We start from the raw sequence: 72,089 nt of genomic DNA on the forward strand, positions 1-72,089 counted from the left end.
TCAAATGCATGACAGAAATTATTCAGTGTCAAATGTTCCCTTTGTGTACAAGTTATGACCTGCCAATCTTGCTTTCTCAGCAATGCTTTTTACTTTTTTTTTCATGCATTTTCTTTTATTCGTTTGAGGGATCTGGGTGTTTCTGGCAAGGCCTATATCTATTGCTCAATCCTTGCCTTTTCTGTTGCATCATAGTCTCAACAGAGATTAAAACAGTCCCTTTCCTGCAAGTAATGCAGAGGCTGTTGAAAAGGAGGAATTTAAAACAATCACGATGGAAAAAGTACTGAGCAAACTATTGGGATTAAAGGCAGACGAGTCCCTGAGGCCTGACGGCCTACATCCTAGGATCTTAAATGAAGTGGCAGAAGAGATAGTGGAGGGATTGGTTATAATATTCCAAACTTCCCTGAGTTTTGAAAGCTTCTAGTGGACTGGAGAAAGGCCAATGTAACGCCCTTTTCTTTTTTTTATTTCTGCTTATTAAGTTTTATCAACAACCATAATGAATAAAATACAGAAAACAGCTCACAGTGCGGCAATAATTTAATAAATTTACAATTTGGAAAAGAAAGAAAAGGAGAAGTAGGCGGGAGAAGAAAAACAGAAAAAAAAAGGAATAAAGATGAAAAAACCCTTCGTAACCTGATGCACCATCAATCGAGCAAAGACTAATTTGTATGCAAGAACAAATAGGCTTTTATTAGCAAAAGACTTGGAGCACACCCATGCCGATGAACTGGTCCAGACTGAGGCAGAGGGGTGGGGAGCAGTCGCCTTTATACCTGGACTGGGGGGGAGGAGTCTTGGGTAGGGCCGGCAGGGATGTGTCCAGGCCTGTCACATATACAGGTAATAAGCTAACAGTGGTTTACCACATAACCTCAAAAAGATAATAAGAAAATCAACAAAGGTCATATGACAGATATAATTTCACATGATATAATATATACAACCCAATTAGGGTCAGTTATATGAAAGTAGAGAGCTGCAGTTCCTCAAAATAATCTAGGAAAGGTTGCCAAGCTACGTAAAATTTATCATTGGACACCCTTAGAATGTATTTTATTTTCTCAAGTTTGGAATTCATGTATAAGATCATGGCCGGAATTTTCTGGCTGTTCACGCCTCTCTGCCAGCGAGGACAAAGAATTTGGGGCTCAGTCCAATCTCCATTCACTGCAGCGGGATGGGAGAATTCCGGCTCTGAGCAAGGTCAGGGAATCCAGCCCCTTGTATCCAGTTAGTAAAAGAGGGTGGGCAGACTATTCCCATATTGGGGTTGGATAATGCATCTAGCCAACCATGTTGAAAAGGCGAGCACCTCAGTCTGGAGTTTTGTAAGAGAGTTGCCATTTGGTTCCAATACAAATGTAATAGGAGAAGGTTCAATGTTACTACTAAAAAGGGCATGACCAGTACATTTGAATTAGAGAGGGTGGGGCAGTATGGTATTTATGACCGGATGGATCAAAAGTTGGATAAATCTTAGATAATTTAACTTTGGATAGATAGATACGGTGTAACATTTTAAATTGTTGCAACCCATGTCTTGTAGATACAGGTGAGGAATAAAAGTATAAAGTATACAGTTACTGTGAAATTCCCCTAGTCGCCACAGTCCGGCGCCTGTTCGGGTCAATGCACCGAACCAGCACGTCTTTCAGATTGTGGGAGGAAACTGGAGCACCCGAAGGAAACTCACGCAGACACGGGGAGAACATGCAAACACCACACAGACAGTGACCCAAGCCAGGAATTGAAACCGGGTCCCTGGCGCTGTGAAACAGCAGTGCTAACAACTGTGCCACCATGCCACCCCGGTATTTACACGAGAGAGAATAAACTTCCAGTTACCTTCGGATAAATCTGAATCAAAATTTTGCTCCCAAAGAATTTTTAAGGTAGAAACGAAGGGCAGTGTTGTGAAAAGATTAGCAAATATAATTTGGAAATGAACCAACTAACAAAAGGATTTAGTTATAAAATTGGTCAGTGATTTAGAATTTTTTTGCCAACAAAGTCTCTTGATTTGTAAGTGGCGAAAGAAGTGTATGCAGAGCAGATCATATTTCTGGGAGAGACTCAAAGGAAACAAATATATTGTCAATATATAAGTCACACCTCTCATCAATTATTCTTTAAATCAAATTAATTCAAACCACCTCCTGCTTGTGGTCAGGTAGTACAGAGGAAAACAGTGTTGTTTGAACTGATCCCACCCCCCCCCCCATCCCCCTCCCTCCCCCCCCGTCCCTAACAATAGATTTATAGATTTTGCCTCTCTTAGGCTGAGTCTTGGTTTATATCTTTAGTTTGTAGAATCCTACAGTGCAGAAGGAGGCCACTCGGCCGATCGAGTCTGCACCAACCACAATGCCACTCAGGTCCTATCCCCATTACCTCATGCATTTACCCGAACTAGTCCCCCTGACACTAAGGGGCAATTTATCATGGCCAATTCACCTAACCTGCACATCTTTGGACTGTGGGAGGAAACCGGAGCATCCGGATGAAACCCACGCAGACACGGGGAGAATGTGCAAACGCTACACAGACAGTGACCCAAGCTGGGAATTGAACTCGGGTCCCTGGCACTGTGAGGCAGCAGTGTTAACCACTGTGCCACCGTGCCACCCCAAGTTGTAATGGAATCTATATGTGCTGGCATGAGAAGCAAGTTATAGAGACAGACATTGGATCCAAAAGCTGAGCAATAAGCTATTATCATTATTGCAGATAAATATTTCTGAAAGAGGTTAGAGTTCCCAAATATTACAGACATATTAAACAGAAACTATCTGACTGCCATGCAGATAGTCACATGAAAAATATACTTTCAAAAACGTTATGATATAGTTAATATCATAAAGGTTTACTTCAACAAAAACATGGGCAATTATTTTAGGCAATTCTTCAAATCAAGTTGAAGTTTGCAAAATATTTGTTGCTTTATGTTCGTTTGCTTTGCAATCCACAGGGGTTAACTGCAGCCACCAGACAGCAGGACAGCCTGACTCGTTGAGTGCGAGATGGTCTAAAGTTATCAGGGCAACACGTAATTTGTCAAAGAAGATGTGAGTGAGATTTTTAATGAAAAGGTGTGAAAAACTAATTTGAGCAGAAAACAAAAATTCAGCTTACTTTTGAAAGCAAGTTGAAGTTAAATACTAGATACAGGTGGAAATTCGGATGCAGTGGCCTGTGTTTATACAAACATTCTGAAGTAGTTCCATCTGCAATGTCATCACAATATCAAAATCATGTTTATCACATCAGAGATCAACACACGTTACACCATTAACAATATTACCAGCTATTTCCTTGAGCTATGTATGTGTACACATTTTAGATAAGTAACTGCAATTGTAATCAGTTTTGTGTAGAATCTAGCACTTTATATCTGCTGCCCTGCTATGTTACAGATAAAGTGGACGATTCCCGCAAATCTGCTGCAAGTTCAAATATACCTTAAGAATTATTCTGCTTCACCTTTCACCGGGGTGGCATGGTGGCACAGTGGTTAGCACTGCTGCCTCACAGCGTCAAGAACCTGCGTTCGATTCCTGCCTTGGATCACTTTCTGTGTGGAGTTTGCACATTCTCCCCATGTCCGCGTGGTTTTCCTCCCACAGTCCAAAAGATGTGCTGGTTAGTTGCATTGGCCATGCTAAATTCTACCTCAGTGTACCCGAACAGGCGCCGGAGTGTGGTGACTCGGGGATTTTCACAGGAACTTCATTGTAGTGTTAATGCAAGCCTACTTGTGACACAATTAAAAAAACTAAAATTAATTGAAAACGATGGGAACAATTCATTGTCATGAGAATAAAACATACTCAAAGAAATGCTGGCAAGTCTAAAGATGCTAAGTTCTTGCCTGGTTGAATCTGGCAACTACACTGAATTCCATCTGTAAAGGTCAGAGCAGCAAACATGAATGCAGCCATTGACAATCGGATCACGTTCAAAAATAAACGCCTCTTAAAGGATTGACAATTGTTCAGATAGTGTGAGATAGTAGAAGGACAGAGCCATGTGTTGCAACCTGAGATCTAAGTTTAGTGTCTGTGAACTTTCGTAGATTGAGGATTTCAGCATTCCAAGTAAGAGTGGACCACGATTCCTGGAATAGAACTGGACCAGCAGTTTGATATTTATGTCAGGGCAGAACTACCGGTGGCTTGGCACATGGACATTCTTTTTTTAATGATTTGGCACAAGAGAAACAACCCCACATACTTTGGCTCCTGCTTGTTTGGACGGAGCAGATGGTGAGAGGATGCAGTTTAAACTGTATTTCTAAGTTGACTGATACAGGCTGAGTTTCCTTTGTCCGTAAACCGCAGTTTTTCTGAAACATAAACAGAAAATGCTGGAAAATCTGAGAGCTCTGACAAAGGGTCATCCTGACTCAAAACATTGGCTCTATTTTCTCTCTATAGATGTTGTCAGACCTGCTGAAATTTTCCAGCATTTTCTGTTTTTGTTTCAGATTCCAGCATAGAATCCTTACAGTGCAGAAAGAGGCCATTTGGCTGAGTCTCACCGACCAAAATCCCACCCAGGTTCTATCCCCGTAACCCCATTTACTCTTCTAGTCCCCCTGACACTAAGGGGCAATTTAGCATGGTCAATCAACCTACCCCGCACATCTTTGGACTGTGGGAGAAAACCGGAGCACCCGGAGGAAACTCATGCAGATATGGGGAGAACATGCAGACTCCACACAGTCAGTGACTCAAGCCAAGAATTGAACCCGGGTCCCTGGCGCTGTGAGGCAGCAGTGCTAACCACTGTGCCACCGTGCCGCTCTATCAGTAATTTGGTTTTATCACAGTTTTTATGCATCTCGTCAACCTTTAGTGCAAAAAGTCTAGTCGTTTGTCTGCATTAAGATAAAGGCAAAATACTGCAGATGCTGGAATCTGAAACAAAAACAGAAAACGCAGGAAAATCTCAGCAAGTCCGATTGCATCTATAGAGAGAAAATAGAGACATCATCCCAGACTCAAAACATTGGCTCTATTTTCTCTCTATAAATGCTGTCAGGCCTGCTGAGATTTTCCAGCATTTTCTGTTTTTGTTTGCATGGTTTACCTTGTGACTTTGTGGCAACCATGTCAAAAATAAATTTTATCACAGGTACCCAGCATTTATTATTCAGCAACACAGCTTACTTTTCAAGCCATTTTGTTTACTTTAAATGATAGCTCGTCAAAACTTAGGCTATTGTAATGTAAGTTTATATGCGGCACAGTGGTTAGCACTGTTGCCTCACAGCGCCAGGGACCCGGGTTCAATTCCCAGCTTGGGTCACTGTCTGTGTGGAGTTTGCACGTTCTCCCCGTGTCTGCGTGGGTTTCCTGCTGGTGCTCTGGTTTCCTCCCACAGTCCAAAGATGCATGGGTTAGGTGGATTGGCCATTCTAAATTGCCCGTCATGGGGACTAGCTAGGGTAAATGCATAGGGTTATGGGGATAGAGCCTGGGTGGGATTGTGGGTCAGCGCAGCCTCGATGGGCCAAATGGCCTCCTTCTGCACTGTATGATTCTATGATCTGAAAACCGTAATGATCTGAAATGCAACATGCAATCAGCCCGAAGGGTTTTGGATAGAAGATGCTCGACTTGTATCACTAAAAAGAAAATTGGCTACTGATGGTAGTGACAGGACTGGAAGATCCAATTTTTTACCCATGCCAAGAGAATCAAAACAATATGCTAATGTAAAAAACAATTACTCCAACCTTATAGTTACAAAGCCAATGCTCAGAATGGACCGAGCAAGTCCAAATCCATTCTTTGCTCCAAAAACCAAATTTAAAATCCAATTGAATCCAAGTCATGGTGCCCACAAGGGAGACAAACAAGATTTAAAAAAAAAATTTACTCCATTCTTAAAATTACAAAGCCAATGCTCAGAATGGACTGGGCAAACCTGAATCCATTCCTTGCTTGCTCCAAACGCCAAATTCAAATTGGATCCAATTCATGGTCCCCACGAGAAGAGCAAACAAGACGCAAGCTGACAATTGCACCCCATCTTGGGCCTGCTCTGATGCTTTCTTGTCTCACACACACCACTCCTCACAGTTTTTTTTGTTTATATCTAATTCAATCCAATCAAACTCCAATTCAAAGTCTCAGCAAGTGAGACATTCCAGATCCAAGCTGACAACACAGGCATCCCACTTCCTGTCTTGGGCTTGATCTACATGATCCAAACTGATTGGAGCAGGCATTGCACCTTCTCCAAGGCTTGATCTCATTCGCTTCTTAGCCGAAAGGGCTAGATGCCGCTTTTTAAAAATTGCTTCAAATGAAGCCTCCGTGTAACCTCATGACTTCAGCCAAGTGCAGAATGCCAAAACTACACTTGATCTTAGCCAAAAGGCCGAGAAGCGATTGGCTGTGTTTGCTGGGTGCTGCCACTTTAAGAGTTCCTGTCCACTGATAAACCACGAGGCCAGGACCAGCCCATCGAGATGATCTCATCCTGTTACAACCTGTTAAAAGTTTGACGATTGTGAATTTCCGTCCCACTGGGTGAAATAAACTCTCTGACTGGTGACCGACAAACGCAATTGTCAGGGACGTGTTGCGTCACCAGTTCACCAAAGTATTTTACATGAATGTCACCTCCCCCTAAACTCCATTGAGGGCTTTTCGTTACTTTTCTTTAAAAAAAAGTTTACAGGAGGCGATTGGAATAGAGGAGAAGGCGCAGCCGAAGGCTCCAGCAGAAACACTTTTGGCTTTCTTATTTTGTTTTGGACGCTGGTATTTGTAACATGGACGCTTTAAAGTCGGCTGGACGAGCGATTATCAGAAGCCCCAGCATCGCCAAGCAAGGTTGGGGAAGCAGCAAGCACAAAAGTAGGTTTATTTACAATCAAACTTTAGGAGCCGGAGTTGGGAGGGGGGCAAAAGTTGAGCAAGTTGCCGGTGTGTGGATTTTCTTGACGTGGGCATCTTTGCTACAAATGTGTCTTGGCCGGAGCTGGGAATTGTTGCACTCTTTTCTGCTAGTTTGTACTTGAAGGTTAACCAGTGAACAAGTGAATTCAGTGTGAAAAAGACCGGCAGAGCGCGGTTACAAATGGATACAGAGGGGAAACATGTCTCTTGCGGCTCGAACAAACGTGTCAGCAGGCGTGGAGCTAACCAGGAACTTGTCAATTTCACACACTTGTCAATTTCCTTCGCCTTTCAGTGAAACTGTGGCCGTGTGGATTCCAGTCCACCCTGCATTGCTCCCACATTTACTGAATTTTATTTTTAAAACTTTTCTTTTTTAAGAAGGCGTCCTCTCCCTGAAACTGACTCCACCCCTCTCCTTGCGAGGCTGATGTCTCACTCCCCCAGTGAAAATTGCCATCAGAGTTCATGACTTTCCTTGAACGGAATTTCAAGAATGCTCTGAGCGACTTTCTCAGTAAAGTGCGCGCCCCCCCCCAATTCTTTCATGTCCATTGATTTATATGCACCTTCTGGCATTTTCAGTTTATAAGCAGCACGGAGCCGGTGACACCATCTCTCTCTTGGGGTGGGGGGGGGGACTGCAGATGTAAAAGTAATAAAAAGTGTAGTCAGAGTGTCCTCAGGATATCATTGTATTACAGTCTGGTGGTTGTGGAATGGCCCTCCACCTGTGTGTGAAATTATAGGTGAAGAGGTTGCTGGGTTTGTACACACTTCCTGGCACTGTCAACTGAGACTTCCATGTCTGACACCGTTTACTATGTGTGACCTATTGGGCTTGTGTGTGTGCGCTGTTGGCTATCTTGCTCCCGACTGATCTGGCCTGCACATTTCCACAGCTGTACATGGCACGAAACATGCCTGTGTCATCATTGCTGACATCTCCACCAGTGTCATTCATGCTGTATCTGCTAATTACATATTTAATTGAACAGGCAGCTTGGCCCCAAGAGCCTATGTTTGAGATGCACCGTGCTTAGCATTGTTTTATACTGGGTATAAGAGGTTGGGAGGGAAGGTGCTTATATCGCCCTAGCTTGCTTTCAGAAGAAAGTAAAAGTTGCCCGATCCCGACTGCAACATAATTCATCCAAGTGACTATTTTTATACTTGTGTTCTAATTGTCTCTGCAACCTTAGTATGAGATTTTATCTTAACTATTGGGTGGCACAGTGGTTAGCACTGCTGCCTCACAGTGCCAGGGACCCAGGTTAAATTGCGCTTGGGTGACTGTCGAGTTTGGACGTCTTCCTTGTGTCTGCGTGGGTTTACTCCGGGTGCTCTGGTTTCCTCCCACAGTCCAAAGATGTGTAGGATCGATCATGCTAAATTGCCCCTTCAGTGTCCAGAAATGTGTAGGTTAGGTGGACTAACAATGGTGAATGGCTACAGGGATGAGCTTGGGTAAGATGCTCTTTCGGAGAGTTGGTGCAGACTTGATGGCCCGAATGGCTCCTTCTGCACTGTAGGGATTCTGTGGTTCTAACAGTTCTGTATATTTAAAGATGTATTATAATGAGTGTTTACACAGTTCTTGATGTCCTCAGCATAATTTCTTCATTATCTGATTAATGTACTCTGCAAAATGCCATGAGCAATGGAGGATGGTTGTGAGAAAGAGATACTCAGGACATAGGAAGTGCCCACCTGGAGAAGCACCTTGTATGAAATACTCCTGCTCCAGCAATGCGGCACCCCTGCAGCATGTACTCCAGTCTGGAGCAGTGTTTGAACCCAGAAAAGGTAAAGTTGCCATATTCCCATAGGCTGCTCTACCCTTTGAGGAGGAGAGTTGACTGCTGGTGCTTTAACCTGAGGATCAGCACATCCCAGGCGAGGGGCAAGGTTGAGAAGGTGGCATCTTCATGAATGAACCCACAACCTTCTACTCCAAAGGCAAGGATATAATGCTGTCAACCATGCTCTGTTGACACTATAAAGTATTTGGTAACATTTTATTTGGGGAGGAGTGGAGTTGACATGGAAGGGCCATATTTATTTTGTTGTAATAATATGCAGGAGATATAGTGTTTAGAAATAGCTCACACAATTATGTTATGGAAAGGAAGTTTGCTGAAGTTCCGCACGGAGCTGGTGCTTTATCTGAATCTGATACTGAGGCATAAAAACTCCCTCTCTGATAAATTTGCACCTTTTTAATAATCTAATGTACAAAATACCAGTGTATGGAGTTTTTCCCAGAAGTTTCACTGCCATTACAAAGCCTGTAATGATCATAGAATAGATCATAGAATCCCTACAGTGCTGAAGGAAGCCATTTGGCCCATTGAGTCTTCTCCGACTCTCTGACAGAGCATCTTACCCAGGCCCCATCCCTGTAACCCCGCATATTTACCTCGCTAATCCCCTAACCTTCACATCTTGGAGCAATTTACCATGGCCAATCCATCTAACCTGCACACCTTTTTGGAGTGTGGGAGGAAACCAGAGCACCTGGAGGAAACCCACGCAGACATGGGGGGGGGAACATGCAAACTCCACACGGGCAGTCACCCAAGATGGAATGGAACCCGGGTCCCTGGCGCTGAGAGTCAGCAGTGCTAAGCACTGTGCCACCGTGCTGCTGCACAAGGTGCAAGAAGACAGAATAGCAGAAAGACAAATAGATTAATGGTGTCTTTCCTTTGCCCCATATTGAAGAGCAGAATTCTATCCCTGTTGCTTGAAGTTTCTTCCAAATGAACCATAATTGGAAGTTTGGAGTTCTCCTTTAACAAATAGAAGATTATTCTGGTTGGGCTGACAGATTATAGAATTATGTGATGGGTGGTAAGGTATTAAAGGCTTTTCCGCAGTTGTTTGTGACAATATTTGAACACATTTGGCAATTTTATTTCAAAACGTGAAAATTGGCTTAAAGAAACTGGGATTCTATCTTCGTAGTGTTTGAATAATTTACTCATGCTGGATGTAGCACAGCAGACATCATTAACAGTAATGCCAAAATGTGAGCACAGTATATGGATGTCCCTAGACAAGCTACTAAACTCATTGCATTCTTGTACAGTTTAACTGTCTACAAGCCAGAGCTAACAAAGCAACCTCAAGTATTACATTCCTAAACCCGGATGTGTAAATGTGCTGACAGACTAATTGTTTCCTTGGAGGTTACTATCAATGCAGCAAAAGCAACTGTGAATCTGCACCAGTGCGCCAGTGAATTAATATCACTTTTTTTAGTGATGTTTTAGAATGGTAAGATTAATTATATCTGAACTACTGAAATAGTTGCTCAAAAGTTGCCTCATCATCGCTTCCTGATTAATGAGGTTCATATTACCCAGGGTCTGATTCCCAAACAGAAGCAGGGGTGTTGGAAACAAGCTAAGGAATGTTTCTAATTTTGAAATGTTGTGTAAGATCCAAGTACAATTCTCTGACAGCAGATGTATACTGCAAAAAGATCTGCTTTGTCTAACCCTGCCTCTTTGCACCATCTCCCAACACAACAATATCAATCATACAACGCAAAAAAGGCCCTTCAACCCATCGAGTCCACACCGACACATTAGAAACACCTGAATTCCCACCTAATCCCATCTGCCAGCACTTGGCACATCATAACATTCAGGGCTATGGGCCAGGTACTTTTTAAGGGAGGTGAGGCAAGCCGCCTCTGCTACCCTCCCAGGCAGCGCCTTCTAGACCGTCACTTCCCTCTGGGTTAAAAACATTTTTCCTCATATTCCCCTAAACCTATGTCCCCTCGTGACTGACCCTTCACTAAGGGGAACAGCTGCTCCTTATCCACTCTGTTCATGCCCCTCATCTTGTACACCTCGATCAGGTCGTCTTCTCTGCTCCAATGAAAACAACCCAAGCCTACCCAACCTCTCTTCATAACTTAAATGTTCCGTCCCAGGCAGCATCCTGGTGAATTTCCTCTGCATCCCCTCCAGTACAATCGTGCCCTTCCTATAATGTGGCGACCAGAACTGCACACGGTACTCGAGCTGCGGCCTCACCAAAGTTCAATACAACTCCAGCATGATTTCACTGCTTTTGTAATTTATGCCTCGATTGATAAAGGCAAGTATCCCATATACTTGCATCCCATATATCCCTTTTTCACAACCTTACTAACATGCCTTCAGAGATCTGTGGACAAATATGCCAAGGTCCCTTTGTTCCACAGAACTTCCGAGTCTCCCACCATTCATTGAGTACTTCTTTCAAGTGCATCACCTCACATTTTTCAGGGTTAAATTCCATCTGCTACTTATCTGTCCATTTGACCATTCCGTCTATATCTTCTTGTAGCCCAAGACACCCAATCAATCTTTGTGTCATCTGCAAACTTACTAATGCTACCACGCGCCCCCCCCCTCCCCCAATGTAGCCATCTATGTCATTTATATAAATGACGAATAATAGGAGGCCCAAAACAGATCCATGTGGCACGCCACTGGACACTGGCTTCCAGTGACTAAAGCAGCCTTCTGTCACCATCCTCTGCTTCCTATAACTGAGTAAGAAGTCTCACAACACCAGGTTAAAGTCCAACTGGTTTATTTGGCAGCACTAGCTTTCGGAGCTCCAAGCCCCTTCTTCAGGTGAGTGAGGACTCGTGTTCACAAACAGGGCATATAAAGACACAAACTCAATTTACAAGATAATGGGTGGAATGTGAGTCTTTACAGGCAATCAAGTCTTAAAGGTACAGACAATGAGAGTGGACAGAAGGTTAAGCACAGGTTAAAAAGATGTATATTGTCTCCAGATGGGACAGTTAGTGAGATTTTGCAAGCCCAGGCAAGTTGTGGGGGTTACAGGTAGTGCGACATGAACCCAAGATCCCGGTTGAGGCCGTCCTCGTGTGTGGAACTTGGCTATCAGTCTCTGCTCAGTGATTCTGCACTGTCGTGTGTCGTGCAGGCCGCCTTGGAGAACGCTTACCCGAAGATCAGAGGCTGAATGCCTGTGACTGCTGAAGTGTTCCCCGATTGGAAGGGAACACTCCTGCCTGGTGATTGTTGAACGGTGTTCATTCATCCGTTGTTGTAGCGTCTGCATGGTCTCACCAATGTACCATGCCTCGGGACATCCTTTCCTGCACGTTGGCCGAGTTGCAAGAGTATGTACCGTGTACCTGGTGGATGGTGTTCTCATGTGAGATGATGGCATCCATGTCGACGATCCGGCACGTCTTGCAGAGGTTGATGTGGCAGGGTTGTGTGATGTCGTGGTCACTGTTCTCCTGAAGGCTGGGTAGTTTGCTGCGGACAATGGTCTGTTTGAGGTTGTGCGGTTGTTTGAAGGCAAGAAGTGGGGGTGTGGGGATGGCCTTGGTGAGATGTTCGTCTTCTTCGATGACATGTTGAAGGCTCTGGAGAAGATGTCGTAGTTTCTCCGCTCTGGGGAAGTACTGGATGACGAAGGGTACTCTGTCCGCCGTGTCCCGTGTTTGTCTTCTGAGGAGGTCGGTGCGGTTTTTCGCTGTGGCACATCGGAACTGTCGATCGATGAGTCGAATGCCATATCCTGTTCTTTGAGGGCATCTTTCAGCGTCTGTAGGTGTCTGTTGCAATCCTCCTCATCTGAGCAGATCCTGTGTATACGGAGGGCTTGTCCGTAGGGGATGGCTTCTTTAATGTGTTTCGGGGGGAAGCTGGAGAAGTGGAGCATCGTGAGGTTATCCGTGACCTTGTGGTAAAGTGAAGTGCTGAGGTGACCGTCCTTGATGGAGATGCGTGTGTCCAAGAATGTAACCGATTCCAGAGAGTAGTCCATGGTGAGTCTGATGGTGGGATGGAACTTGTTGATGTCATCATATAGTTGTTTCAATGATTGTTCGCCATGCATCCAAAGGAAGAAAATGTCATCGATGTATCTAGTATATAGCATCGGTTGAAGGTCCTGTGCGGTGAAGAGGTCTTGTTCGAAGATATGTTGGCATATTGAGGTACGAATTTGGTCCCCATGGCTGTTCCGTGTGTCTGGATGAAGAACTGGTTGTTGAAGGTGAAGACGTTGTGGTCCAGGATGAAGCGGATGAGTTGTAGAATTGCATCTGGAGATTGGCAGTTGTCGGCGTTGAGTATAACTGAGCCAATTCTGAATCCACTTTATCAAATTACCCTGTATCCCATGTGAATTTACCTTCTTTATACATCTCCCATGTGGCACCTTGTCAAAGGCTTTGCTGAAACCTGTATAATTCTGCATGCTGCTTATGATATATGGAGTATTGTAGGGGTAGGTTGTCTGCACTTGGAACCATTCTTCAGAAACCACTGTAAACTGTTAGCCACTTAACCACCTACTTAGTTTCATTCAGTCCACCAGGGCTCATTCCTCACGTACATAGAAATCATCATAGAATCCCTACAGTGCAGAAGGAGGCCATTTGGCCCATCAAGTCTGCACTGACAAACATAACCCCACAACCACACACATTTACCTCACTGATCTCTCTAACCCACACATCCCGGGACACTAAGGGGCAATTTAGCATGGTCAATCAACCTAACCTGCACATCTTTGGACTGTGGGAGGAAACCGGAGCACCCGGAGGAAACCCATGCAGACACAGGGAGAACGTGCAAACTCCACACAGTGACCCAAGCCGGGAATCGAACCCGGGTCCCTGGAGCTGTGAGGCAGCAGTGCTAACCACTGTGCCACCACGTATAATCAATCCTTTGTTTGCATCTGGTAAACAAGAGCCAAATTCCCCATTTGTGTTGAAAATTTGGTATCATTTACTTCAATGAACATTACAAATTTAGTTAGTTCAAAATAAACTTGGAACCACATTGATATTAATGGACTGCAGCTAAAACCATGCTTGGTCCCAGCCCATCTACCTTTTTAATGGACTTGTTAGCATTGACTTTGAATATGGTCGCTCTTAAGTGGTGTGCAGTAAGACTGGGGTCGGCATGCTGCTGCCTGCACAGATTGTTTTGGGAAAAAATAAATATAAAAAGTTTTGGCTGTAACTTCATCTCAATTGCCAAATCAAAAACTCTTTGTTAAATGAACCAAGGATTTAAATGGTGCTGGGTGTGTCTATAAATAAAGCAATCGTTTTGTTGACATTTATTAATGAGGTTGCTGGTGCACTGAAAATTAAAAACTGATGTAGTGACTGCAGGTGATTTCATTACTATACCATGTTGATCTAAGTTCTTGTAACCTCTGCTATAACAAATTTCAGTAACTGATGCTGGAATATATTTTTGATAGCATTTAACACCTTAAGCAGCTCTCCTATATCTTGTCATCCTTCAGATATAAGCCTGTCGGATGAATATTGCCGGGCTGTTAGAAAAATGAGTCACCAAAACTAAGCTTAGTATTATTCTTAACCTTGGGTGCATTTTCAGTGCGTCATCAATCAGTCATCAGGAATGGGACAGTGATATTTTTATCACCTCCTAGCTGGGTGGAATCGATTGTGTACGTAGCATTCTGTTCGAGATCGATTACTCAGGAACTGAAGTGGAGCTAGTCCTTGTCTGTATGACTCCCAACTTTCATTAGATTGGCTCAGGACAGGCCTCCTTCACCCATTTCAGGACTTGAAGCACTGAATCTCCACCAGCGCTGAAACCTAATGCTGCAGGCGTGCTGCATTGTTGAAGGTGCTGTCCATTATTTAAAATATAAAACCAAGGGGTCGTCTGTTTTTTTTTGAGTGGAACGTTTTATTCCTTGAAGCAAAAATGTTCTGTACATTTTAAACAAAAACATAACCTGCTTTCCAGCAGTTCATTTGATGAGTAGTCGGAGCAGTCAGCCACACATTCACAAGATAGGTTGGTAGACACGAGTGAGTTTATGCCTCAAAGGTGGCTAAGAAGCCCACTACAATCTTCTTCAGCTTGGCTTCCATCTCGGTACTTATCTGCCCCTCAGCCCTAATTGCTTCCACGATATCCTGGTGCTGACTTTTCACGTGAGCCAGGAAGGCAGGTTTGAACTTTGTGATCCTGCTAGGCTCCATTTTTATCTGAGTGGCATCAGACACCAGCGTAAATAACAGCCACTTGCTCCTCCATAGCCAGGGGAACATCTTGTCCTTGTTTGAGCAGGTTGCCTGTTTAGGTGGACAGAATAAGCAAATCCCCATGGCACTTTGTTTGAAGAGTGGGGTGTGTCCTAGATTCTGTCTGACAATTAGCCCTCAGCTACCAAAACCGATTTTGTTGGAAATTCATCTCATTGTTTGTGGACACTGTGTGAAACCATGCTCTCATGTTTTTCTACAAAACAATGACTGCATGTCAGTAAGTGATTCATTGGCCGAGACTTTGCTTTGGTGGGGTGTTGCTTTTGAGGATGGTAAAACTATATATATATACACCTGCAAATCCTCCCTTTTGCCACGTTCAGCCATTGTGCTTTTGATTGAGCCAGCATTACTAAAAGTAAAATCGTTCTTGGCTGATGTTTTTCAATCCTTGCCTGTATTCAATTGAACGATGATTGACCTTTCCATGCACTCGTCTTTTTGCTGGGCACGTGTATTTTGATCTGTTTTTAATCTACACTAACAGAAGTGTGAAGTGTAGACCGCTATCACACCCATTTCCTGCCATGGAATTTGATTGCTGATACCTGGCCAAAGTGCTAAAATTAAATTTGCAAATTGAAAGTGGCACTTTGATCCAACGCTTCTGATTTCCAGGGGGTTGTACCCCAGAGGACCCTCCAGAAGTCCCCATGCAAGGAATGCATGGGAGTTGCCTGGGAAGTTGAAACTTCCAATGGGCAACTTTCCTGCCCTAGGAACTATCCGATTTTAATTGGGGATTCCGTGGTTTTGATTTGTTTTAGCAGAATAGTTTGGATTAAAACAACTTCTAATTTCTGGATAACTATGGTGCTGACGCTGTGTGCCCCTTCTCCCCTCCCCTTCTCCCCCCACCACTACCCCCACTACAACCTCCTGACTATTCCCCATCCCTCCAACTCCCACCTGTCACCTGATTGACTATCTGACTGTCTGTTCCCTCACACATGGACCTCACGCACTTTGCTTGTCTAAGGTTACGCATGAAGAATGCACACTTAGATGGGTATTGTAGGTTGGGCAGCAAGGAGCTGTACCATAAAACAAATTGATTACCAAATGTGCAGGGGAAAAAAATTATTTATCTTTTATTAAATGCAACTATAGAAATTGCTGTGCAATTATTGAGTTGTGAAATTTGCTAAAATCTTAAGGTATCAAAAGCTTCCATTTGCAGCTGAAGTTTTTTATTCATTCGTGGGACATGGGCGTTGCTGTCTGGCCAGCATTTATTGCCCCATCCCTAGTTGCCTGAGAACAGTTGAGAATCAACCACATTGCTGTGGCTCTGGAGTCGCATGTAGATCAGAACAGGTAAGGATGGCAGATTTCCTTCTCTAAAGGACATTAATGAACTTGGTGGGTTTTTCCGGCAATGTTTCATGGTCATCAGTAGATTCTTAATTCCAGATATTTTTCAGTTAGTTAGTGATGACTTTGTTGTATCTCTTGATGTATCTGACAATGAATTGGGGTAGCCTATCTCCTAGTATGATCTTGGATTGACACATTACACCCTGCTAGCTTCTGAGTTGATACATTTGAATTAAAAACTTATTTCTAATTCATTATTGGGATGTGGCCATTGCTGGCAAGGCTGGTATTTAATGCTCATACCTAATGATTGTTAGGCCATTCCAGAAGGTAGTTAATAGTAAATCATATCAGTGTGAGACTGGAATCACAAGTCCAGACCTGATGAGGACCATTTAGAGGAAAAATAATCTTCTCTCCAGAGTATGACAGTATTTAAAAGTCTATCAGACTGAAAGCCACAATAAAAATGTTAAGGTTGGTTAGGTTGATTGGCCAGGTTAAAAATTGCCCCTTAGGTTGATTAGCCAGGTTAAAAATTGCCCCTTAGAGTCCTGGGATACGTAGGTTAGAGGGATTAGCGGGTAAAAAAAGGGACTAGCGGGTAGGGCCTGGGTGGGATTGTGGTCGGTGCAGACTCGATGGGCCGAATGGCCTCCTTCTGCACTGTAGGGTTTCTATTTCTATGATTTATTGCTTACTTTTCTTCTTAACTGATATCACTTTTTCAATTCTGTTTACAGATTTTTATTTATCAAACTGAATTCAAGCTCTCAAAGCCCTGTGGTGGAATTTGACCTTGCAATTACTAGTGCAATTATATAACCATTATGCTATGGAACCTGGTCTACGTACAGTAACTTGAATACATGTGTTTTTTAATCTTTATTGTGTCTGTGTAGTATGCTAAAGCTGCATCTATTAATTCTTGACTTGTCACTTGCTGCATTTTTAGTAATATATGGGGTGTTTATAATATCCTTGTGCAACTTTAAACTTTAACTTTGGATGTGTGCATGTTGTAAACAACATATAATGAAAATATGAAAACCAGGAGGGGATTTTGTTTCCACGTTCACCGTGAATGTTCACAAAAGGCGACTCAGGCACAAAATTCTGTGTGAGCTGGAAAATGAGGATCTCTGGGCGGATTCTCGTTTTCAGATTTCCCACCCAGGAAATTCAGGAACCTCATTTCAATACATTAACATCTCATGAGCAGGCTTCTCCGCTGTATCCTCATTTTCCCACCCTTACCTTAGGAAACCCCCCCCCCCTTGCCTCCATGATGGGACTGCAGTGCAGTTTACAACTGCTCTTTAAAAATGGAAACCAGGTGATTGGAACCTGCCAGGAGCACACCGGTAAGTATAACTCCCCAGGAGGAGAATGGGGGCAGGGAAGAGGGACATGGCTGGGCAGGACCAGGGGGATATGCTGGGGAGGGGGTGCTTCAGTTTGTGAGATCCGTGCGGGGGGTTTCCCCCATGTGGGACGATGTTTCCTGATAGTGTGGTTTCTCTCCGGGAGGGAGGCGTGTGTCCATCTCCATGGAGGGGGGCGGTTGTTGTTTTATTTTTAATTTTTAAGGTCAGGGTGCTATTTGGAAAGCTCTGTCAGGCCCTGCCCCACTAGTCTGATGGGGTGAGACATGCCTCCAGCGTTATGTTTTACCAAGTGCTGGAAAATCCGGAGCAAAATTGGCTCCGCTGCAAGTGAGCTGCACACCGGTTTTCAAGCACTTTGGGGGATCAAAATTTTGCCCCTAGTTTATGGAGTTTTTCAAGTTCATGTCATTTAAACAAATTGAGCAGCAGCTGGAGAATGTTCATCTGATTTTACAACTTGGAAACTGCATTGTTTTAAAACTTTATGAATTATACTTTCAAATGCCGTTTACAATTTGTTTGATGCATCCAAAGCTTTTGGTGCAGGGCTATGCTTGGAGGTTCCAGTACTTGTTATCTGAGGATTCGAAAGGTTTGCCTGCAGGATACATATGTACGTGTGGAGTGTTGTACATATTTACCCACTCCTGCCAACATATTTAAATGTGTATTTTGTACATTTTTATTCTTGTTTCATCTTGAGTGAGAAATGATTGCTAATCATGCACAGTTGCAGAAACCTTCCAATAATGAATGAGCTGGTAGTCGTGGAACAGGGTCAAAGGTCAACACCATGCACTGGTTTACCCACTGTAAGCAGCTTTTCAATCACACTGCGAGAACTAAAGATTTTAAAGTTCTTATTCCTCATTCCTTTCCTGAAGGTGTCCCGTGGAAGATTTAATGTGTGCCAGGCACGGTCTGATACATCATCCATGTGCCTGATTCTTAATGATGCGGAGGTGCCGGGGTTGGACTGGGGTAAACACAGTAAGAAGTCTCACAACACCAGATAAAGTCCAACAGGTTTATTTGGTGGCAAAAGCCACTAGCTTTCGGAGCGCTGCTCCTTCGTCAGGTGAGTGGGAGTTCTGTTCACAAACAGGGCTGTTTGTGAACAGAACTCCCACTTATCTGATGAAGGAGCAGCGCTCCGAAAGCTAGTGGCTTTTGCTACAAAATAAACCTGTTGGACTTTAACCTTGTGTTGAGACTTCTTACCCTGTTTATTAAAGCAGCTGATTTTTTTTTTGACAGGGGATTCAGTCCACCACTCGGTTGTGTTCTTGGTGTACCCACATATCCGAACAAGCAACAAACTAATGGGGGAAAGAAAAACACTTCCCTGTTTTTCCCAGATATCTTAGAAATCTTAGAAACCCTACAGCACAGAAAGAGGCCATTCGGCCCATCGAGTCTGCACCGACCACAATCCCACCCAGGCCCTATCCCCATATCCCTACATATTTACCCACTAATCCCTCTAACCTACGCAACCCAGGACACTAAGGCCAATTTTAGCACGGCCAATCAACCTAACCCGCACATCTTTGGACTGGGAGGAAACCGGAGCACCCGGAGGAAACCCACGCAGACACGAGGAGAATGTGCAAACTCCACACAGACAGTGACCCAAGCTGGGAATCGAACCCAGGTCCCTGGAGCTGTGAAGCAGCAGTGCTAACCACTGTACCACCATGCCGCCCGTAAGTAAAATTTATTTATTAGTCACAATTAAGGCTTACACTAACACTGCAATGAAATTACTGTGAAATTCCTCTAGTTGCCATGCTCCGGCGCCTGTTAGGCGTCAATACACCTAACCAGCCTGTTTTTCAGACTGTGGGAGGAAACCAGAGCACCCGGAGGAAGCCCACGCAGACACGGGGAGAAGGTGCAAACTCCACACAGACAGTGACCCAAGCCGGGAATCGAACCCGGGTCCCTGGCGCTGTGAGACAGCAGTGCTAACCACTGTGCCACCGTGCGATGTGTTGAGGATGACGTTGCTGCACCACTCCTGTAGCCGTGGCTGTCACCGGCAGGTAGCACACACCAAGCCACTAACCTGGGTGCTCCCTTCCTGTCAGTCGGGCTCTTTTTCCCACACAGCATTGCACTTCCTGACTTTTTTTTGAGACCTCATGATTATTCAATGTGAATTAAAAGTAACATTAGAAGATAATTATTTGTTGCAGCAGCACAGTAGGGAGTCCAGGCTGCGAGAGAAGTTGGTGAAAGTGCTGTTTCATTTCCCAACCGGTCGAAATTTCACAACCCACAGTGATAAACAGAAGAGTGTGGTTTAGATTTTACTGTATGGATGTAGTGTGTAACAAAACTAAACATGTGCATTACCGACATATCTTAGAATCTAAACTCTTGTGTCTTGCCCAAGGCAAGTAGCAACGAAATGGGAAGGGGGCAAATAGAAACCAAAAGGTCAAAGGCTTTCACAGTAGCTGAAGATCTCTTCATTACATTTGTGTAGGAAGGAGAAGAATTGAGTACTGATCTCCCACTCACAATGAGGGCACTGAGAGTGTTATGATCCTTGGCCAGACCCCAAGCTGTTGGTGTGATCCGATTTAAAGATCAACAAAGTAGGCAAAGTTTGAGATTCATGACACTTGCCCAGTGAACAAAGCCACAAGAGTCCACACATTTTGAACAAACAAAAATAATCTTTACTGTACAAGGTCAGAAGATGAAACAATTTACTCTATGTATCTTTATAGCCCAACATTCAGGGTTAATATGAGATGCTTGTGAATCAACAAGCACACCAGTCAAACGCACCATACTGCACAATAAATGACAGATGTGACCAAAACAGATTCCACAGATTTCTCAACATCCCACTCGGATGTAAGTACCACTATGAGTCAACCAATTTCACTGAAACTCTGTCTCTCTTGGGAAGGATTCCAATCTTCACTTTTGAATATCTCACCTTGGAATTCTCTCTGGATGTTGCACCAACTCGGATGTCTTGAACAACGGCAGAGTTTCGATCTTCTCTCCAGAGATTCCATTCCCTTGGATTTGCGAGTTGACACTCTGGCATCAAATCACAAGCACAACTTCAGATCTTTGGCCGTGCCGAACTTGACACTACAGCCCCAATGGGGTACCTTCTTCCCAATAGCCTGCAGCTTGGAGTCACCAATCTTGGATCCTTGGATCTTCAGGGCTTTTTCTGAGCCCACTTCATGTAAATTCTGCTCCCTGCAGCCATTTCTCCAGTTGGAGCCTCTTTCTCTGCTCCTCATTTTTCCTCAGTTGGGACCTGTTTCTGTCTCCTGTCTCTGCCCCGTATCTGGTACTTTCTTTTTGGATCTCTGTCTCCTCTCCCTGCCTGCTACCTAGGAAACAGTGCTCCTGATCCAGATCATCTGATCCAGGTTTTTGCACCCATTTTGTTTTCTATGCATTTGGCCCAAAGAACATAAAATGTGGAACTGTGCATTTGCAGCCATCTCCTGCCTTAGGCTGCATAGAAAGTCCAAGATCCATTGGAGGTTGAAGTCCCCAACCTCCAAGCACAACATGTAAGGTGAGTTTGGGTTTCATAGACAAGTGTCATATGAAAGAAAGAGGAGATTTGGATGGCTCAACACAGCTTTTAATCAAGTATACATGTGGATTTCTCTGACTCCTGTTAGTTTAAGATTGGTGAGCTATCAGTCGACAGTTGTTTTAAATGGAGGAGATTCTGAGAGTTGGAATCAGAGAAATTTCATTACAGAAGGGTTTTCATGTCTATGTCTTCACTGGAGCTCTATAATCCTGTTACTCTACACTCTCTCAGCCTCCTCTTTCATATTTGCATGTGTTTAATTCCCCATGGCATTTTATCAACTTTTGCGATTAAGCGTTCTTAATCTAATAATTTATTTTTGGAGGGGAAAAATAAGCCTTTTTTATCTCTAGTTACTAGTGCTGATCTTTAGTTTTTGCCTCCATGTTGCAGATACGCTGAGCAGCGCAGATCTATCATTATGTACTCTTCTGAAACTTTTTGAGCATTTCTGTCAAGTTATCTGTTGGCTTTCATTGAATAATGGCAATGCACTTGAGCCTCTGAAAGGAGATGGGGGTCCATGGATTGCACTGTAAGAAGGGAGAACATCTGTGTCTTTATTCATAAAGAAAATGGTTTGCTTGTGATAGTTTAAGCTCCATGAAAGTGTTAAGGACCAGAACTTCAATTTCACTCCATTTGTGCACACTCGTACAACACTGAAATTTCCATTTCATGTATGCTGCTCACGTGACCCCCTCTAACGTAAACATAACTTGTGTTCATTTTAACATGCAGCTCTTGTTTTTAAAGATGAGTGAAATTAATGATGTGAACTGTAACAATTGTCTATAAAATCATGTCATTTCACCACTAGACATTTTGCAGATAATTCCAACGCTTCCAGAGTATAAAGTTAAATCCTTGACGTCACTCGGTTATAACATTTTATTTTAGCAAGTGTCTGAGAGGCAGCAAAATGCTTAAAGTGAAATGCGCTGCATTGGCAGTCCTTCGATTACGTAAGTATCTTTCTAGTATAGAACCTAATCGATACAGACAGCACATTGTGAGGTGGTATAAGCATGAAACACAGTAAGTTAGTGAACCTGCTCCTTACTGAGTATAAGATCAACCTGACGTGAGTTGATGACAACAAAATGCTTCATGAGTGGAATAAATAGAAGGGAAAGCTTTTAAGCTGCAGCATGTGATGTTGTAAAGGATTATGGCAAGATTATTGAACTAGGAGGTCATTGATAACTATTTTGGGATAAAGTAATAATTCTCATACTCCATCTTGCCTAATTACTGCAATCATGTTCCAAACCTCCTTCAAGGCACAAAAATAGAACCATAATGACTGGCACAACATCTGATCAGGTATTAACAATCTAAAGTCAATATTTTCTCTAAATGTATGGCCAATAGCTTTATTTGCAGATGCATTAAATATAGCTAGGTTTAACTTTAAGGGAGATAGCACAGTGGTTAGCACTGCTGCCTCAGTGCCAGGGAGCCGGGTTCAATTCCGGCCTCAAAGAACAAAGAACAAAGAACAGTACAGCACAGGAAACAGGCCCTTCGGCCCTCCAAGCCTGTGCCGCTCCTTGGTCCAACTAGACCAATCGTTTGTATCCCTCCATTCCCAGACTGCTCATGTGACTATCCAGGTAAGTCTTAAACGATGTCAGCGTGTCTGCCTCCACCACCCTACTTGGCAGCGCATTCCAGGCCCCCACCACCCTCTGTGTAAAAAACGTCCCTCTGATATCTGAGTTATACTTCGCCCCTCTCACCTTGAGCCCGTGACCTCTCGTGATCGTCACCTCCGACCTGGGAAAAAGCTTCCCACTGTTCACCCTATCTATACCCTTCATAATCTTGTACACCTCTATTAGATCTCCCCTCATTCTCCGTCTTTCCAAGGAGAACAACCCCAGTCTACCCAATCTCTCCTCATAGCTAAGACCCTCCATACCAGGCAACATCCTGGTAAACCTTCTCTGCACTCTCTCTAACGCCTCCACGTCCTTCTGGTAGTGCGGCGACCAGAACTGGACGCAGTACTCCAAATGTGGCCTAACCAGCGTTCTATACAGCTGCATCATCAGACTCCAGCTTTTATACTCTATACCCCGTCCTATAAAGGCAAGCATACCATATGCCTTCTTCTCCACCTGTGTTGCCACCTTCAAGGATTTGTGGACTTGCACACCTAGGTCCCTCTGTGTTTCTATACTCCTGATGACTCTGCCATTTATTGTATAACTCCTCCCTACATTATTTCTTCCAAAATGCATCACTTCGCATTTATCCGGATTAAACTCCATCTGCCACCTCTCCGCCCAATTTTCCAGCCTATCTATATTCTGCTGTATTGCCCGACAATGCTCTTCGCTAACCGCAAGTCCAGCCATCTTCGTGTCATTCGCAAACTTGCTGATTACACCAGTTACACCTTCTTCCAAATCATTTATATATATCACAAATAGCGGAGGTCCCAGTACAGAGCCCTACGGAACGCCACTGGTCACAGACCTCCAGCTGGAAAAAGACCCTTCGACCACTACCCTCTGTCTCCTATGGCCAAGCCAGTTCTCCACCCATCTAGCCACTTCTCCTTGTATCCATGAGCCTTAACCTTCTTAACCAACCTGCCATGTGGGACTTTGTCAAATGCCTTACTGAAATCCATATAGACGACATCCACGGCCCTTCCTTCATCAACCGTTTTTGTCACTTCCTCAAAAAACTCCACCAAATTTGTAAGGCACAACCTCCCTCTTACAAAACCATGCTGTCTGTCACTAATGAGATTGTTCCGTTCTAAATGCACATACATCCTGTCTCTAAGAATCCTCTCCAACAACTTCCCTACCACGGACGTCAAGCTCACCGGCCTATAATTTCCTGGGTTATCCCTGCTACCCTTCTTAAACAACGGGACCACATTTGCTATCCTCCAATCCTCAGGGACCTCACCCGTGTCCAAAGAAGCGACAAAGATTTCCGTCAGAGGCCCAGCAATTTCATCTCTCGTCTCCCTGAGCAGTCGAGGATAGATGCCATCAGGCCCTGGGGCTTTGTCAGTTTTAATGTTCCCTAAAAAACCTAACATTTCCTCTCTTGTAATGGAGATTTTCTCTAACGGGTCAACACCTCCCTCCGAGACACTCCCGGTTAACACGCCCCTCTCCTTCGTGAATACCGATGCAAAGTATTCATTTAGGATCTCCCCTATTCCCTTGGGTTCTAAGCATAATTCCCCTCCTTTGTCCCTGAGAGGTCCGATTTTCTCCCTGACAACTCTTTTGTTCCTAACGTATGAATAGAATGCCTTAGGATTCTCCTTAATCCTGCCTGCCAAGAACATCTCGTGACCTCTTTTTGTCCTTCTAACTCCCCGTTTGAGTTCTTTCCTACTCTCTCTGTATTCCTCCAGAGCTCCATCCTCGGGTCACTGTCTGTGTAGAGTTAGAACATTCTGTTCGTGTCTGCGTGGGTTTCCTCCCACAGTCCAAAGATGTGCAGGTTAGGTTGATTGGCCATGCTAAATTGACCCTAGTGTCAGGGGGATTAGCAAGGTAAATATGTGGGGTTACAGGAATAGGGCTTGGGTGGGATTGTGGTTGGTGCAGACTCTGAGCTGAATGGCCTGCTTCTGCACTGTAGGGACTCTATGATTCTATGTCTATTTATAAAGTAGATCTAATACTCAGTGCATGTGCCAGATGGTACAAATTGAGATCTATAGATATAAATTCAATGGGCTGCATCAACTACTGCACTGCTTGTCAATATTGTCAAATTCTGATGATGTTGAGAACTCTAACCTTTGTAAAATTTGGTATTCTCCGCTTTCATTTTCATGGTGATGTAATTCAATTATTTTGTTTATATCTTTACTGAGTTTTATATTTATCCCTCATCTGTCTCCTACCTTCCAACCCAGATTGCAAGGTTGCCTCCATTTCTGTACATGTGACATTCTTTCATGTATGTTCTTCTGAACTCGGTTTATCTTTTTGATGCGCATCAATTGGACACGAGGCTCAAAGCTTCGGTAAAAGAAGGCTTTTATTAACTAACAATGGAACTATCAGAACTTTAACACACTATCCCAGACTGAAGGGGTCCCGTCCGAGCAGGGGGTCTTATACCTCTCCCAAGAGGCGGAGCCCGACTGGGATGTGCCACAACAGTAGCAACCACAGGTGTATCAATCCCACCCTAGCCCAACAACAACATTAGTACAATCCCACAGTAACTTATATACATTCCTATAGTGCTGGCCAGCCCTGGCCCAGTACTATCCAGTGGGAACCAACGATGGTTCACCACACTTTTGCCATATTGTGAATGCTGCCACAGAATGGAACATGTATACATTAGTTAACCTTTTAACTTTGTACTTTTTTTCATATAAAATGGTTCTCTGTACAGACAGTGACACTCTGTTGAAATCATACAGTGTGGTCCTTCAAGCTAACGTGCAATTTTATTTTAATGTGTGTGTTATGTGGACAGTGGTGTTGACTCTAGTGCATTAAGCCGACTTTCTATTCACAGATTCGGGTTTTGTTCCAATGTTCTGTTTCTCGGGGAAAGGATGCTCTTGGGGGTTTAGGAAGTTGTGTAATTATTTCAGATAGTATGGTGGATGAGGGATTAAATTTAAATGTTGTGCTAGCTTGGGCGTGCTTTAAATTAATGTCTATTTAAGGTATCAAGGTTTGGTCATTTTATCATCTTGTCTACAGTAAATCATCTGTTGCAAATATTTAGTCTGCTTGAAAAATCCCCAGAATTGAAGTTGGAGTTTAAAATAATTACCATTTTTTGCAGAAAATCAGTCTGATCCTGACTCAAGTCCCCATGATTCTAGAATCTGCATTTCTAAGTGTGGTTTGCGACATGGGGAACTTTGACGACTGAGTTTTATCTTGGTACATTCAGTTTTTCACCTTCGTCTATCTTCATTTTAAAAAAATACTCCAGATAAATGTCACAAAGAAGTAGGATTGCATACAAATCGATGGGTTGCTGAGACCATGCATGGGGGAGTATTACTAAAAAAAAAGACATGTCGAAGCTTTTCATCAAAGTGTCCTGATGAGTGCAAGACTCTCCTATAGAGAGGACAACAACTATTTGTGAGAAGAGAATGCTGACTGGTTGACAAGTGGACTCTGGTAGTGGTGTTGCCATGGAGCGTGTACCAATTGATAGTGACTTACAGATACAGAGGGGCGGCACGGTAGCACAGTGGTTAGCACTGCTGCTTCACAGCTCCAGGGACCTGGGTTCGATTCCCGGCTTGGGTCACTGTTTGTGTGGAGTTTGCACATTCTCCTTGTGTCTGCGTGGGTTTCCTCTGGGCGCTCCGGTTTCCTCCCACAGTCCAAAGATGTGCGGGTTAGGTTGATTGGCCATACTAAAATTGCCCTTAGTGTCCTGGGATGCGTAGGTTAGAGGGATTAGTGGGTAAATATGTAGGGATATGGGGGTAGGGCCTGGGTGGTATTGTGGTCGGTGCAGACTCGATGGGCCGAATGGCCCCTTTCTGTGCTGTAGGATTTCTAAGATAACTGCTAATCAGCTGGAATTTTACTGGCAGGACTGCCTCGCGGAGTGGAACTCTTCATTGGCCTTGGGCAGGATTTTACGGGCCTTGCCTGAGTGAGGTTGTAAAATGCGCCATTGTTAAAAATTTAAATTTGGGTCAAACTGCCTGGTTTGAATCATTGGCCTCCTTCTGCGCTGCAGGGATCCTTTCAGCCTATCCAGTCTGCACCAACAACAATCCCACCCAGGCCCCATCCCAGTAATCCCATGTATTTACCCTGCTAGTCCCCCTGACACGAAGAGACAATTTTAGCATGGCCAATCAAGCTAACCTGCACAACTTTGGACTGTGGGAGAAAGCCAGAGCACCCGGAGGAAACCCACGCAGACATGGGGAGAACATGCAAACTCCACACAGACAGTCACCCAGGGCTGGAATCAAACCTGGGTCCCTGGCGTTATGAGGCAGCAGAGTTTGCCAGCCACTGTGCCACCTGCTGTGCTGCCCCTTGTTACGTCGTTGCCCTGGGGAATAAATCAGTGAATGTCAGTCACTTATTTTGTTTAGCTGTTGTTTTCCCCTTTTTATACTGGCATTCATGCAAAGTGTCCTGATGGGTGCAAAATGAAAAGTTTTGACATGCCTCTATATTTTTCAGCAATATGAAAGAAAATTTTCATTGTAAGAAGAGGTCTGCCCAACAAGTCTATTCCTTCCATGAAATAAATACAATTAACTCCGGTGTTAACCAGTTTTTAATCTCTAGAAGAACCTTTGTTCCCATAGAATTGTATGGTGTTACAGAATGGAAACTGGCCATTTGGCCCATGAAGTCTAAGCATGTAATTTTCTTTGTTAGGCACCTGATCTAATCCCACGTTCCTGTGAAGTCACCACTGCCTTTGTTGCAAGCTGCTATTGAATTTACAGATTCAACATTCATTTGTGGCAAGGTGTTCCACATTCTACAAAGAAAATTTAGTCACCATTTAATTCTTTTTGTGATTCCCATAAAGTTACATTCTTAAAACCTGCCTTGTGATCAACCCAACAAATCTAACATAACTGCTAACCAGCTAAAGCAAAAAGGTTGCGTGTATGGGGCTGGACGGGAAGAATCAAGTAATGTCAGTCCACAATATGTTGAATAATTTCATATCGTGAATTTTTTTTTGTGTTTAGTTCCTAGAGAATGCAAAGCTTCAGTTCATCTCCCCTCCCTTCCACTTAACTTATATTCATGTTGCAGATGCGTACCAAAGAAATACGTTTCTTGACCTGAATTGTCAAGTACCAACTGATTCCACGTATCAGTGGGTGTTGTTGGGGCTTCTGTTTTCCATGGCACAGGGCTTGCACAATGAAATGAGGATTTCTCGCTGCTGTGTTCCTCCGTTCAGCCTTTTGTCTTTTTCTACAACGTAGTGTTGTGCTCCCAGCATCTCTCTGGCGGCGAAACAAAAAAGGTGAAGATCTAGTAGGAATAGGGCCAAACTTTAAACTTCCGAGCTTCGATTACCAAATATCAAATTATACAAGCGGTTGGCCTGACCTTTCAGTGACATTGGGTTCCACGGGTGGAACTTTTGAAAGGAGGAAGAGAAACTATTAAAACTGTTTTTTGGCTGCAACTTGCAACCTCAATTGGTCTTTCTCTCCACCTCCGTGGTAAAACACAATTGAAATAATGATGTTGGATTGTCACAAAATCTGAATTGGATAAATAATCTGCAGCTAAACCAGGATCAAAAGGTGGTTTGTTTTCAAACAAGTCATTTTAAGACCCAATGATTTTAATACTTCTGCTTTTAAGACTTCTGATATTCGCCACAGAATTGAATTATTGGGGAATCTCCTATTCCGTTCACTTGAGTTTGAAGCTCAACATGGATATGGTGTGGATTTTGTTTGTGAGCATTGTTGTCTGAAGTTTAACCCTGCTACAATTGAGTCTGGAGACGGACAAATTCCTGGAACAGCTTGCTATAGAAATTTAACTCTCTCTGTAAGAGTTCATAGAGTAGAACTGACTGGCATTGGTTCCTTCATTGGGATTGATAAAACACTCAGATGACACATGAACTCTTTTTTAAAAAAAAAATTCCTGGACATTGGTGGATGGAATTTGTTGGGAGTGATCTTGCCAGAATTTGGCAGAGTGTTGGTTCCAGCGAGCAAAATGGAGTGAATTGCACTAACGGCTCCAGTGTAATTTCTGACAAGTCTTGAGCCTCAATGACGCAACTTTTTATGGCCACGATACAATACAGTAATTGTCAGGTCAAATAGTCACAGCCATTGCGGTACAATTTACAGCTGAATGCACAGATTCCCTGCACGCCTTCACATATTCTCAGTCTATTGTAGAACCAGAGTGCTGAACCAGAGAAATAGCGGCTTTACCTCTTGTTTCAATTCCTGATCTGATGTGGCTGGGACATCTCTGTGTGGAGCATGGATTTTGAGGAAATATTGTCATCTGGTCTGCACCTTCTGGTTATATGTAGGAAAATTGCTACCTATGGGTGGCCCAACTGAAGAAGGTGAAAGATAAGGTAACGTTCTCCCAGGACAATCTCTGAATTTATTGGGTGGAATTCTCCTATTTTGAGACTAAATTCCGTGGCAGGGCAGGAATGTGTAGTGCTTCCCGATGTGGAGGCTGGCGGGGAAACATCTTCCAGCCCTGACCTCGTTAATTATGCACCCGGATATGTCACGCCATATTCAGTGGTGGGGCGTGCCTTGATGGCGCATAGTTCGCCATCATGTCCGGATGCTATATTGAAAAAGCGCCCATCATTGACCCACTGTTGAAGAAGAAGGGTGTATTGCCTGAAAATGAAGGTGGATCTCCAGGAACATTGTGAGGCTGGAAGATGGACCCCCTCCAGGATACCTAATCTAGAAGGCCAACATTATCATTCAGGGGCCACCTTTGGTTGTAGTCAGTAACACAGTTGCAAATTGCGCTAGAATTTTCCCCATTTTCAGGTTCTCTGTTTCTGCTCAAGCTTATTTGCATATCACTTAACAGAAAATCTGCCGTGAATAATTTTTCTAAAAATCTTTATCTTTGTGGCCAAAATAATGTTGTAAAGGACTAACTTGGTGCAGTTTGAAAATGGGTTTATCTCAAAACAAATGCTGACAATTCACTGCGTGAGTAACCGGATTTTAAATGATTGGCTTTGTCCTTGAAAAATATTTCGGCTTATTTAGACACCGTAATCGGTTTCTTTGTAAGTTAAAATGTTCAATACCTATATATCTGTAAGTGGTCCTGTTCCCAAAGGAACTAGTTTAACTTTTTAAGATAAAGGCAAATTACTGCGGATGCTGGAAAATCTCAGCAGGGCAGCATGGACAAGTTGGGCCGAAGGGCCTGTTTCCATGTTGTAAACCTCTATGACTCTAGGTCTGACAGCATCTGTGGAGAGAGAATAGAGCCAATGTTTCGAGTCTGGTTGACCCTTTGTAAACAGTATAAATCTCATCCTATTTTCCTTGTCTTCAGCTCTGAAGGTTCATCCAGGCTCTCAACATTGACTCCATTCTCTCTCCACAGATGCTGTCAGACCTGCTGAGATTTTCCAGTGTTTTCTATTTTAATTTTAAGTCCCCTCGAAGGCCTGAAATGGGTGCAGTTGGTGGAAATTTGCAGTGGCAACTAATTAGATCTGGAGCTATGTGTGGGGCTGGCTTCAAGTGTGACATTTTCTTGCCTAGTGTAAATGACTGCAGAAACTTCATTCAAAATTCCACCATCTTCTTGCTGGAGTTATGCTGATGTTGAGCAATTTGCAACTAGAAAACTTGCACAACCAAGCGGAGACTCCATAGTGATGGGTGTATTAAATCTGTAGCTACTAGTTGAAAACAATATCGCAAAACCTACCATCTTGTGCCGGTGTAGATGTTGACTTTCACCTTGCAGTCCTTAATGCACGTTTCTTAAACTTTCTTTTTTCAAGAGTTGCCAGAAAACTGGACGGATACAAGAGAATCACTCCAGGAAGGAATGATATTTAACCTCAAGTATTTAGGCATGACTCTGGTGGAACAACCAAAAGGGGAAGATATGTCATCTGCTGCTGTCCGAAGGATTGTTGCTATGGTAATGTACCATTTTGTCTACATTTTTGAATGGTTGGTTTGGGGTACAATATTTAATGCTGAAAGCAATTGGTAACAGCTTTGACGGCTTTGGTCGCTCAAACTCATCTTGACGCAGATTGATGCCAGCTGTACCAGATCTCACTGAGGCCCTTGCATAGGATAAACATATTAAAATTGTCCTTAGCTACTGTTTATATTGGCAACTGTAACTGAATTACTGACACAAATACAAACTATTCCGCTCCTCGCAACCATTGAGAGTCTAGGTGAACTTAAATGCCAGCAGAAAAAAACACGTTGGCGGAATTGGAGCATGATAAGTTGACATTGTTACATTTCCTTCATAAATGTGGAGATAAAATGTTCCAATGGAAATATTAAAAATAAGAACATTATTTGCAGTGTTAACATGGGGACTGTGTTATTGGTCACATAATAGTCCCGACCTCCTCATAGCCCCTACCACCCTGCTTCCACTGCACTTGGTTTTCACTCCCAGTGCACAACGCCAGCAGGAGATCAATAATTTGGCTTCCGTAGAATCCCTACACTGTAGAAGAAGACCATTCAGCCCATCGAGTCAACATCGACTCTCCAAAAGAGCATCTTGCCCAGGCCCACCTCTCTGCCCTATCCACGTAAACCTACGCCTTTACCATGGCTAATCCACCAAACCTACACACCTTTGGACAGTGGGAGGAACCTGGAGCACCCGGAGGAAACCCACGCAGACACAGGGAGAACGTGCAAACTCCGCACAGACAGTGACCCAAGCCGGAAATCGAACCCAAGTCCCTGGTGCTGTGAGACAACAGTGGTAACCACTGTGCTGTCCACTTCTAAATATTAAAAAAATTTGTGGAAGTGGTTTTCAGTTTTTTTTTGGTTTTGCAATACAACTGATAGCCAGCTAACAGTCACTGTGGAATGAATAAGCCTGTTTTCTTTTGCCATATCTTTAGCTTTTTGCAGTGTGTAACTAATCCAAAGCTTGAGTGTATGATTATTGACATTTTAAGGAGTGGAATTTTCCATTTTTGACACTTGTCAGCCGAGGTAATAAAAACTGGCTTTGCTGACTATTTTTCTTTTTAACACTTGGTCCAAAAAAGAAATCAAGTCCCACAATGTCACACTAGCACCTTCAGCTCCTGAAAGATCAGGAAGGGGTGCCGCGGTGAGGGGGGGAAAAAAAGACACAGGAGGAACAACCACCACCACCACAGACTCCCAACGGTCATAGAACCCGCAGCAACCCCCCCACCCACCCACACCTTTCCCCGGCACACCTTCATGCTGATGTGAATGGACAGCCCGCTGTAGATTGAGGCTTTCTCTATTTTAGTTCATTATTTTATACTGTCATGTCAAATTATTCCCCATGGCGACACAGTCAAAGAGACTTTCTTGAGAGTGGGCGAGGGAGGTGGGAAGCTGCCCGATATTTTCCTTGATGTGTTACATTATTGGCGTTGTGGGGGTGGGGGGTGGGGGGGCATTCCAGGGACAATCAAGTGGGGAAATCTTGTTGACATAAAAGCCATTTTGGATCTCCCACTCAATTTACTCAGCCATTCTGCCTGCCGAAACCAAAAGTGGGGGGAAGAGAATCCCCAACCCAATGCCCCCCCCCCCCCCCCCAACATCTGTAATTGACGTCAAACATGTATAGAAATAGTTGTTTGCAATTAAATTACTGAGAATTTGAGATAGTGCCAAAGACCCTGCCTGTAAAGAAAGATCGACAGTTTTGGTGAGCATCTGGGCCTATTATCAATAAAAGTGGAGCATTGACGCATATTACCTTAGTTGTCAGGTTCTGTGGCTGAGTTGGTTACTGTTTAGTAACCAGAAGATCCTGGATTCAAATCCTAGCAGAACTTTAATCCCTTTCAAGAGATCTTAGTTGGACTACCTATAATTGAGAAGAGAATTAATTTCTTGTGCGTACAATGTAATAGCCACATTTTGGTCCTGTATAGGTTTGGGTGTTGAATCATAATAAGATTTTCTTTCCCACACAGGCCAAAGCAAGTGGAAAAAAATTCCAGAAAGTGTCTCTGACTGTGTCGCCACGGGGAATAATTCTACATGACAGTACAAGTAATGAACTAATAGAGAACGTCTCCATCTACAGGTACAAAGCACTCCCGGTCAAACACTTGATTTAGACACAATTGAGTGGTAGAAGATGGGCAGGTTGTTGTGGAAATCTCATGACCACCTGGGATTTTTTTTGCTAAATGAGAAAAATACTGGAAGTACTCAGTGTTACTGTCAACCTTTGAAAAGAGAACAGATCCGTTAACATTTTGTGTGTCAATCCTTCTTCACAACCAGTCCCTACTGAAAAGGTGACTGCGTTTTATGTAAAAAAAAAAACAAGCTTCGATTTTGTTTTATTCGTTTGTGGGATGTGGGTGTTGTTGGCTGGGCCAGCATTTATCGCCCTTCTCTGAAGGCATTCAAGAGTCAACGACATTGCTGTGACTCTGGAGTCACACGTAGGTCAGACCAGGCAAGGATGACAGATTTCCTTCCCCAAAGGAACCAGATGGGTTTTTTTTACGACAATTGACAATTATTTCATTGTCATCATTAGACTTTAAATTCCAAATTTTTATTGAATTCAAATTTCACCATCTGCCGTGGTGGGATTCAAACCCCAGAGCATTACCCAGGGTCTCTGGATTACTAGTCCAGCGGCAATGCCACAAAACTACCACCTCCATTTCGTGCATTAATCTTGACAAAACCCAAAGGGTAATACCCTTGATCTTCAGTAAAGGAAAATGGTCGCCTTTTGATGATTGTGTGAAGATTTGGTAGGTCAAATACAAGCTGCTGTTGAGTACTGGAAACAAAAATAAGCGAGTGTCAAACCATAAAAGAAAAGTAAAACTGAGGTGTAAATGGTTTGGGAATCTGTTCACATTTTCTGCTCATTAATAAATGTTCCCCAGTCTGCATTGCAATCTCTGGAAGCCAAATTCAGTAAGGAATGATTTGGGTATTGTTGAATACTGTGTGTTTGTACCTGACTGCACTGCCTCATGGCTTTACGCTACGTACTAAGGATGGCTTGGAGGCTGTGACAATGGAGTTGTTTTCTTGAGGAAAAACATGGGAGAGCTCCTGTACCTATCCTGTGGATGCAACTTGACATGTAGGCGTTCAATTAGTGGAGAATTTCAGAATAACAGTTTAAAGTATTTTAATTCTTGTCACCAGCCCCCTCCCATCCCTCCATTGTTGTCAGCAAAATAGCGGCTGCATTGCAAGCATGACTTGTTGCTTTGTTAACTAGTCCAAGACTCTTACAGAGGTCTCTAAATTAAACGGAGACCGTAATCTGCAACTGGGCAACCTAACAATAATGGCCTGCTTTCACAGTAGTGGAATACGTGCTGATATTTATATATGGTAAGGATATAATTTTTGGGGGAGAGATAGACTGCAGTGACTGTTTGTCTTGCTTCTGACTGCTCAGTGCATGTCAATGAATGCCAAGGCAAATTTCTGAAGTTAAAATATTGAATAAAATCAAGATGCCACACGCAATTTAGATCAGCAGCTTGCTGAGCCAAGGAGTGTCAGGATGTGGGTTCATATTTGCAACTCTGTCTCCAAGCCACATATTTATTTCATAACCTTCACACTTCTTTCATTGGCCACATTTTTGCACTGTTGGTATTTTAATTCAGATCCTGGGAGACTGGTGTCAGTGAGTTATCCCCCGATTTGGCAGCATGGTTAGCACTGTGGTTCGCACTGCTGCCTCACAGCGCCGGGGACCCAGGTTCAATTCCCAGCTTGGGTCACTGTGCGGAATCTGCACGTTATCCCCAGTCTGTGTGGGTTTCCTCCGGGTGCTCCGGTTTCCTCCCACAGTCCGAAAGACATGCTGGTTAGGTGCATTGGCCATGCTAAATTCTCCCTCAGTGTACCTGAATGGGTGCTGGAGCGTGGCAACTAGGTGATTTTCACAGTAACTTCATTGCAGTGTTAATGTAAGCTTACTTGTGACACTAATAAATAAATTTTTAACTGACTGCATGCTTTTTAAATCCCAAGATATTCATGAATGAAGCAGACTACTTAAATATCTTAATTCATACAGAGAGATGCCCAATAGACTCCAGTTTTCTCCCTGCACCCCACTCCCACCTCCTGCTTCAGGTACCATGCCTTAAGAAGTAGGGGTGCTACCACTATGCCACTATACCTCCTCGAAACATCCCATTACCTCTAAAATGACTTGACCTTTTTGCCTCTGCCACTTTATTCATGTTCATTCTGCATATGAATCATTTTTTATGAAGAACTTCCTTGTATCGGCACAGTGGTTAGCACTGCTGCCTCAGTGCCAGGGACCCGGGTTCAATTCCCGCCTTGGGTAACTGTCTGTGTGGAGTTTGCACATTTTCCCATGTCTGTGTGGGTTTCCTCCGGATGCTCCGGTTTCCTCCCACAGTCCAAAGATGTGCAGGTTAGGTGCATTGGGCACGCTAAATTGTTCCTTACTGTCCCAAGATATATAGGTTAGCTGGATTAATGGGGTAAATGTGTGGGATTACAAGGTAAGCCTGGTAAGCGTCGGTACAGACTGGATGGGCCAAATGGCCCCCCTCCTGCACTGTAGGGAGTCCATGATCAGTCTTGAATCTGCCCTATATAGGCCTAAGATTAAGGGCGAGATTTTCCAATCTAGAATCATAGAATCTCTACAGTGCGGAAAGAGGCCATTTGGCCCATTGAGACAACAATCCCAGCCAGGCCCTATCCCTGTCTCCCCATGCATTTATCCTGCTAATCCCCCTGACACTAAGGGACAATTTAACATGGCCAATCAACCTAACCCGCACATCTTTGGATTTTAGATCTGTTCAGAGATCACTTATATGAAGGGAAATGAAAATGTGCAGTTTGTCATAGAACACGTTTTCCTTACCCAGTATCTGCATTTTCACATTCATAATCCTCTCACGTCCATGAGGAATAGACTTGAAATTTTTATAAGATGAGCGATCTTCTCAGACATTTCTCACTTTAACACACACACCAAGGGTGGGATTTTCCAGCTGCCCTCGCCCCAAAAACCGGAAAATCCCACCTGAGGTTAATGGACCTTTGCATTATCTGGGCTGTGGGTTCAAGCTCCACCCTAAAGTTGTCAGCACAAAATCTGTGTGAACAGTCAGTACTGGGGGCGTGCTGCATTGTCAGAGGTGCCATATTTCAGATGGGACATTAAACTGGGGTCTGTTTTGCCTGCTTGGGATGTAAGTGGTCCCATGGCACTATTTCAAGGAGGAGCAGGCAAGTTCTCCCTAATGTCCTGGCCAATATTAATCCTTCATTCCATATTGCTCAAAGGGATTATCTGGTCATTATAACGTTGCTGTTTAAGGGTTTGTTGTATTGCAAAAATGAGCTGCTCCTTTTTCTACATTGCAACAATAATTATAAAAGTACTTAATGAATTGTTGAGCACTTTTGAGATGTCCTGAGGTTGTGACAGGTACTACATCATAGAATCCCAACAGTGCAGAAGGAGGCCGATCGACCCACACATGCAGGTTCCTTACAGATTGTAAGAGACCATCTGTACATCAGCAAATCCCCACTTGCATTGTTAATCCTATTGGCAGAAGCATATGCCACAAAAAATGTGGGCCTGAAATTGGCACCTTAATGGGGGTGAGCCAACTTTAACAATAAAATCATGAGTAGCCATCCCATGGGTATTTACCAGCCAGTCTTCCCTGTCTGTTTAGCAACTGAATCTACCGCATTCATTTCAAAGAGACTAAACATTGTGTTATCTGGCACGCCACTAACCAGAATTCTCTACCAACCGGAATTTCTGATGTTCCCCTGATACGGTTCATCAATTTACCCAGCGAAAGCAATTACAAAATTATCTGGGACCTGTATACTGTATTATTTTATACTTGTAGGTTTTAATATACTGTTCATTACTTCCCAAGTATTTGCACATTAGTTCATGCTACAAGTATTGGGCTGTATTCCATTAGTAAATGGAACTCTCCGTTAACTGACTATTTTGATTAACTGGCATATACAGTAATAAATATTGTAGTTTGCACTTTCTGTTGTAGAAGTGGCTGCATGAATCCACCTGAGGGTGGGACTCCATTCTGATTGCAGGCTTAGTTGTCCAAGTACTAAACATCTGAGGACCATTTACAGGGCATGAAAGGCCCTGACTTGCCCACCTAATTGCACTTGGCCCATAGCCTTGAATGTTATGGCATGCCAAGTACTCGTCCAGGTACTTCTAGAAGTGTTTCTTATTGTCTTTTAACTGTTTATGAACAAATAAAAGATGTCCCTTTTTTCCTTTACCAGGATATCGTATTGTACAGCAGACAAAGTACACGATAAAGTTTTTGCCTACATTGCTCAGAGCCAGTTAACGGAGACATTGGAATGTCATGCCTTCCTGTGTACAAAGAGAAAAGTGGTGAGTCTGTTTGTTGCTTCATACTAAAACACTCCTGTCTCTAAGTATTTGCATCATTCACACCCCATCTTTGGTGTTAGTGTGTAAGCAAACTGAAACAATTGATTTTACCCTATCACTTGTTTTCAGAGGTTGCCAACAGCAATGTAAACCCAAATGCCTGGAAGTGGTTGTAAATATTTGATAGATTGAGGAATAGAGGGGCTATGGGGGAATGACACAGAAAAGGAGTTGAGGCCAGCATAGGTCAGCCATGATGGTACTGAATGGCGGGGCAGGCTTGAAAGGGCCTGGTGGCCTACCACAGCTTCTATTTCTTGTGAATCTCCGGTTCCAAAAAGCTCAGATTACAGGTAATGAGAAAAAGAAAAGGTGATTCAATTATGTGTTCTGGACTGGGTACCTTTTTTTTGTATCCATGTTGCTACTGTCCCTTTTATTCCATTGAGTTATAACTTTTCCCACAAGTCTGTTGTGTGGCACTGTATTAGATGTATTCTGAAAGTCCAGATACATCACATCAACAGCGTTACCCTCATCAATCCTTCCTGTTACCTCCACAAAAAACTCCAGCAATTTAGATTAACACAATTTCCCCTTTAGAAATCCATGCTGGCTCTTCTTCCTAATCAACTCACATGTTTCAATGTGACTACTTATTCCATCCCAAATAATTTGCCTGTTGTAGCAAAATCCATCATTTCAAACCTGTAGAAAGTACTCTTAATTCTAAAGCTGAAAGATATGAAGCCGATTTCTCCATATGTTTACATCTGTCTTGGTTAGAAATGCCATTTGCTCAATGTCTTAATTCTGTGCTCTTTTCTTAGGCTCAAGCAGTGACGTTAACAGTGGCTCAGGCTTTCAAAATAGCTTTTGAGTTCTGGCAAGCTGCCAAAGAAGGTGGGTTACTGTATTGCTAATTAATTGCTGTGACAGGGTCATCACTGTTAAACTGACTATTTTTGGTTTTATGATCAGCCGCTTCAGATTTACCACAAAATTGTTTTGTTTTTAAAAAAGAAAAACCCGCCTAAGCTAAACTTTTGACCTTAAGAGGTTCGCTTTGATGTAAACATCTTAATCATGCAGAGCATTATAGATAAACTCAACTTGAAAGTTGGTTAAAGTTTAGAAACCCGATACTGTATATCAGATCCAGTAGAATTACCCTTCTTATGTATAATTAATTCTCACAATTTCCCTCTTGCAGATATCAGGCTAACTGGTTTATAGTCTCCTGCATTTAGTTGGCTCGGCCGTAAGAGCCGGGGTGGGACTGGAGGGATGTCGAGAGGAGCCAGGGCCTCTGGGGTGTGGCTTGCGAGGAATTGAGGCTTGTGGGGTGGCTCAAGAGGAGGGTGAGTGGGTGGATGACTGAGGGTGGGTGAAGGTAACCACAATAACAAAAAGAAGGTAAGACTTCGTGGGACATGGGCGTCGCTGGCTGATCAGCATTTATTTCCCATCCCTGGTTGCCCGAGGGCAGTTGAGAGTGAACCACATTGCTGTGGCTCTGGGGTCACATGTAGGCCAGACCGGGTAAGGACAGCAGATTCCCTTCCCTAAAGGACATTTGTGAGCCAGATGTTTTTTTCTGGCAATCGACAATGGTTTCATGGCCATTCATTGGACTCTTAATTCCAGATATTCTTTACTGAATTCAAATTCCAACATCTGCTGTAGCAGAATTCAAACCCAGGCCTCCAGTACGTTAGCTGAGTTTCTGGATTAATAGTCTAGCGATAATACCAGTAGGCCATCGTCTCTCCTGAATAACAGAACTTTTTTATTATTATAAATGTAGAATATAAGGCATAGCAAAAGTTTTTTTTTTACATTTTTGCCTGTTGTGCATATTCTTTTGTGGCTTAATTCTTTTGATTATAATAAGAATATTTCTCAAGAGTTTCTTCAGTACTCTAGCGCGGTCAAAAGGTTTTTGTGGCTGGAAAAGTTTGGGAAACCCTGACATATGCAATACGTTTATGCAGCTTTGGTGATGAGCTATGGTAAATGAACATGCAGTTGATACGAGTTAGTCTTCTATGCTTTCTTTTGTTTCAACAACAATTTATATTCATGTGGGGTCTTTTAATGTAATGAAACACCCCAAGCCAGTTCACGGGAGTATTCTCGAGGGCAAATGGGAATGGGTAATAAATGCTGGCATAGCCAGAAATGCCCAGATTACCATGAACAAATAAAAATAAATGATGAAATCAAGTATGACACCGAGCCACATATTGGGTCAAGCGACCAAACGCTTGACCAAGAGGGCAGTTTTTAAGGAGTGTTTTTATAGAGGAAAGCAAAATCGCGAGACAGAGCGGAAGTGAAAGATAAATTCCAAAGCCTGGGGCCTGGAAAGCTCAGTAAGAAGTCTCACAACACCAGGTTAAAGTCCAACAGGTTTATTTGGTAGTCAATACCATAAGCTTTCGGAGCTTGCTGCTCCTTCGTCAGATGGAGTGGTCTCTGTTCTCCAACAGTGCACAGACACAGAAATCAAGTTACAGAATACTAATTAGAATGCAAATCTCTACAGCCTGGAAAGCTGACAGCACAGCCACCATAGAGTTCTAGAGATTTATAGCATGGAAACAGGCCCTTCAGCCCAACTCACCCATGCCATCTTTTTTTTTAACTACTAAGCTAGTTGGTCCCAATTGCTTATGCTTGGCCCATATCCCTCTATACCCACCTTACCTATGTAACTGTCCAAATGCTTTTTAAAAGACAAAATTGTACCCGCCTCTACTACTACCTCTGGCAGCTCATCATCCTCTGGAAAAAATTGTCCCTCTGGACCCTTTTTGTATCTCTCCCCTTTCACCTTAAACCTATGCCCTCTAGGTTTAGACTCCCCTACCTTTGGGAAAAGATGTTGATTATCTAGCTGATCTATGCCTGTCATTGTTTTATAGACCTCTATAAGATCACCCCCAAACCTCCTACGTTCCAGGGAAAAAAGTCCCGGTCTAACCAGCCTCTCCTTATAACTCCAAACCATCAAGTCCTGGTAGCATCCTAGTAAACCAATGGTGGAAGAATTATGATTGGGGAAAATACAACAGGCCAGAATTGGGAGGAATGCAGATATCTCAAGACGGTTGTGGAGAAATTTGAATTCCAATAAAAATCTGGAATTAAAAGTCCAATGATGACCACAAAGCCATTGTCGATTGTCATAACCCATTCACTAATGTCCTTTAGGGAAGGAAATCTGCCGCCTTTACCTGGTCTGACCTAAATGTGACTGCAGTGTGGTTATCTGCCCTTGGGGACGGACAGTAAATGCTGGCCCAGCCAGCGACGCCCACATCCCGTGACCCTTTTGGCTAAGATCAAGTGTAGTTATGCGGATGCTGCACTTGGTTGAGGTCATTGGGTCAGATTATAAGCTTCATATGTTTCATATGAAGCAATTTTTAAAAGTGGTATCTCGGCCTTTTGGCTAAGATGCAAATGAGCTCAAGTCTTGGAGGAGGTATTGCTTTCCCTCCTCCAATCAGCTTGGTTCATGTAGATCAGGCCCAGGACAGGGTAATTTGGTCGCTTGCCCTGTCTTGCCAGCCTGGATCGGAAATGTCTCAATTTGTTGAGACTGAAATTTTTTTTTAAATTTGGGCCACAGAAATATTCCCAATCACATGATTCCTGGCTCCAGTTTTTCTTATGAGCTTTGTGCTGATCTACCACAGCTGGTCCTGTATATCTTTTGGCCTCTAGGGCATTGAATCATCCAACTTCTTTGCGGCTAAAATTACCATCTGCCGTGCAATTTTTATTTGCGTTCATTTTTTTTAATCTAAGAAAAAAATCACAGTATCAGCAGGAAGGTTTGATTTTTCACAATTTAAATTCTGAGGGAAGCCTTGGCGGTAGCATCTGCTGGAATCCCAGGATAGTTTGTATTTTGATAACACCAGGAGAAGCAGGAATTTGACACTTTGGCCGGAATGTTACCGCCTCGTCCGCCCTGGAATCGAGGTGGGCGCGGCTCGCAGAACGGAATTCTCCGTTGGCCTCGGGCGGGATTTTACGAGCCTCGTCCGAGCAAAGTGGTAAAATCTGACTCTTTTTGGTGTTTTTTAGTGGTTTGTGTCATCTCTGGGTGAAATAGGTTTAATTTTATTGCAATTCATTTTGTGGATTAAACACTTGAGGGTTTGAAATAAACACAACAGTTAAAGCTGATCCCTTTTTGCTCCAGTTTATTATGTTTTTAGCTAATGCACTTTAGGAATTGGAGAGATTTGTTTTTTGAAAGAAGCATTTGCAATTTGCACTTCATTTTTTTGTTTCATCGTTGCCAGCTCGTTATGGGTAGAAAGACATCCTTTTTTTAAAAATAGCAGTGAAGTTTGTTTTGGTTTGTGTCACTTTGTTAGGAATGGGGAAAGCGATCTCGTGTTTTGGCTCTAGCAATAAATCGGATTTAAATAGGATTTCATGGTCATCTTAATCTGACAGCTGTGGATTTTGCCAGTGCTGGTGTGACATCGTTTGGTGGGGAGCAGGCTCGTCCCTGCATTCCCCTCTCATTATTGCTTGTCATGTATCCCTACAGTGCAAAAGGAGGCCATTTGGCCCATTGGGCGGTACGACCATAAGACATAGGAACAGGATTAGGCCTGAGTCCGCTCCGCCATTCAATCATGGCTGATATTTTTCTCATCCCCATTCTCCTGCCTTTTCCCCATAACCCCTGCTCCCCTTATTAATCAAGAACCTATCTATCTCTGTCTTAAATATGGCACAGTGGTTAGCACTGCTGCCTCTCAACACCGCGGACCCGGGTTCGATTCCGGCCTCGGGTGACTGTGTCTCTGCAGAGTCTACACGTTCTCCCCATGTCTGTGTGGGTTTCCTCCGCGTGCTCCTGTTTCCTCCCACACTCCAAAGATGTGCAGGTTAGGTGGATTGGCCATGCTTAATTACCCCTTTGTGTCAGGGAGATTAGCAGGGTAAACACGTGGTTATGGGGGTAGGGCCTGGGTGAGATTCCTGCCAGTGCAGACTCGATGGGCCGAAAGACCTCCTTCTGTACTGTTTCGAGTACAGGAGCAGGGATGTGTTGTTGCAATTGTGCAGGGCAATGCTGAGGCCACACCTAGAGTATTGTGTGCAGTTTTGGTCTCCTTTTCTGAGGAAGGATGTTCTTGCTCTCGAGGGAGTGCAGTGAAGGTTTACCAGGCTGATTCCGGGGATGGTGGGACTGATGTATGAGGTGAGATTGACTAGGTTAGGATTGTTTTTGCTGGAGTTCAGACGAATGAGGAGGGATCTCATAGAGGCTTATAAAATTCTAACAGGATTAGACAGGGTAGATGCAGGGAGGATGTTCCCGATGGTGGGGGGAGTCCAGAACCAGGGATCACAGTCTGAGGATTCAGGGTAGACCATTTAGGACCGAGGTGAGGAGACATTTCTTCACCCAAAAAGTGGTGAGCCTGTGGAATTCATTACCACAGGAAGTAGTTGATGCCAAAACATTGAATGTATTCAAGAAGTGGCTGGATATAGCACTTGGGGGGCGAATGGGATCATAGGTTATGGGGAGAAAGCAGGATTAGGCTATTGAGTTGGACAATCAGTCATGATTGTAATGAATGGCGGAGCAGGCTCGAAGGGCCAAATGGCCTCCTTCTGCTCCTATCTTCTATGTTTCTGCACTAGAGGGATTCTGAGTCTGCACCATCTCTCAGACATAGTATCCTACCCAGGCCCTCTCCCTTGCCTTATCCCTGCAACCCCACACATTTGCTTATGGCTAATCCAACAAACCTACACATTAGGAGTGTGGGCGGAAACGGGAGCACCCAGAGGAAACCCACGCAGGTATGGGGAGAATGTGTAAACTCCACACAGACTCAAGGCTGGAATTGAACTCCGGTCCCTGGCGCTTTGAGGCAGCAGTGCTAGCCACTGTGCCACCGTGCTACTCATGTAGAGACGAATTATTTCCCCAGAGGAAGAAGTAACTCCAACAGTTGCTTCAGCCAACTTAACTAGCAGCCCTGGTAATGGTGTGATCTTCAGCCCGTCTGCTCGGACAGTATCGAGGGACCACAAGAGTGGGTGGGGCCGGGTGAGGAAACGACTTGTTAAGAGTTATACCCCTGCTGCCAAGCAAGAGAGCAAAACCTTGATTAAACTGTGCTTGCAACTTGCTTTTGTATTTTTCTCCCTTCGATGGTAACATATTTAATACCACAAATCCACTTTGATCAGCACACTCCAGACCATCCCTTTGCACTCGGTGACTTCTTATTAATCGCTATCTTCTACATTTGATTCTGGAATCGGTTGATTTTAACATGCAAATGTAGAACTTTGCCTTTGTTTTTAGGGACCAAGTGCTAACATGCTCTACTCTGAGACATTGATTCATCTTCACAAAAACTATATGCTCGGGGAGAATAAAAAGGAACTAACTTAGCCCCGCACAACCGCAGGAGCAATTCATCAGTCTACTTTTATGGAGATAGGCCTGACAGTCACTTAGCCACAGTGACTGATTCCACAAATGCTAAGTGAAGAAGAATGGCCAGTTAAATCCTTTTGTTATGGTGGTTGAGGGAGAATTTCCTGCCCTTCAAGTAGCTCTGTCCATCTAAACAGGTAGATGGCACCGCATTTTAACATTTTAGCTGAAAGGCTGTAACTCCAATGCAATGTATTTTCAGCAGAAGTGCCTAACTTGTGAGCAAATATTTTAACTTGAATTTGGATCAATGACCTTTTGAATCAATTTACAATGCTACCAAATGAGAGAACCTGTTCATTGAATATTAGAATTTGTTTGAAAACTTTTTCATTATTTTTCTTTCAATTCCCTTTGGTCTTAAAACGCTTCACAGTAAGTTGTATTCCTCCAGCCTTTTGTCCTGTCATATTTGATCTAGTTAATGCCTATACTCAATCAGTTCTGTATGAATGGGAAGACAGGATATAAAGTTTTGCTTCCGTACTGCCAATGGAACACCATTACCTGGCGCACGCTAAATAATTGTGGGAATTGGGAGGGTAACAGATTATTGGAATCATATTGGCAAGTTGAGAGGGGTGGGCAAGAACACTGATCAATTAGGATTTGCCAGAAACAACCTATTGGAATTCAGGGTATGTGCTGACCTTCGAGAATGCAAAGTGCTAATTTGGAAACCAGGTGGCAATAATGATGTGAAGATGCCAGCGTTGGAAACCAACTGACCTGTTGAAGGAGCGGCGCTCCAAAAGCTCATAATTCCAACTAAACCTGTTGGACCTTAATCTGGTGTTGTGAGACTTCGTCCAGGTGGCAATAAGACAGAGATAGGGGAGGAATTTCTTCTCTGAACTATGAAATTTTTTACTGTAGAGACTGGGTTGTTAAGTTTGTTCAGGGCTGAGGCAGACAGACAGATTTTTAATCAGTAAGGGAATCGAGGGTTATGGTGATAAGGTGAAAGTTGAGGATTATCTTATCAGTCATGATCTCATTGAATGGCAGAGCAGACTTAATGGGTTCAATGCCTACTTCTGCTCCTATGTCATGTGGTCTTAACTGCAAAGTACATTTTCGATTTAGCAAATTCCCTTTTTCTAAAACAATAACAAACTAGAGTCATTTGACTTTTTGAATTGGATACCCTTTTGGATACCTTCATTTTACCTCTGCTCCTGTGAGAAGAGGTAAATACTTGAGTGTTGCCTTTTCATAGTATTCCCTCTTCACTGAGAGGAAACTACTCAGTTTCCTGAGGTGGCACAGTGGTTAGCACTGCTACCTCACAGCGCCAGGGTCCCAGGTGCGATTCTAGCCTTGGGCACTGTCTGTGTGGAGTCTGCACGTTCTCCCTGTGTCCGTGGGTTTCCTCCGGGTGTTCCTGTTTCCTCCCATGGTCCAAGGATGTGCGGGTTAGGTGGATTGGTCACGCTAAATTGACCCTAGTGTCAGGGGGATTCGCAGGGTAAATATGTGGGGTTATGGGAATAGGGCCCTGGGTAGGATTCTGGTCGGTACAGACTTGATGGGCCGAATAGCCTCCTTCTGTACTGTAGGGATTCTATGATTCTATTATGGTATGACCATTGTAAACAATTTGACACCCTTAAACAAGTCAAAATATTTGCCTTGTTTTTTAACTTTGTATAAAACGTAAAAGCATGATCCGTTTTTATTAGAGATTGTAAAATCTAGCTTAATTACCTTTTTCAGCAGTAGATTTAACCTTTTGTTCTTTATGGAGTCTATCAACGGGATTGAGGCTTCTTCTCCATGGACTGGGTGGTTAGCCACACCTTCCATTAGAGTGACAGTCTGTGTGGGCCGCATTACTTGAGTTCAGGATTGTATTTTGTCTCTCTCCACCCACATTAAAACTTCACAGTTTGTGTTTTGTGTGTTTCAGGAAAAATTCTATTTTTTTCTAAACTGGCTACTCTTAAGTTGCTTTTATCTTATTATTACTGCGGATGCTGGAATCTGAAACAAAGGCAGAGAGTGCTGGAAGATCTCAGCAGGTCTGACCCTTCAAGGGTCATCCAGACTCAAAGTTACCTCCCCAGTTCTCTCTCCACAGATGCTGTCAGACCTGCTGAGATTCTGTTTTGGTTACAATGTTTACTTCAAGTGAAATATTTAATGGTACAGTGGAACTAAGTATTCAGTGGTTCCTTTTAAGTCAGTATATTTCATCAATTTGGAAATCATTCATTGTTTAACACCTTTTTAAAAACTATTGTCCTTTACAGAGAAAGGGAAAAGGGCAATCGTTGCACCAACCAACAGTGGAGATACTGGCAAAGCACAATCAGAAATCCCTGACAATAGCCCCTTCAAAACAGGTAAGACCAGCCCTTTCTATTGGATTGGGAAAGGACGGTGGACCTGTCCATTAAGAGTGCAAGGCCAATCTTATGAGACCTCACTGCTGGCATCGAGTCCAGTTGGCTGCGAGTGGGCTTGAAGATGGGACTTAAACATTGTCGTCCCAATTCTTTGTTGTACACTCCACGCTCTCACTTAACGAAACTGCATTCTAACGTTTTGCAGTTTTTACTCTTTCATATCCACTCTTGATTCCCTCCAGCTTGGAAATAGCTCAGCTGCTGGTTTTGTCATCTCATGACCCTAGTTTAATACTTGAATGATGCCACTGGGGGTGGTGTTGGGGTTTGGGTGGCTTATATTTTTAAAAAAAGTTTATTGTTCTTAAATAAAATCTAAATCTTCTGAGTTTTCTGCAGCAAACTGAGCTTCTGAGCTTATCCACATTCTGTAACAAAATGAAGGGAGTTTTTTGTCTCGGAAGTCTACTAAACTTTCTGTCCCTCTAACAAAAGACTAAAGTATTTTTTTTGTCTTTGAAAATATTCTCTCTTTCTTGTAAACTTCAATCTCCATGGAGATCTTTGCTGAAGAAGTTATATTTGTGTGATTTGTTTGGTGGGCCTGTGTTTGTTGCTGAATTGAGCAGAAACGGTACCAGTTTCCCAGTGTACTCGGTTGTTATACCGATTTCGGGTACAAGTTGGTGAGGATATTCCTTCTCAGGCCATTCTGCAAAGCGTTACTAACCTTTTAAAGTACATGAAGCTGAAGCACCAAGACTTGAGGCCTGGGGGAGATGAGAATCCTTCCCGCATGAACTAAATTCAATCAAATCTTTTGAGTGATAGTGTGCATAGTATTGAGGCCATAGAAACATAGGAAATAGGAGCAGGAGTAGGCCATTCAGCCCTTCGAACCTGCTCCGCCTTACATTATGGCTGATCATCAAACTCCGTAACCTGATCCCGCTTCCACCCCCCCTGTATTTGATCCTCTATGGCGAATATCTGGCCGTATACAGGTTGTCATAGAATCATGGATTCACTACAGTGCAGAAGGAGGCCATTCAGCCTGTGGAGTCTGCATGGAGTCTCTGAAAGAACGCTCTACCTAGGCCCACTGCCTCGCGCTATGCACTGCCCCGTGCATTGATCATGGCTAATTTGTCTAACCTGTGCTTCTTAAGACTGTGGGAAGAAGCCAGAACACCCGGAGGAAACCCATGCAGCCACGGGGAGAACATGCAACCTCCATATAGACCAGTCACCCAAGGCAAGAATCAAACCAGGGTCCCTGGTGCCATGAGTCAACAGTACTAACCACTGTGCTGACTTTTTTTTCACTTTTTTGTAGTATCTAATTTGAGGCAGAACTAGATTACCACATAAACGTGTGCTATAGATAATTAAATACTTTCACTCAATATAGCTTTATATTGAGCATTCAGGCTGATAGTTTAACCTACTCAAAACCCATTCATTTACACAGAGTTAGATCCAGTCTGTGCTGGCACTATGTATATTGCAAAATAAGAAGTGCTAGTGGGTTACAATTGAACAAATACATTTAATCAAAAACTGTCAAGCGGCCACACTAACATCTTTTTCCGATGACAATCGCACCAGAAGCTCTCCAGAAGTATTTGTAATGTGAAGTGGTGCTCTTCCATCACCGGTGTATTTTATTTTGAGGGGTGACTATCTATTGAGACTCTGTGTACACAGTCCCATTTTTGCTTTAGCCAGATTAAAGTTAGATTGTGCAGTGATGAATAATTTTTTGTTTTTGAATTGCTTGCAGAAGTAGCCACAGCAAATTTGTTGGACTTGACTGAAGGGGCAATTTCTTCATTATCGACAAACCATAGATATGATGCCTCTACTGCGGGTACAAACTGTTTTGTAAACAACAATGTTGTATGGGTAAGTGCAACCAGTGTGGAGGCAATGTGTGTTAGTATTAATGAACCCATTTGTTTTAGGGATAAGTTGATGCAACTTTCTTTAAATACACATGGTTTACTTGATTCAACACTTAACAGGGGCGGCATGGCAGCACAGTGGTTAGCACAGCTGCCTCAGAGCGCCAGGGACCCAGGTTCGATTCCCGGCTTGGGTCACTGTCTGTGTGGAATTTGCACATTCTCCTCGTGTCTGTGTGGGTTTCCTCCAGGTGCTCCGGTTTCCTCCCGCATTCTGAAAGATGTGCTGGTCAGGTGAATTGATCTGAACAGGTGCCAGACTGTGGCAACTGGGGGAATTTCATAGTAACTTCATTGTGGTATTAATGTAAGCCTTACTTGTGACTAATAAATATACTTTACTAACAGGGACAGCACGGTGGCACAGTGGTTAGCACTGCTACCTCACAGCGCCAGGGACCTGGGTTCGATTCCGAGCTTGGGTTGCTGTGCAGATTCTGCACGTTCTCCCCGTGTCTGCGTGGGTTTCCTCCGGGTGCTCTGGTTTTCTCCCACAGTCCGAAAGATGTGCTGGTTAGGTACATTGGCCATGCTAAATTCTCCCTCCGTGTACCCGAACAGGTGCCGGAGTGTGTGGTAACTAGGGGATTTTCGCAGTAACTTCATAGCAGTGTTACTGTAAGCCGACTTGTAACACTAATAAATAAACTTTGCGCGTTCACACGTGACCTGGACTGCAGCTGCTGGTAATGTGTGGGGTTCCCATGAGTGTAAACTCTCTTGGCCACAGCAACTTCAACCATGTAAATGGGATGTCAACTGCCAGATTTTAAACTATTTTATTCCTTCTGATTTGTTGGATATTCAGTTTGAAACTCTGTTCTCCAACTGAACAACACGACCACGTGACTGATTCCTTTGAAATTTACCAAGCCGTTTTCGTGCTGAGTTCCAGATTTTCCAATGAAGGAATACCCCAATTACCTTCACCACTGTTGGAGCACTGAATTGATACATTTACCGAGCTGTGGCACTTGCAAAGCTCGTGTGGGAAGTGCTCCCCCCAGTGTTGTGGTGTCAATGGTGCAGCCTGAATTTAATTTCCAATATCTTTGAAATAGACTCAGCCACTATTAAAAGACGCCATTTGGCCCATCGTGTCGGAATCAATGTCGATCAACCTTGAACAGTCCTTTTCTAATAAACCCTTCTGGTATACTGCGATGTTATCTAAATCAAATCACTTTTTGTGGGTCACGTACCCACAGGTTTCGAGCATGAGGCTGGATCAGAAAAACTGGGCAGTATTTTATGCTCTCCCCTGGCCAGTTTGGAAGTGGAGAGAGCAGTAAATCGGGTAGGATGGTACCAAGTGGGGACCTTGCCACCTTCTTGCCTCAATCTGGATTAAGTTCAGGGTGGGATGGCCCATGGAGGCCTTCCTTCCCCACTGCCAATTGTTAAGGGGTAATTAGTACTGGTATTAACTTGTGGTGGGCGGGCCTATTGCCTTGTGGGGAGAATGATGTGCCACCCTCTGAGTGGTTTGTGGCCTCCCTGGATGAGGAGTGGGGGATCTTGTTCAAGGGCACTCAGTGCCTGATTGGAGAACTTGGCATTGGGAAGTGGGTGGGGGCAGCTGAGAGGCACTTCCCTCCCTTTGCTGTCGATACCTCGCTCCCCAACTGCCTGCGCAAGCCCTCCCACCATCACCTTCCTGGTTTGGGTCACTCTGATTCACCGGAAGCTCTGTGGTCAGGTCTTCCTGCCTCTGGAGCTCTGGTCTGGTGGGAGGGCCACCCTTGACTTCTGACTGCCTGATTGATACGTAAAACCGGTGGGTCTTCCCAGATGGGGGCCATCCCCCCGTTCTCTAACCGAGAACTGAGACCCTTATCTCCATGATATTCCCCCCCCATTAATCCAAGAGCTGCTTGAGCAAGTTTAAGTGCTGTCACTAACTCCTCCAGATTAGATTGAATTTGAAGGGTTTAATTTTAGTTTTTCACCTCATTACCCACCCAGCCCCTGCAATGTCATCCTATCTACCTGTCTATTCTGCAGCAAAATGTTTGTGTCCTTATGACTAGAACCAAACAAAACAGCCCATGTCAAAATGCAGCAAGATCTGAACAATATCCAGACTTGGGCTGACAAGTGGCAAGTAACATTTGTGCCAAGCAATGACCATCTCCAACAAGAGAGAATCTAACCCTCACCCCCTTGAAATTCAATGGCATTACTTTCGCTGAATTCCCCACTATCAACATCCTGGGGATTACTATTGACCAGAAACTGAACTGGACCAGCCATGTAAATACTATACTTGCAAGATCAGGTCAAATGCTTGGAATCCTGCAATGAGTAACTCTCTTCCTGACTCCCCAAAGTTTGTCCACCATCTACAAGGCACAAGTCAGGAGATAAAATATTCTCTACTTGCTTGGATGACTGCAGCTCCAACAACACTCCAGAAGCTCGACACCATCCAGGACAAAGCAGCCAGCTCGATTGCTACCCCTCCCACAAACATTCAATTCCTCCACCACCGAATAGTGGCAGCCGTGTGTACCATCTACAAGATGCACTGTGGGGACACACCAAGGTTACTTAGACAGCACTTTCCACACCCATGACCACTTCCATCTAGAAGCACAAGAGCAGCAGATTCCTGGGAACACCACCACCTGGAGGTTCCCCTCCCAAGTCACTCACCATTCTGAATTGGGAATATATCACTGTTGCTGGAAGTCCCTCCCTAATAGCAACATAGGTGTGCCTACACCTGAGGACTGCAGCGTTTCAAGAAGGCAGCTCACCACCACCTTCTCGAGGGCAACTGGTGATGGGCAATAAATGCTGGTCTAGCCAATGACACCCACATCCCATAAATGAATAAAACAATAATCCTTCCAAATACTGCCTTTTTGTTTGTGGTGTTGGTTGGGGGGTGTGGAGGAGGGGAGTGTAGGGGAGAGCTTTTGGATAGAAAATCAGAAGTGCTGTGCTTTTCGTTTTGAATAGCACGGCGTGATTTTCTGAGAGACGGAGCCCAATGTTGTATTGAAAAGTTGGCACCATTGGCAGTGCAGCACTTCATCTGTACTGCACCGAGATGTTGGCATGGATGATGTGCTCAAGTCTTTGAAGTGGAAGTTGGGCCATTTTTCTGATTAGGGCATCAAAGCTGACATTTTGAACACATTTTCTGAAGAGTGATAGCATTTAAAAGGATGATAATTCGCCCCTCACCCATTCCCCTTCTTCTCCTGGAACACTATGAGCAGGAGGGATATTGGACTTTTGCAAAGCTCTACTGTTGACCTGCCAAGTGATTGGCTGGACCATGCAGGCGGACATTTTTATTGAGCAATTAACTAAACCCAGTGTTCTGGATTTTGGTTGGCGTTTGGATTGGGCAGTGGTGCTTACCTCCCTTGTTTGGGTGTATTTGGTAAACACAGTAAGAAGTTTAACACCACCAGGTTAAAGTCCAACAGGTTTATTTGGTAGCAAAAGCCACACAAGCTTTCGGAGCTCTAAGCCCCTTCTTCAGGTGAGTGGGAATTCTGTTCACAAACAGGGCTTATAAAGACACAGACTCGATTTACATGAATAATGGTTGGAATGCGAATACTTACAACTAATCAAGTCTTTAAGAAACGAAACAATGTGAGTGGAGAGAGCATCAAGACAGGCTAAAAAGATGTGTATTGTCTCCAGACAAGACAGCCAGTGAAACTCTGCAGGTCCACGCAACTGTGGGAGTTACAAATAGTGTGACATGAACCCAATATCCCGAATTTTAGTTGTAAGTATTCGCATTCCAACCATTATTCATGTAAATTGAGTCTGTGTCTTTATAAGCTCTGTTTGTGAACAGAATTCCCACTCACCTGAAGAAGGGGCTTAGAGCTCCGAAAGCTTGTGTGGCTTTTGCTACCAAATAAACCTGTTGGACTTTAACCTGGTGTTGTTAAACTTCTTACTGTGTTTACCCCAGTCCAACGCCGGCATCTCCACATCATGTATTTGGTAGATACAGGCAAAGTGGTTAAATCTCCTGGTGTAAAAGTGCAACTTCAATTTATTTCCAGGAAATAAATGATGACCTGGATGAAGCCTTTGCAAGGTAAAACTATATATTTTTCAAATGCCTAATCGCTGTGTGAAATCATTTTTATTTTGAGCACCTTTTTTCACTGTTGCCTTTCAATCCGTTCTCTCGTTCTGACTTTTGCAAGCTGCAATTTGGAGAGCTTTAACCCAGTTACAGGTAATCTATAGTGAATGCATGCCTGACGCCAAACTTTCAGCTCACCACCTCTGCGGATGATTGTCTCTGCATTGTGTACAGCAAATAATAAATCTGTAAAGTATTCTGGTTCTCTGTACTTGTGCTTCACACTGCATATGCTGTCACCCCGCTGTGTCTGCTGTCACCCCGCTGAGTTTAATTGCCTGTTGCCAATCTGACTAAGTTCTCCCGTTGTGCAGTAGCAAGTGCAATGCATCTTTTGGGCTAATTTTTTAAAAAATTATTCATTTGAACCTAGGAATGTATTGAACGAAAAACATTGAAAATTAATTCATTAGTGATTTAATTCTAGATCAGCGACTTCAACAAAATAGTTCAATGCTCAGTTGCAACATGAGTCATGAATACTGAATGGGGAACATTCAAATGCACCTTCCTGTTAAGTGGGTTTTGCTCTCCCAATGGTCTCTATTATAATTTTTGCCTTGGTGTATTGTAATAAGTACTTTTGACAGCAGCCAAGCCTAGTTTGGTTGGTGGAGGCTTTTTGAGAAGATGATAGCCACTCCACTGAGGGTTGTTAGGATGAAGAAGGCAACAGGGGAGTAAATTGTGTTCCCGTGAGCTACTTGGTTTAAGGAGCACATCGGCTGCTTTTTACATGGGTTACAGGAGAGCAATGTCTGTGTATTAGCTGCGTATTTATGTTGCACAGACTAACTCCTTTGTCTAGATGACAGTGATGGCGTACACTTATAATTCAGCTGGGGGAATAAGGAGTTGTTTTTAGAAATGTAAATACAGAGAACCAGGACACACATTCCCTCTCGCTACCAGCAACTGAAGTAGCAAATGTAACTTTTTTTTTCTTCCTCTTATCTGGTAAGTGACGCCCACTGGCTTAGCTTTAAGGTAAGTGGGGAAAGATTTAAAAAGGACCTGAGGGGCAACTTTTTCCTCAGAGGGTGGTGCGTGTATGGAATGAGCTGCCAGAGGAGGTGGCGGGGCGGGTTCAATTACAACATTTAAAAGGCATTTGGACAGGTACATGGACAGGAAAGATTCAGAGGAATATGGGACTAGTTCAGTTTAGGAAACCTGGTCGGCATGGATGAGTCGGGCCGAAGGGCCTGTTTCCATGCCATATCTCTCTCTGATTCTAGTGACACTGCTGTGAGGAACTCTAAATGTTGCTTGTTCATTTTACATGGCATCCAGTGCTGCGAAGTCTTTTGAGTATAGTAGTTAACCGCTTTCTTCTGAATTCCTGTCCCTTGCAACTTAGCCATTCACCATCCTTTACTTTTTTCTCCCTTTCACAATCCCTTCCTCGATCTCCATGCTAGCTGACGTTGTCAATCGTTCCATTTACTCTGCCCACTTCCTTTTCAAAATACTGGGGACGCTGGAATGTTACCTGTTCCTCACAATCTGTTCTTGCAAATAGCTGCCCCACCTTCAATCTCCTCCTTCCAAAGTCCTTGAACATGTTCTTGCCCCTCAAGTCTGTGCCCATCTTTCCCCAACTCCCTAATCTCTGCCCCTGCCACTGCACTGACAGTCACTCCCAAATGACCTCTCGACCTCTGTCAGTGGCTCTATTTGAGTAATTAATTGAGAAAGCAATGTAGAGTTCACTCCGTCAGTGTAAAACCAGCTTTCGCCATAGAGCACCAAAGATCACCGCTTATAAAGTGGATCTTTGAAGTCTCAAAATCCTTTCAAAAGCTGAGGTCGACATTTATGCAGCAAGTATAAAATGTGAAGTGTGCATGTAGGTGTTCGCCATTCTCTCTTCCACCTTCTTCTGTTGGGAAAAAGATGCATAAGTCTGAGGTCACGTACCAACCGACAAGAACAGCTTCTTCCCTGCTGCTGTCAGACTTTTGAATGGACCTACCTTGCATTAAGTTGATCTTTCTCTACACTCCAGTTATGACTGTAACACTACATTCTGCACCCTCTCGTTTCCTTCTCTATGTATGGAATGCTCTGTCTCTACAGTGCGCAAGAAACAATACTTTTCACTATATACTAATACATGTGACAATAAATCAAATATTGAACTGAGGAAATATCACTGCCAATAATTCACATTAAATTAATGTGGCTCAGTTTATTGAATGAAGTCATTGTGCAAATATACTTTAAACCACAATGAGAGTGCTTTCAAATTAATTTTCTTTGGCATCTGAGACCGAGTTCATCAAATTAATTCTGAGTCACTTTGGCTATGACATCATTGTAAGGATCCCACTCTGGTTCAGAAGTGACATTTTTGTTTTCTGACTCATCCCTCCACGACTTCCAGTAAATTGGATATTCTGAATATTTTTTTAATGATCTGGTGACACTTGGTGCACAAACAGCATCCGCAATTCGATAAAGAAAGCCGCAATATAAAATTCTGTTTTGTCTTTTTTTTTCTCTCCCTCCCATTCAGGCTGGCTCAGTCTAGAACAAACCCTCAGCTTCTGGACATTGGGGTGAGCCCTCAGGACATGCAGGCGGAAGAATGCTTAACTCCTTCAGACTGGGAAAAGAGTGATTCCGGGGTCACGGATAGAGATGACTTCTTTGGGTTCTGATGACCCAAGAGCCAGAGAGAACAGACACCTTGCCTACAAAAGAGGAACGGACCACTAGGTGAAACCTCCCTTGGCACCTTCTGGTCTCAAGATGCAATGCACGAAGTCTGGTTCAAGAATGGAACTTTGATTTGAGTGGCAGTGTTGTAGCACGACTGAAGCAGAGGATTAACTGTCTGCTGTTGTAGTGTTGCCTCTTAGGAGGTCCAGTCCAAAGCAAGCAAATAAATGGCTTTGATATAAAACCCATTCAGGCTTCTAGACCCAACCAATGATGCATAGTCTAGCCTTAGTTGCCTGTCAATTAGACAATGAGCTGCCTGATCATTTGGATAGAAGTTGTCAGGAGAAATAAATCCTTTGAAAGTACTACAAATTTATATCTATCGATACATTACATTCAGTTTGTGCTAAATATGATAAATGTATTTTTTTAAAAATCCTCCTTCCTGCATGAACGAGCGGCCTTTTCTCTTGTCACCCTAACAGCCTATGTGGCCCTTTTTTAGTTTGCTGAATAAGATGAATACCCTTGATTGTCGCCTGGCAGAATTGCAACTTGAAACGATAAATCTAAGCGTTTGTTCTGTTAAAGACGGGAATATTCATAAACCATATTTAGTCTCTGCCTTTGTGTTACATTAACAATGTATTATAACTGGTGGTAAAGTATTTTAAATCCATTTCATTTCCACGCCCCTTATACCCAGACGGAATTACGGCTGTGTTGCTGCTCCAAAGTCTTGGAGGATGTAAACAGGACTATTTCTGCATTTTCTTTTAAATGGATTGAATAGAATCTGATTGTTATTTTAACTTTGTGATGATCCAGAATCTTCAGTTGATTTCCAGTAGATGCATTTTCTGTAGCTGCTAATATAAAACAGGAGCAAGGTTGCAAAGGTGGCACCAAATATAACGTGATGTGATGTAGCCCTGTTAATTGGGAGGAAAATCTGTTGCGCATATACTTTATTGACTGAAACGAGTACAAAGTATAGTATACATAGAAGTATTTTAAAAATCCGTTTTATATTGACTAGCAGTTTTTTGTCGCGCTGTTGTTGTAAGGATGATTGGTGCTCTTTGTGCCCTAGTAGGCAAATGGAATACATAACCAACTTGCATTTGTTGTGGAGGGTATAAAGGTATCAGAATCCAAAACATTTTAAAACGCACTTAACGGAAGGAGGAAAAAAATGATGCTCTACATTCCCTCTACTTTGATCCAACTTCCCCTGCTATTGAACAACAGCCCAAGATTGCTGATATTTTATAATGTTATTTTGGGATTTCTGCTCATTAAGCTCTATCAATGAGAGAACTGATCGTGGATAAAGCACTGAAGTGGCCCAAAAAATAGCAACTCGATCCAAGCTGCCTTTTGTGTAGAATGACTTCCCCTTTTAACAAACTGATGTTCTGTTATTATCGTTAACTTATTATGCATGGTGTCTATATCGGATTACTTTATGATGTGATTCTCCACTGTACATTTCTTACTGGAAGAATGTTTTCTGGATTATATCAGTGCGGGTTCAGAATTGTGTTATCCTGTGGAATGTTTTTTAAGTTGATTTAAAACTCCAGTGTCATCCCACACTGTGAGATCAAATGTTAGTAAATTCTGTTAGAGAACTTTGTTTTTAAATGGTGGCAATATTGTTGGCACTTTTAACAATAAACGCACTACTGTTAAAATCATAAGCCTCAGCTGATGTCCTTTTTAAATGGTGCTTCAGACAATGCTTACTCCCATTTCTTTGATAAAATTAAAATCAAAGGTGTGTGCACATCCTGCAGGCAACAAGTGATCTAGACAAGATCTTCCTTAAACAATTTTAGACTGTGAACTTTCCCCCCTGTCTTGAACCTCCCCATCCCTTTTTATTTATTGCTTCCTTAAACCTGTTGGACTTTAACCTGGTGTTGTTAAACTTCTTACTGTCCTTGGTTTATCCCAGTGCAAACCCCCACAGAGTCATCTATCACTTATTTAGTTTTGTTTTTGCTGAGCACTGACCTTTTGTTCTCCTATTAACACATTTTACTACCTTACATTTATGTCACTATTAGCACCTCCTTTAGACCTTATTGCACCATTAACGCTCCCTTTGCCTTGCCCGGTGGCGACCGCACTGCCTTCCTCCTCATGTCTGATCTGTTTCCTCTAACACAGGAGTTGCTCACCAGCCTGCCAGCCCTTAAGCCTAATGAAGTCTTCAAAAGCCCAGGTAATGGCTGCTTTTAAGAATCTCAATCTGCCTCCACTGGACTGCCATAATTACTCGCAATTCAGTCAAGGAGCAGCGCTCCGAAAGCTAGTGGCTTTTGCTACCAAATAAACCTGTTGGACTTTAACCTGGTGTGAGACTTCTTACTATAATTACACTGGGCAGTGGATGGCAGCCAAGATTGAGAAGGTTCTTTTCATCAAAGTTGGGAGTTTGTATCCTTTTGTGGGGATGCCTTGTGCACATTGGGGGCATCCCCCAACATTGTGCTTCCCCTTGCTGCCACCCTGCTTGGCCTCGAGCTCACCTCCTGGGGTGCCTGATTCCCTCCCACCCAAGAAAGCCTCGTCTTACCTCATCTGGTGTCTATCATCAATCTCTGTGGGACTGCCACCCATGACTGAGTTCTGATGCTGCTGAGACTGCAAGAGCTGCCAGCTATTAGCTTGGCTGGCAGTTCTGGGGTGGGATGACTTTTGGCTGTGGGGTGGAGTCCCACTTAGCTTGTTAAGGCCAACCGCTGTGTATTTATTGCTGCGAGGTGACCACCTAGGGGTAGGGGGTAACGAGGTGGTAAGAGTGGGAAAGACGCCTGGTCAGCATGTTTGACATGGAGCGGCGCCCCTCGAGCTATAAGCTCCTGGCGACTGACTAGCGACCTGTTTCGGGAATTACTAGCGATGGAAATGGATGAAAGGTTGCCTTAGTGCACCACTAGGAGTGGGAATAGAAAAAGACACTGGAATATTAACAGATACTGGAATGACGGAGGTTGAGGGGCGACCTGATAGAAGTCTACAAGATTGAGGGGCATGGATAGAGTGGATAGTCAGAAGCTTTTTCCCAGGGTGGTAGGGTCAATTATTAGGGGGCATAAGTTTAAGGTACGAGGGGCAAGGTTTAAAGGAGATGTACGAGGCAAGTCTTTTTTCACAGAGGGTGGTGGGTGCCTCGAACTCGCTGCTGGCAGAGGTAGTGGAAGCAGATACGATAGTGACTTTTAAGGGGCGTCTGGACAAATACATGAATAGGATGGGAATGGAGGGATATGGTCCCTGGAAGGGTAGTGGGTTTTAGTTCAGTCCAACAGCATAGTCAGTGCAGGCTTGGAGGGTTGAAGAGTCTGTTCCTGTGCTGTAATTTTCTTTGTTCTTTGTAATAAGCCTCATAAAATAAATGCTGGATGTTCCAATGAGAAGAAACAGCCTCTGTGTCTATCCTACCAAGACTTCTAAGAATTGAATACATTTCAATGTGATTATCTCTCATTCTTCTAAACTCCAGCACATGTAGGCCCATTGTGCCTGAATTTTTCCTTGTAGATCAGCCTTTTCACTCCATATCCATGAAGCCAGTATCCAGTGGCATACCAAAGGGATCTGTGCTGAGTCCCCTATTATCTGTCATTTATATAAACAACATAGATGTCTGTTCTGGGGTAGGATGAGTAAATTTGCAGATGACACAAAGATTAACCAAATGGTCTTCTCTCACTCAATGACATTGAGTGTCTTGGGCTACAGGAAGATGTGGACGGGATGTCAAATGAGCAGGTAAGTGGCAGATGGAATTTAACCCTGAAAACTGAGAGGTGATACACTTTGGAAGGGGTAATTTGGCAAGGAAGTATTCAATGAACGGCATGACACTAGGAAGTTCTATGGAACAAAGGGACCTTGGCATGTTTGTCCATAGATCTCTGAAGGTGGAAGGGCATGTTAGTAGGGTGGTGAAATAGGCATATGCGACACTTGCCTTTATCAATGGAAGCACAGATTACAAAAGAAGGGAGGTCATGTTGGAGTTGTATAGAACTTTGGTGAGTCCACAACTAGAGTACTGTGTGCAGTTCTGGTCACCACATTATCGGAAGGATGTGCTTGCACTGGACGGGGTGCAGAGGAGATTCTCCAGGATGTTGCCTGGGATGGAATATTCAAGTTAGGAAGAGAGGTCGGATGGGCTTGGGCTGTTTTTGTTGGAACAGAGAAGACTGAGGGGCGACCTGATTGAGGTGTACAAGATTATGAAGGGTGTGGATAGGGAGCAGCTGTTCCCCTTAGTTGAAGGGTCAGTCAGGCGGTGACACTAATTCAAGGTGAGGGGCAGAAGGTTCAGGGAGGATGTGAAGAAAAACTTCTATCTAGAGGTCTGGAATGCACTGCCTGGGAGGGTGTGGAGGCAGATTGCCTCACATCTTTAAAATGTACCTGTATGAGCACTTGGTATGTCATGGGCAGCATGGTGGCACAGCATGGTGGATCACACTGCTGCCTCATAGCACTGGGGACCCATGTTCAATTCCGGCCTTGGGTCACTGTGTGGAGTTTGCACATTCTCCCTGTGTCTGCTTGGGCTTCCTCCGGGTGCTCCAGTTTCCTCCCACAATCCAAAGATCTGCAGGCTAGGTTGATTAATCATGCTAAATTGTCCCTTAGTGTCAGGGGGACTAGCAGTGGACTACCTACTCACCTGAATAGGTTTTTGCTGGCTTACAAAGCCACACTGCAAAGGAACGTGCAGAAATCCATGGAGGGGGCAGCAAAGACAGCGCAGAAGCTATGTCCCCTTTTTATGGAACTAGCTGCCATATTCTGGTAAGCGTTTAAAGGTCCCAAAGGTTTTGAGTGTGTTAGTGACTGGATGAGTGATTGGTTGGGTAAGGTAAGTGTGTTGGGTGGATGAGGTAAGTGGGTAGGGTGAGTAGGTCATGAAATAGCCAATGGATCAGGACGGTCTTTGTGGAGGGAGCACAGCACCAGGGACCTGGGTTCAATTCCGGCCTTAGGTGATTGTGTGGAGTTTGCATGTTTGCCCTGTGTCCGCATGGGTTTCTTCTGGGTGCTCTGGTTTCTTCCCACAGTCCAAAGATACATAGGTAGATCAATTGACCATTCTAAATTGCCATTTAGTGTCCCAAGGTGTGTAGGTTAGGGGGATTTATGAGGTTAGTACGTGGGGTTACAGGGAGGGGGCCTGGGTGGGATGCTTTGTCAGAGTCAGTGTAAACTTGATGGACCAAATGGCCTCCTTTTGTGCTGTAGGGATTCTATGATTCTATCTCTGCAGCCACCTGTTAAAACCCAAAGATGGAGACTATCAAGTCCAAGGGATTCATTGGATTTTGACCCAGTTAATTTCTCCAGTATTTTTTCTTTCCTAAGTGATATCTAAATTCCTCACTCTCATTAGATCCTTGGCTCCCCATAATTTCCATTGTGCTTTTTTGACTCTGAAGTATTTGTTTAGTATTTCTGTCATTTCATCAAACCCTATTATAATTTCTCCTGTCTTTTGTTTCTAAGGGAACTAGATTTACTTTTGCTAATGAAAACAGAACATGCCACAAATAATTTCAATGATCTCTTCCTTTTATATATTTGCAAAAATCCATGCAACCTTTTTATATTTCTTGCTAACCAATTATTCTATTTTCTCCTTTCGCAATTTCTTTGGTTTTTAAAGATTAGCAAATAATGTCTATCTTCAGGCTTGCGACTCTTTGACAACCTTGTAGTCATTTAAAAAAAAATACATAATACTATTGTTAACATTTCTATTTGTCCAATGCTATCGAAAGAAAATTACAGCCCTCCAAGCCTGCACTGACCATGTTGTCCGACTGAACTAAAACCCCTTACCCTTCCCAGCACCGTATCCCTCTGTTCCCATCCTATTCATGTATTTGTCCAGACGCCCCTTAGAATTCACTATCGTATCTGCTTCCACTACCTCCCCCGCCAGTGAGTTCCACCGTCTGTGTAAAAAAAAAACTTGCGTACATCTCCTTTAAACCTTGTTCCTCGAACCTTAAACCTATGCCCCCTAGTAATTGACTCTTCCACCTTGGGGGAAAAAGTTTCTGACTATTCACTCTGTCCATGCCTCTCATAATCTTGTAGACTTCTATCAAGTTGTCCCTCAACCTCCGTCATTCCAGTAAGAACAAACCAAGTTTCTCCAACCTTTCCTCATTGCTAATGTCCTCCATACCAGGCAACATCCTGGTAAATCTTTTCTGTACCCTCTCCAAAGCCTCCACTTTGGCGACCAGAATTGAACACTATATTCCAAGTGCAGCCTAACTAAGATTCTATAAAGCTGAAACATGACTTGCCAATTTTTAAACTCAATGCCCCGGCCGATGAAGGCAAGCATGCCATATGACTTCTTGACTACCTTCTCCACTTGCATTGCCACTTTCAGCGATCTGTGTACCTGTGCACCCAGATCCCTTTGCCTATCAATACTCCTAAGGGTTCTGCCATTTACTGTATATTTCCTATCTGTATTAGACCTTCCGAAATGCATTACCTCACATTTGTCCGGATTAAACTCCATCTGCCATCTCTCTGCCTAAGTCTCACTGATCTATGTCCTGCTGTATCCTCTGATGGTCCTCGTCACCATCCGGAATTCCACCAACCTTTGTCGTCCACAAACTTACCAATCAAACCAGTTACATTTTCCTCCAAATTATTTATATGTATAACAAACAGCAACGGTCCCAGCACTGATCTCTAAGGAATGCCATTTCTCACAGCCCTTCCCCAGACTCATCATCACGTACAATTTTTCCAATGGTGTACTTGAGTGAAATTCTCTAATTTAGTCTGTGGCTGCCCTACTGCCAGCAAGAATAGAGAATTTTACACTCCGCCAGAACTCTCTTCATGACAGCGGCACTGGATAATCCCAGCCGGGGGCGTGGTCATTGGTTTTTGGTGCTTCTCAAAGGAATGTATATTTGTTGAGAATTTGATTTTTTTAAAAAAAGATTAGCATTGCTTATCTACCACCATGGCTAAAATTCTCCGAAAATTCGGCAGACCATTCGAAGGTCCGATGAACTCTGGTCTTGGAGTGCGCGTGGCTGGAGAACCCTGCCCCATATCTTTTAATCTAATTTCCCAATCTCCCTGAGTTAACTTGCCCAACATTTGGCTATGTTCAGATTTAGGACCTTAATATAATTACATCACCCATAACCTTAATATTGTGACAATCTTAGATCTGGAAACAATACAGTAAGGAAAATGTGTATTATTTTAAAAGGTCTGTGGAATCTGTAATAGTTCTAAAGAATGTTTGAAATGGGCTTTTCAGAGTTTGCATTAACTGTAAAGGGACCAATTGTAATTTTCTTGGATAATAAGAAATACGCCAGCTGCCAACCATTAACCTGGAAGCAGTACCAAAAGGAAAGAAATTAAGACATTAGACACATGGCCAAAAATAAAATGGTAGCCACTGGGGAGAGAGAAGGCACATTTACAAGGAGGTGTGTTTGTTATACACTTGGAAAGGACAAGAAGCTGAAGACAGTGTTAGAGCAGAAATTGTGAACTGGGGCAATTCTAAAGCTATGCCTCAGTCTTGGCACAGCCAACCAGAATGTTTAACGAGATTTGTTAAGGCCGCATCTGTCAGTTCAGTGGACATGAAAGATCTCCTGATATTGTTTAATTTAGATAAATGCGAGGTGATGCATTTTGGTCGATCAAACCAGGGCAGGACGTACTCAGTTAATGGTAGGGTGCTGGGGAGAGTTGTAGAACAAAGAAATAGAGTCATAGAGGTTTACAGCATGGAAACAGGCCCTTCAGCCCAACTTGTCCATGCTGCCCATTTTTTTTAAACCCCTAAGCTAATCCCAATTGCCCGCATTTGGCCCATATTCCCTTATACCCATGTAACTATCTAAATGCTTTTTAAAAGATAAAATTGTACCCGCCTCCACTACTACCTCTGGCAGTTTGTTCCAGACACCTACCACCCTCTGTGTGAAAAAATTGCCCCTCTGAATACTCTCCCCTCTCACCTTAAACCTATGCCCTCCAGTTTTAGACTCCCCTACCTTTGGGAAAAGATATTGATTATCTAGCTGATCTGTGCCCCTCATTATTTTATAGACCTCTATAAGATCACCCCTCAGCTTCCTACGCTCCAGAGAAAAAAGTCCCAGTCTATCCAGCCTCTCCTTATAACTCAATCCATCAAGTCCCGGTAGCATCCTAGTAAAATCTAGGGGTACAGGTTCATTGCTCCTTGAAAGTGGAGGCACAGGTGGACAGAGTGGTGAAGAAGGCATTCGGCATGCTTGGTTTCATTGGTCAGAACATTGAATATAGGAGTTGGGACGTCTTGTTGAAGTTGTACAAGATATTGGTAAGGCACACTCGGAATACTGTGTATAGTTCAGGTCACCCTATTTTAGAAAGGATATTATTAAACTAGAAAAAGTGCAGAAAAATTTACTAGGATGCTACCAGGATCTGATGGTTTGAGTTATAAGGAGAGCCTGAATGGACTGGGAATTTTTTCCCTGAGCATAGGAGGCTTAGGGGTGATTTTTTAGAGGTCTATAAAATAACGAGGGGCATAGATAAGGTAGATAGTCAACATCTTTCCCCAAAGGTAGGGGAGTCTAAAGCTAGAGGGCATAGGTTTAAGGTGAGAGGGGAGAGATACAAAAGGGTCCAGAGGAGCAACACAGAGGGTGGTGAGTGCCTGGAACGAGCTGCCAGAGTAGTAGTATAGGCAGGTAAAATTTTGTCTTTTAAAAAGCACTTAGATAATTCCATGGGTAAAATTATTATAGAGGGATATAGGCCAAACATGGGCAACTGGGACTAGCTTAATGGTTAAAAACTGGGCGGCATGAACAAGTTAAGCCAAAGGACCTGTTTCCATGCTGTAAATCTCTATGACTCTATGTTTTAAGGAGAAGAGGGTTTCCAGCATTCTGGGCTTCATCATTTTTCTTTTCCTTGACGTTCTTTCTTCCCCCTCTCCTGCCCTGCCTCTGGTCCCACCTGCAATCATCACCACCAAAAATAAAATTGCAGATAATTCAGTTCCTCTACCTTGCTCTATGAAAAGTGGCGGCTTCTTTGCTAATAACACTGCACTTCAACATGATTCAGTAAAGAGCTTTGATGTGCGATGCTTTTTAAATATAAGACTTTGTCCCATGCTTTGCCCATTTAATTATACATTTTTTTGAAGAAAAGCAACTAAATTATTAATCATGGTTTCTCTTTTTAAAAATCCTCCCATTTCTGAACAGAGAATTCTTTTACTTAAATGATCGGAAATGCTGTGACCATCCTGCTGAGAATTGCAGGTAACCCACAGTTGCTTTGGTTATGGTTCAGGTTAGAAACTCCAAAGTGTTTTATGAAGCCCGTCTGAATCATATGTTTTGCATCTCGAATTTGGCTATGGTAAGCATCAGATGCTTACCTTCAAGTGTGATCCAAAAAAGAAACACTGGGGAGTTTAATCAAACAAAGTTTATTTAAGAATATAGGTAACATGTATAGTAAGAAAATTAGCAAGAACTTGTATCAATTGCAAACAAAACAACCACACTAATATATAACCCTGAATGAATATATCTAACGATGTTCCAATCAAAACCAAAACCCCTCATAGACAAAACCTTTTTCACAGGCTTAATACAGCATAGATTAAATCTCTCTCGACTGGAATTGAGACCTTTCGAATGCTGCAGTTTCCTTCAGGAAGGCAAGACCTTGCCTTGAGATAACCAGCAGAATTTCCAAATAAAACAGGGGGACAGGGAGAGATTCCAGCTTCTTTTCAGCTTGCTTCTAAGACTGCTTCTAACACTCGACACAAAACCTGCAGCTCAAAACTGAAACTGGAAATGAAATCTCTGTCACCTGAATTGCACACAGATTTTTCTCTCCTCCCAGCAGTGACCTCACCTAAGGTGGTGGGCATGTGGCACACAGACAGTTGCAGAGATCACAGCCGTATTTTACAACCTCGCTCGGACGAGGCTCATAAAATCCTGCCCTAGGCCAACGGAGAATTCTGTTCTGTGAGCCGCGGTGGTAAAGTTCTGGCCTATGATGTTTTTTAAAAATTCTCTTAAAGGTACACTAACATCACACTTTCGAAGCCCACACTTCACAGCAACAACTTGTACTTTATGCAGTAACGTTAATGTAGCAAAATACCCCAGGGCACTTCACAGGAGTGCAATCAGACAAATAAAAGGCTTAAAGGCAAAATACTGTGGATGCTGAAATCTGAAACAAAGACAGAAACTGCTGGGGAAATTCAGCAGGTCTGACAGCATCTGTGGGGAGAGAATAGAGCCAATGTTTCGAGTCTGGATGACCCTTCCTCAGAGCAGCAAATAAAAAGTCTAACTAGGTTGGTATAATCAACTCAATTTGGTATTTTTGACCTGGGCTTCTTACTGTGGTTCAATGATGGATTGAATTGGCCAATCAAACTGCAAGGATTTCAAACAGTTTTTGAGTATTTTTACTTTGCAATGGTTAGTTTTGGGGTGAGCAGGGACTATGTTTGTCTCTCCCATTTATATTCTCATTCTGCACCATTCCACTTTAGCCTTGGCTAGAAGGGGTGCTGGTGCATTCAATGGCAGCTCGGGAGATGCATGGAATATGTAGGTTTGCGTTGTCATTGGCTATTATCATATTTCCACCTACAGCCAATGACACAGAATTCATGTGTTTCTTGTTTATTGCACTTCTCACACAACTGCTTTATATTGGTTCACAGAAACCTTTGAGAAAATACATCAAGTACATTCATCAAAGAATCATAGAATCCCTACAGTGCAGAAGGAGGCCATTCGGTTCATCGAGTCTGCACCGACTCTCCAAGAGAGCATCAAGAGAGCCCAACCCTGCCTTATCCCTGCAACCCCATGTATTTATCCCACTAATCCTCCTAACCTACACATCTTGGGACACTAAAGGACAATATAGCATAGCCAATCCACCTAAACTGCTCATCGTTGGACTATAGGAGGAAACCAGAGCACCCAGCGGAAACCCACGCAGACATGGGGAGAACATGCAAGCTCCACACAGATAGTCACCTAAGGCTAGAATTGAACCCGGGTCCCTGGTGCTGAGGCAGCAGTGCTAACCAATGTGCTGCCTTTTTTTTCACTTTTTTGTGGCATCTAGTTTTGTGGCAGAAATAGGTTACCACATAAACTTCTGCTATAGATAATTAAATACTTTCACGAAATATAGCTTTGTATTATTGAGCATTCTGGCTGATATTTTAACCTACTCAAAATCCATTCACTTGCACAGAGTTAAAATAAGATCCAGTCTGCGCTGGCACTATGTATATATTGCAAAATAGGAAGTACTAATGGGTTACGAGGCTTTGGACAGATACATTTAATCTAAACCAGCCAAGCAGCCAACTAACATCTTTTCCTATGACAATCACACCAGAAGGTCTCCAGAAGTATTTTTAATGTGAAGTGGTGCTCTTCCATCGCCAAGAAGCTGTTTGGTTGGGTGAGATGACACCATTGCTATGCCTGCAGCTTTCTGTTAGCATTATTTACCACTTCATCTTTCCTCTGGGACCACATGGCGGGGAAAGCTAAATGTGATGATATGTGTCTACATGCATTATAATGTAAAGGTGCTCGGCAGAGCAAGGGTTAATGTGGGACTGGAACGTGCGCCACCCACCGTGTGATAAATGCAATCATATGGTCAGAGAACAGTGTAGAAGAAAACCCTGTAAGCAGTTAGCCTACATGGTGGGACACCAACACCATGTATATGGTCCATTCATTCCACAGAATAGACGGAGACAGCACTGATATGTTGAATTTCTTTTATTGAGCAGAATTTAAAATTAACACATTACAGAGAACGAAAAAACTGGGAGAGAGAGAGAGATACTGGCAAAAGCCAGTATTGTACTGAAAACAGACGTGACCGAAACTGAAAACATATGGCTGAATACAGAATTATAAGTTTCCTGTTATCTCGTATTGAAATTGTTTGGTACAGGCTGTCTTTAACTTTCATAAACAATTGTGGTGAGTTCAACTGGGCACTAAAATGAACATTCAATAAACAGCGAACAAAAAAAGCACAACAGAGGTCTGAATTTTTACCTAGTTGGGTGCATTCGATAGATGGGACCAGAAGCCAATGTGAAATCCACTCTGACCTTCCATTAGCTTCTCAAAATGATTGACCACTTAACTGGCGGCCAGTTTGAAACGCGCGCTGAGAGACATTTGGCGCTGCCAGGAGGCATGGTGTAGGGTCCATTTCCTTCTTCAGAATAAACTTGAGCACGACTGGATCGAAGTAGAAACTTCTTTATTAAGCGTTCTTTATAATTAGCATTTTACAGAAAGCGAAAGAGATTAATTTTACTGGTAAGAAAGAGAGAGGAAGAGAGAGAAAGAAAGGAGCAACAGCTTGTACAGCATTCAAAACAGCAACTGAACACCAACTGAACTGGAAACATATAGCTTTTCAGTTATCTGTGTTTTTAAAGAGCTGGGTCCAAGCAGTCTCGAGCTGCATTAAAAAATTGGCATCTGTGACCATGAAACACTACTGTTTACCTTATGAGAAAGCCTGCTTATGAGAAGGATCATTTCTGCTGAACATCGTACTTTCAAATATAGCCAATTTTCTAAGCTGAACCCAGAATTCCAAGATGAGTTTTAAAATGTGGCCAAATTGGCTGACGTTAGCTTAAAGCACAGCACAATTAGTTAGATCAGGCAGAAATACTTTCAAATAAAGCCTTTTAACTGGGCAAACCATACAGAGGATCCCACACATGGGAAGAGGGGGGTGGGCACTGGGACAAGTAAGGGTGGTTTCAACGAGCTCCCCAAAGGCTGACGACTTCTGTGAACTGCCTTCGGGAGCTGAAGTATTTTTCAAAGGATACTTGCACACAAAAAAACTACCACGAGCTGTCTCTAAGGCAACAACAAAACAACTGACAGCAATACTCTTCAACATTCCAACACCTTGTGGGCATTTTATCCTTCCCTAGATTGAGAATGATGCTGAAACAGGAAGGCCACCTAATCGATTGACCCGTGCACTGAGCACGAAAGTGCACAAGCCAGTAAAATTCCCGATCAATTGGGGCTTTAATTAGCTTAATTGTAACTGTAATTGTCAGTGGGCGCATTTCCAATTCCCGTGTGTACCTGCTGACCGTGATATGGTACAACATTGATGTTAGGGCACCCACCCAACATTCTTTTGCGCTAGGTCAGGTCACCTGACTGAAGCACATAAAATTTTGGTCATAGTTCCTTCTACAAGAAAGGAAATGACCCAACTCCCCCGTTACCATCAGTCCATGCCAACCATGAACTGTGCTAATACATTTACCCCTCTGACTGAGCTACTGAGATCGTCTCAACAAAATAACAATGCACACATGAACTCAATGAAACCAACTTGATGTGAAATATTTACAAGTGAAATTTTATTCTGTGCTCATAAGTCTTCTGTACATGGCGATGGAGTTGGGCAGGAAAGTTGTGACCATAATGCAGAGCCATCCCGTTTGAACAGGAGGCTCATTTATAGAATCATAGATTCCCTACAGTACAGAATTCGATCCATCGTGTCTGCACCGACCACAATCCCACCCAGGCCCTATTCCCATAACTTCACATATTTACCCTGTTAATCCCCCTGACACTAGGGTCAATTTAGCATGTCCAATCAACCCAACCTGCCCATCTTTGGACTGTGGGAGGAAACTGGAACACCCGGAGGAAACCCACACAGACACGGGGAGAATGTGCAAATTCCACACAGACAGTGACCCAAGGTCAGAATTGAACCTGGGTCCCTGGCGCTGTGAGGGAGCAGTGCTAACCACTGTGCCACCCATAGCTGCCCATAGCTGCCGCAGTGTGATCTGACAGCACTGCTGGAATTCTCCGGTCTTGCATGCCTTGCTACCACTGCCAGTGAAAACGGAGAATTTCTCACTCAGCCAAATTGCCCATTCATTGCAGCGGAATCGGAGAATCCCAGCTGTGGGTGAGGTTGGAGAATTCCGGTCCAGGTTCCACTAAGGCAAAGCATTCCAGTCACTGAATCGCTCATGTTTCCTATCCGTTGCTATTGTAATTGCGTAGGAAATGGGAACCAGCAAGAGAGTGTGAGTGACGCACAGTTCCAGTTCGGCCATTGGAAATGGTTCATCACTGACAACATTCAGGCCGAAGAGTCTGAGGATATCTACTTGTTACTCCTCATTACGCAACATGCTTTATTATAAATAAATAGTGCAGTTTATTCCATTAGCATTATCAGTTATAATAACAGACGTTCCTTACTTATGAAAAAACCACGCTGGGCTGGTTGAAGTTACATTTACCATTTCAGACAAACAGACATTGCAGTTTTACAATCAAGCCTGACTTTCCATGAACACTTTTCTCCCCCAGATGTACTGTATTCTTTCTTTGTGTATCTTTGTTGTCTTTCTTTCAAGAAAATTTGTTCCAGCAATCTGAACTTGGTTGCTGATACTGTTTAGTTAAATTAAACTCAGGTGCATAGTCTGTATATGGCTGGCACGGTGGCACAGTGGTTAGCACTGCTGCCTCAGAGTGCCAGGGACCCAGGTTCAATTCTGGCCTCAGGTCACTGTCTGTTTAGAGTTTGCACATTCTCCCCGCATCTGCGTGGGTTTCCTCCGGGTGCTCCGGTTTCCTAGCACACTCCAAAGATGTGCGGGTTAGGTTGATTGGCCATGATAAATTAACCCTAGTGTCAGGGGGATTAGCAGGGTAAATATGTGGGGTTATGGGAATAAACCCTGGGTGGGATTGTGGTTGGTGCAGACTCAATGGGCCGAATGGTCTCTTTCTGCACTGTAGGGATTCTATAAAACAAAATGCTCCACTTAAAATTTCTGTGATGGTTTAGATTTTGGGAGCATGCACATTGCCTAATGCTGTGACATACCAACATTCAATATAGCTTATGTAATAAATTATCTCTTATTTCTCAGCCTTCTAAGGGGGTTGATCAAATTATAATAATGGGGGAGAGACATATGATCAGTTCATTTATTTTTCTAATTTTAAGTTGAGCTCACAATCCGGTGAAACCAGTAATGGCATTTCTTATATTGAAATAAAAAACATTTCAAAGTTGAATAACCTTTTGAACTGAAGGCATTGTTGTTTTGTTGGTAAATGTGACAGCTGGTTTCCATATCGCAAGATCTCACAGACAGAAATTAAGGTAAGTGTCTAATTAATTTGTTTTTGAAGATTTTGGTTGAGAGATGGAAGTGGTACTTACAAAGGGAGAGAGAGGTTGAAGTGAATAGTAAGCGGAGGCTGGACAAGCAACTGAGGGAGAAGGAATAGATGGAGTTAAGGAAAGGAAACTTGGGAGAAGGCGCAAAATGAAACAAAGTGCTGTCAAGGACTGGTGGAGTGGAATGGCCCGTTTCTGTGTGGTATATTTTATATGGAAGGGAGAGCGTGCTATTGGATCTTTTACAACCAGCTGAAAAAGCAGGCAGATCAGGCGTTGGTTAGATTCGCATTTCCAACAAGGGGGCGGCATGGTGGCACAGTGGTTAGCATTGCTGCCTCACAGGGCCAGGGACCTGGGTTCAATTCCAGCCTGTGTGGAGTTTGCACATTCTCCCCGTGTCTGTGTGAGTTTCCTCTCGGTGCTCCAGTTTCCTCCCATAGTCGAATTTATCCCTTAATCATAGGGAAACAGTGGTTAGCACTGCTGCCTCACAGTGCCAGGGACCTGCGTTCCATTCCTAGCTTGGGTTACTGTCTGCGTGGAGTTTGCATGTTTTCCCCATGTCTGCGTGGGTTTCCTCCAGGTGCTCCGGTTTCCTCCCACAGTCCGAAAGATGGACCCGAACAGGCGCCGGAGTGTGGCGTCTAGGGGATTTTCACAGTAATGTCATTGCATTGTTAATGTAAGCTTACTTGTGAGACTAATAAATCAACTTCAAACCCAAGAACAGGTGATCTGGTCCTTATCACATTGCTGTTTGTAGGAGTTTGCTGTGTTCAAATTGGTCCAAATATGGGGTGGAAGGGGGTACATGAGAGTGACCGCCTTTAACATCAAGTCAGCATTTGACCAAGTGTGGCATCTTGCAAAATTGAAGTCAATGGGAATTGCTGGAAAATTCTCCAGTACTTGGAGTCATACCTAGCACAGTGGAATATGGTTATCGGAAGCCAATCATTCAATCCAGCACATTGCTGCAGGAGTTGCTCAGAGTAGTGCGGTAAGTCCAACCATCTTCAGCTGCTGAATGTTTGCTATTAATTGCACAATAAATTCGCGACTCCTGAGATACTGAAGCAGATACTGTGCTAATATGCTGTAAGACTTGGATAACATTCAGGTCTGTGCTAACAACTGGCAAGTGACATTTGCGCAACACAAGTGCCAGGCAATGACCAGCTCCAACAAGAAGGAATCCAACCATCTGCTCTTGATATTCAATGGCATTACCATCTCTGAATTCCTGCTATCAATATCCTGAGGATTACCTGGGACCAGAAACTGAACTGGACTAGCCAGACAAATAGTGTGGCTACAAGGTCAGGTCAGAAGCTGGGAATTCTGTGGCGGGTAATTCGCCTAAATCCTCAAAGCCTGTCCACCATTTACAAGGCACAAGTCAGGAGTATGATGGAAAACAGTTCACTTGTCTGGATGAGTGCAGTTCCAACAACACTCCAGGACAAAGCAATCCGCTTGAATGGCACTTTACCTACATTCCCTCCACCACCGATGCACAGTGGCAGCAGTGTGTCCCATATACAAGATATACTGAAACAACTCACTAAGGATCTTTCGACAGCAGCCTCAAAACTTGAGACCCTATCATGTAAAAGGACAATGGCAGCAAATGCATGGGAACACCACCGTCTGGAAGTTCCCCTCCAAACCATCATGCTGTTGGCCAGTGACTGCAAAGGGACAGCTAAAGTCTGCAAAACTCTACTTGAACTGCAGTAACCTGAAGCTTGAAACTGGCTT

At 43.4% G+C, this 72,089-nt stretch overlaps 1 protein-coding gene across 1 annotated transcript; it reads left to right on the forward strand.

The window, feature by feature from the left end:
* Positions 1-6,521: 6,521 nt before the first annotated feature.
* ldlrap1b (low density lipoprotein receptor adaptor protein 1b) lies at positions 6,522-57,368 on the forward strand. Its single transcript, XM_078237941.1, has 9 exons — positions 6,522-6,878; positions 30,790-30,932; positions 32,959-33,071; positions 37,307-37,421; positions 38,252-38,324; positions 46,164-46,256; positions 48,043-48,164; positions 52,261-52,295; positions 54,865-57,368. Exons 1-9 carry the CDS (start codon positions 6,794-6,796, stop codon positions 55,007-55,009), a joined length of 924 nt encoding a protein of 307 aa, XP_078094067.1. The 5' UTR covers positions 6,522-6,793; the 3' UTR covers positions 55,010-57,368.
* Positions 57,369-72,089: the final 14,721 nt, after the last annotated feature.

The sequence above is a fragment of the Mustelus asterias genome, chromosome 21 (assembly GCF_964213995.1).
Source record: "Mustelus asterias chromosome 21, sMusAst1.hap1.1, whole genome shotgun sequence".
Classification (NCBI taxonomy): domain Eukaryota; kingdom Metazoa; phylum Chordata; class Chondrichthyes; order Carcharhiniformes; family Triakidae; genus Mustelus; species Mustelus asterias.

What these genes read in the sequence shown, in the direction of transcription:
- ldlrap1b (XM_078237941.1), top strand. Translation starts at nt 6,794, where the DNA reads ATGGACGCTTTAAAGTCGGCTGGACGAGCGATTATCAGAAGCCCCAGC. An exon ending in GGGAAGCAGCAAGCACAAAA is followed by an intron (nt 6,879 to 30,789) that starts GTAGGTTTATTT and finishes TCTTTTTTCAAG; the next exon opens with AGTTGCCAGAAAACTGGACG. An exon ending in CAATAGCCCCTTCAAAACAG is followed by an intron (nt 46,257 to 48,042) that starts GTAAGACCAGCC and finishes AATTGCTTGCAG; the next exon opens with AAGTAGCCACAGCAAATTTG.